The sequence below is a fragment of the Periplaneta americana genome, chromosome 14 (assembly GCF_040183065.1).
Source record: "Periplaneta americana isolate PAMFEO1 chromosome 14, P.americana_PAMFEO1_priV1, whole genome shotgun sequence".
NCBI lineage: Eukaryota > Metazoa > Arthropoda > Insecta > Blattodea > Blattidae > Periplaneta > Periplaneta americana.
This window is the reverse complement of record NC_091130.1, coordinates 148,817,078-148,889,166: the sequence shown is the minus strand read 5'-3', so window position 1 is coordinate 148,889,166 and position 72,089 is coordinate 148,817,078. Positions and strand designations below refer to the sequence as shown.

Here is a 72,089-nt window from a genome sequence, read left to right as displayed (position 1 = left end):
TCGTAATTCAATAAAAACGTAGAACGTCAGACAACAGGAAATAATATATATTCCAATCAGGAATACACATTGAGTAAAGAGGTATTTGGAGACATTCTGTCCTTGAGCTAAACTTTTGTTCTACAGACCTAGAAATGTTATCGATTGCAAAGAACCTAGACAGAAAAAAGAGGTATTTGAAGACAGTTTGTGAAATTGGAGTAACCATATGTTCTACATGCCTAGAATTACTATCGATTACAAAGTAAGTAGAATTTAAAGTCGTTTCTTCTATCAGGAATACACTATGAGTGAGGAGGTATTTGGAGGCAGTTGTTGAGCTCGACCTAAACGTGTGTTCTACAAGCCTAGAAATTTTATCGATTGCAAACGAAGTAAATTCTGATACATCCTATATCATTATGCTATCCTAATACCAGGAGACAAATTTTATAGAAACTCCCAACCCGCAATTGTCGGAATTACAGAGACATCTATCACAACAATAGCAAATTGAAAACGGTAATGTAAAAGTGAACCATGACTGAAAACTTGAATCTCAAAAATTCTGTTTTTAGTAAGTTCAAAATCTTTATGTGTATTTTTTTTGGTCGACCAGCAAACTTGCTATACAGACCACTGCTAAACTATGGAATCTCACATAGAGAATATCATGCTGAGGTTGGCTCCAAAGGCTCCTCTAAGTAATTTAAATTAGTTAATTAATCATTTTCTGAGTTATGATAATAAAAATATATGATAATGATTTCCGTGTTAAATTTATGAAGAGTCGTCAGTATTGCTGAGGAAGATGTCTTGAGGAAGTTTCCTTTTAAGTCGAGATGGCTGACAATATCTTGCTCCAATGTTATATGTCACAACTCCAGAAACGTCAGGAAGTTTGTTGAAGAAGGATTTTGATATTGAGTGGATGTATTGTTCTATTGGAAGAATTCCCAATTCTTGATGCAGTTGTTGATTTCTTACGAACCAGGGGGCATTATGTGTATTTAGTTTTCCAATTGTAGAAGTGTTATCTATTGCAAAGTTTGCAGAATCTGAGATTTATTTCCCAAACCGTATGAAATTCTAATAATCCCTCTCTCCTTATGCAATTCTCATGTGAGGACACAAATTATAAAGGAGCTATTAACATACGAATTTTTCGGAGTTTCATTCAGAAGAAATCGTAATTCGATACAAAGTGCAGAACCTCAGAGAAGAGGAAATAATATATTTTCCAATCAGGAATACACATTGAGTGAGGAGATATTTGGAGACATTGTGTGCTTGACCCAAACTTTTGTTCTACAAACCTAGAAATATTATCGATTGCGAAGAAACTGGACAGAAAAAAAGGTATTTCAAGACAATTCGTTAACTTGGCGTAACCATATGTTCTACATGCCTCGAATTACTATGGATTACAAAGCATGTAGAATTAAAGGTCGTTTCTCCTATCAGAAATACACAATGAGTGAGGAGGTATTTGGAGGCAGTTGTCGAACTCGACCTAAACGTGTGTTCTACAAGCCTAGAAATGTTATCGATTGCGACGTATGTAGAATTTAATGTTTGGTCCCGTTAACGAAGTAAATTCTGATACCTCCTACATCATTATGCTATCCTAATACCAAGAGACAAATTTTATAGGAACTCCCAACCACACAATTTTCGGAATTACAGAGACATACATCTATCAGAGCAATAGCAAAATAAAAGCAGTAGTGTAAAATTAACCACGAATAAAAAACTTGATTCCTCAAAATACTATTTTTAATAAGTTGTTTCTCTTATGTGTATTTAGTTTTCCAATTCTAGAAATATAATCTATTGCATATTATATAGGAACTGAGATTTGTTTCCAATACCGTACGAAATCCTATACCTCCTCTATCCTCATGCTATTCTCATGTGGGGACACAAATTATTCAGGAGCTAATGACATATGAATTTTCGGAGTTTCATTCTGAGGAAATCGTAATTCAATAAAAACGTAGAACGTCAGACAATAGGAAATAATATATATTCCAATCAGGAATACACATTGAGTAAAGAGATATTTGGAGACATTCTGTCCTTGAGTTAAACTTTTGTTCTACAAACCTAGAAATGTTATCGATTGCAAAGAAACTAGACAGAAAAAAGAGATATTTGAAGACAGTTCGTGAACTTGGCGTAACCATATGTTCTACATACCTCGAATTACTATCGATTACTAAATTCGTTTCTCCTATCATGAATATATAATGAATGAGGAAGTGTTTGGAGGCAGTTGGTGAACTTGACCTAAACATGTGTTCTAAAACCCTAGAAATGTTATCGATTGCAAGGTATGTAGAATTTAATGTTTGGTCCCGTTAACGAAGTAAATTCTAATACCTCCTACATCATTATGCCATCCTAATACCAGGAGACAAATTTTATAGGAACTCCCAACCACACAATTTTCGGAATTACAGAGACATCAGAGCAATAGCAAAATAAAAGCAGTAGTGTAAAATTAACCATGAATAAAAAACTTGATTCCTCAAAATACTATTTTTAATACGTTGTTTCTCTTATGTGTATTTAGTTTTCCAATTCTAGAAATATAATCTATTGCAAAATATATAGGAACTGAGATTTGTTTCCAATACCGTACGAAATCCTATACCTCCTCTATCCTCATGCTATTCTCATGTGGGGACACAAATTATTCAGGAGCTAATGACATATGAATATTCGGAGTTTCATTCAGAGGAAATCGTAATTCAATAAAAACGTAGAACGTCAGACAAAAGGAAATAATATATTTTCCAATAAGGAATACACATTGAGTAAGGAGGTATTTGGAGACATTGTGTCCTTGACCCAAACTTTTGTTCTACAAACCTAGAAATGTTATCGATTGCAAAGAAACTAGACAGTAAAAAGAGTTATTTGAAAACAGTTCGTGAACTTGGCGTAACCATATGTTCTACATACCTCGAATTACTATCGATTATTAAATTCGTTTCTCCTATCAGGAATACATAATGAATGAGGAGGTGTTTGGAGGCAGTTGGTGAACTTGACCTAAACATGTGTTCTAAAACCCTAGAAATGTTATCGATTGCAAGGTATGTAGAATTTAATGTTTGGTCCCGTTAACGAAGTACATTCTAATACCTCCTACATCATTATGCCATCCTAATACCAGGAGACAAATTTTATAGGAACTCCCAACCACACACAATTTTCGGAATTACAGAGACATCTATCAGAGCAATAGCAAAATGAAAAGCAGTAGTGTAAAATTAACCATGAATAAAAAACTTGATTCCTCAAAATACTATTTGTTTCTCTTATGTGTATTTAGTTTTCCAATTCTAGAAATATAATCTATTGCAAAATATGTAGGAACTAAGATTTGTTTCCAATACCGTACGAAATCCTATACCTCCTCTATCCTCATGCTATTCTCATGTGGGGACACAAATTATTCAGGAGCTAATGAGATATGAATTTTCGGAGTTTCATTCTGAGGAAATCGTAATTCAATAAAAACGTAGAACGTCAGACAACAGGAAATAATATATATTCCAATCAGGAATACACATTGAGTAAAGAGGTATTTGGAGACATTCTGTCCTTGAGCTAAACTTTTGTTCTACAGACCTAGAAATGTTATCGATTGCAAAGAACCTAGACAGAAAAAAGAGGTATTTGAAGACAGTTTGTGAAATTGGAGTAACCATATGTTCTACATGCCTAGAATTACTATCGATTACAAAGTATGTAGAATTTAAGGTCGTTTCTTCTATCAGGAATACACTATGACTGTCGAAATAAAATTGAATTCAAACGAAAACTTACTAGGCACTTGGTCAGTAATTGATTACTTGTAAATAGTTTCTTTAATCTATCACAAAATATTTCAATATTCAGTAATTTCATCACTATACAATTTTGTTATTCTAGATTTAATTTGTAATTCAGTAAATATAAAATATTCTTTGTTTCTCTATGATAAATTATCTAGTTTTAATTATTCAGGTAATCTTTTCGTACTTTGATTTTATTGTAATTGTAAATTTAATACTAACTGTAATATTATTTGTAATTGTAAATGTAAATTTAATACTAATTGTAATTTTATTGTTGATATTGTAGTTGGAATCTCCTGGTAGAGGGGCAGAGAAGGCCTGACGGCCTTATCTCTACCAGGTTAAATAAATAAATACTAAATACTACTATGAGTGAGGAGGTATTTGGAGGCAGTTGTTGAGCTCGACCTAAACGTGTGTTCTACAAGCCTAGAAATTTTATCGATTGCAAACGAAGTAAATTCTGATACATCCTATATCATTATGCTATCCTAATACCAGGAGACAAATTTTATAGAAACTCCCAACCCGCAATTTTCGGAATTACAGAGACATCTATCACAACAATAGCAAATTGAAAACGGTAATGTAAAAGTGAACCATGACTGAAAACTTGAATCTCAAAAATTCTGTTTTTAGTAAGTTCAAAATCTTTATGTGTATTTTTTTTGGTCGACCAGCAAACTTGCTATACAGACCACTGCTAAACTATGGAATATCACATAGAGAATATCATGCTGAGGTTGGCTCCAAAGGCTCCTCTAAGTAATTTAAATTAGTTAATTAATCATTTTCTGAGTTATGATAATAAAAATATATGATAATGATTTCCGTGTTAAATTTATGAAGAGTCGTCAGTATTGCTGAGGAAGATGTCTTGAGGAAGTTTCCTTTTAAGTCGAGATGGCTGACAATATCTTGCTCCAATGTTATATGTCACAACTCCAGAAACGTCAGGAAGTTTGTTGAAGAAGGATTTTGATATTGAGTGGATGTATTGTTCTATTGGAAGAATTCCCAATTCTTGATGCAGTTGTTGATTTCTTACGAACCAGGGGGCATTATGTGTATTTAGTTTTCCAATTGTAGAAGTGTTATCTATTGCAAAGTTTGCAGAATCTGAGATTTATTTCCCAAACCGTATGAAATTCTAATAATCCCTCTCTCCTTATGCAATTCTCATGTGAGGACACAAATTATAAAGGAGCTATTAACATACGAATTTTTCGGAGTTTCATTCAGAAGAAATCGTAATTCGATACAAAGTGCAGAACCTCAGAGAAGAGGAAATAATATATTTTCCAATCAGGAATACACATTGAGTGAGGAGATATTTGGAGACATTGTGTGCTTGACCCAAACTTTTGTTCTACAAACCTAGAAATATTATCGATTGCGAAGAAACTGGACAGAAAAAAAGGTATTTCAAGACAATTCGTTAACTTGGCGTAACCATATGTTCTACATGCCTCGAATTACTATGGATTACAAAGCATGTAGAATTAAAGGTCGTTTCTCCTATCAGAAATACACAATGAGTGAGGAGGTATTTGGAGGCAGTTGTCGAACTCGACCTAAACGTGTGTTCTACAAGCCTAGAAATGTTATCGATTGCGACGTATGTAGAATTTAATGTTTGGTCCCGTTAACGAAGTAAATTCTGATACCTCCTGCATCATTATGCTATCCTAATACCAAGAGACAAATTTTATAGGAACTCCCAACCACACAATTTTCGGAATTACAGAGACATCTATCAGAGCAATAGCAAAATAAAAGCAGTAGTGTAAAATTAACCACGAATAAAAAACTTGATTCCTCAAAATACTATTTTTAATAAGTTGTTTCTCTTATGTGTATTTAGTTTTCCAATTCTAGAAATATAATCTATTGCAAATTATATAGGAACTGAGATTTGTTTCCAATACCGTACGAAATCCTATACCTCCTCTATCCTCATGCTATTCTCATGTGGGGACACAAATTATTCAGGAGCTAATGACATATGAATTTTCGGAGTTTCATTCTGAGGAAATCGTAATTCAATAAAAACGTAGAACGTCAGACAATAGGAAATAATATATATTCCAATCAGGAATACACATTGAGTAAAGAGATATTTGGAGACATTCTGTCCTTGAGTTAAACTTTTGTTCTACAAACCTAGAAATGTTATCGATTGCAAAGAAACTAGACAGAAAAAAGAGGTATTTGAAGACAGTTCGTGAACTTGGCGTAACCATATGTTCTACATACCTCGAATTACTATCGATTATTAAATTCGTTTCTCCTATCAGGAATACATAATGAATGAGGAGGTGTTTGGAGGCAGTTGGTGAACTTGACCTAAACATGTGTTCTAAAACCCTAGAAATGTAATCGATTGCAAGGTATGTAGAATTTAATGTTTGGTCCCGTTAACGAAGTAAATTCTAATACCTCCTACATCATTATGCCATCCTAATACCAGGAGACAAATTTTATAGGAACTCCCAACCACACAATTTTCGGAATTATAGAGACATCTATCAGAGCAATAGCAAAATAAAAGCAGTAGTGTAAAATTAACCATGAATAAAAAACTTGATTCCTCAAAATACTATTTTTAATACGTTGTTTCTCTTATGTGTATTTAGTTTTCCAATTCTAGAAATATAATCTATTGCAAAATATATAGGAACTGAGATTTGTTTCCAATACCGTACGAAATCCTATACCTCCTCTATCCTCATGCTATTCTCATGTGGGGACACAAATTATTCAGGAGCTAATGACATATGAATATTCGGAGTTTCATTCAGAGGAAATCGTAATTCAATAAAAACGTAGAACGTCAGACAAAAGGAAATAATATATTTTCCAATCAGGAATACACATTGAGTAAGGAGGTATTTGGAGACATTGTGTCCTTGACCCAAACATTTGGTCTACAAACCTAGAAATGTTATCGATTGCAAAGAAACTAGACAGTAAAAAGAGTTATTTCAAAACAGTTCGTGAACTTGGCGTAACCATATGTTCTACATACCTCGAATTACTATCGATTATTAAATTCGTTTCTCCTATCAGGAATACATAATGAATGAGGAGGTGTTTGGAGGCAGTTGGTGAACTTGACCTAAACATGTGTTCTAAAACCCTAGAAATGTTATCGATTGCAAGGTATGTAGAATTTAATGTTTGGTCCCGTTAACGAAGTACATTCTAATACCTCCTACATCATTATGCCATCCTAATACCAGGAGACAAATTTTATAGGAACTCCCAACCACACACAATTTTCGGAATTACAGAGACATCTATCAGAGCAATAGCAAAATGAAAAGCAGTAGTGTAAAATTAACCATGAATAAAAAACTTGATTCCTCAAAATACTATTTGTTTCTCTTATGTGTATTTAGTTTTCCAATTCTAGAAATATAATCTATTGCAAAATATGTAGGAACTAAGATTTGTTTCCAATACCGTACGAAATCCTATACCTCCTCTATCCTCATGCTATTCTCATGTGGGGACACAAATTATTCAGGAGCTAATGAGATATGAATTTTCGGAGTTTCATTCTGAGGAAATCGTAATTCAATAAAAACGTAGAACGTCAGACAACAGGAAATAATATATATTCCAATCAGGAATACACATTGAGTAAAGAGGTATTTGGAGACATTCTGTCCTTGAGCTAAACTTTTGTTCTACAGACCTAGAAATGTTATCGATTGCAAAGAACCTAGACAGAAAAAAGAGGTATTTGAAGACAGTTTGTGAAATTGGAGTAACCATATGTTCTACATGCCTAGAATTACTATCGATTACAAAGTATGTAGAATTTAAGGTCGTTTCTTCTATCAGGAATACACTATGACTGTCGAAATAAAATTGAATTCAAACGAAAACTTACTAGGCACTTGGTCAGTAATTGATTACTTGTAAATAGTTTCTTTAATCTATCACAAAATATTTCAATATTCAGTAATTTCATCACTATACAATTTTGTTATTCTAGATTTAATTTGTAATTCAGTAAATATAAAATATTCTTTGTTTCTCTATGATAAATTATCTAGTTTTAATTATTCAGGTAATCTTTTCGTACTTTGATTTTATTGTAATTGTAAATTTAATACTAACTGTAATATTATTTGTAATTGTAAATGTAAATTTAATACTAATTGTAATTTTATTGTTGATATTGTAGTTGGAATCTCCTGGTAGATGGGCAGAGAAGGCCTGACGGCCTTATCTCTACCAGGTTAAATAAATAAATACTAAATACTACTATGAGTGAGGAGGTATTTGGAGGCAGTTGTTGAGCTCGACCTAAACGTGTGTTCTACAAGCCTAGAAATTTTATCGATTGCAAACGAAGTAAATTCTGATACATCCTATATCATTATGCTATCCTAATACCAGGAGACAAATTTTATAGAAACTCCCAACCCGCAATTTTCGGAATTACAGAGACATCTATCACAACAATAGCAAATTGAAAACGGTAATGTAAAAGTGAACCATGACTGAAAACTTGAATCTCAAAAATTCTGTTTTTAGTAAGTTCAAAATCTTTATGTGTATTTTTTTTGGTCGACCAGCAAACTTGCTATACAGACCACTGCTAAACTATGGAATATCACATAGAGAATATCATGCTGAGGTTGGCTCCAAAGGCTCCTCTAACTAATTTTTATGATAATAAAAATATATGATAATGATTTCCGTGTTAAATTTATGAAGAGTCGTCAGTATTGCTGAGGAAGATGTCTTGAGGAAGTTTCCTTTTAAGTCGAGATGGCTGACAATATCTTGCTCCAATGTTATATGTCACAACTCCAGAAACGTCAGGAAGTTTGTTGAAGAAGGATTTTGATATTGAGTGGATGTATTGTTCTATTGGAAGAATTCCCAATTCTTGATGCAGTTGTTGATTTCTTACGAACCAGGGGGCATTATGTGTATTTAGTTTTCCAATTGTAGAAGTGTTATCTATTGCAAAGTTTGCAGAATCTGAGATTTATTTCCCAAACCGTATGAAATTCTAATAATCCCTCTCTCCTTATGCAATTCTCATGTGAGGACACAAATTATAAAGGAGCTATTAACATACGAATTTTTCGGAGTTTCATTCAGAAGAAATCGTAATTCGATACAAAGTGCAGAACCTCAGAGAAGAGGAAATAATATATTTTCCAATGAGGAATACACATTGAGTGAGGAGATATTTGGAGACATTGTGTGCTTGACCCAAACTTTTGTTCTACAAACCTAGAAATATTATCGATTGCGAAGAAACTGGACAGAAAAAAAGGTATTTCAAGACAATTCGTTAACTTGGCGTAACCATATGTTCTACATGCCTCGAATTACTATGGATTACAAAGCATGTAGAATTAAAGGTCGTTTCTCCTATCAGAAATACACAATGAGTGAGGAGGTATTTGGAGGCAGTTGTCGAACTCGACCTAAACGTGTGTTCTACAAGCCTAGAAATGTTATCGATTGCGACGTATGTAGAATTTAATGTTTGGTCCCGTTAACGAAGTAAATTCTGATACCTCCTGCATCATTATGCTATCCTAATACCAAGAGACAAATTTTATAGGAACTCCCAACCACACAATTTTCGGAATTACAGAGACATCTATCAGAGCAATAGCAAAATAAAAGCAGTAGTGTAAAATTAACCACGAATAAAAAACTTGATTCCTCAAAATACTATTTTTAATAAGTTGTTTCTCTTATGTGTATTTAGTTTTCCAATTCTAGAAATATAATCTATTGCAAATTATATAGGAACTGAGATTTGTTTCCAATACCGTACGAAATCCTATACCTCCTCTATCCTCATGCTATTCTCATGTGGGGACACAAATTATTCAGGAGCTAATGACATATGAATTTTCGGAGTTTCATTCTGAGGAAATCGTAATTCAATAAAAACGTAGAACGTCAGACAATAGGAAATAATATATATTCCAATCAGGAATACACATTGAGTAAAGAGATATTTGGAGACATTCTGTCCTTGAGTTAAACTTTTGTTCTACAAACCTAGAAATGTTATCGATTGCAAAGAAACTAGACAGAAAAAAAGAGATATTTGAAGACAGTTCGTGAACTTGGCGTAACCATATGTTCTACATACCTCGAATTACTATCGATTACTAAATTCGTTTCTCCTATCATGAATATATAATGAATGAGGAGGTGTTTGGAGGCAGTTGGTGAACTTGACCTAAACATGTGTTCTAAAACCCTAGAAATGTTATCGATTGCAAGGTATGTAGAATTTAATGTTTGGTCCCGTTAACGAAGTAAATTCTAATACCTCCTACATCATTATGCTATCCTAATACCAAGAGACAAATTTTATAGGAACTCCCAACCACAAAGTTTTCGGAATTACAGAGACATCTATCAGAGCAATAGCAAAATGAAAACGGTAATGTAAAGTGAACCATAAGTGAAGAACTTGAATCTCGAAAATACTATATTTAGGAAGTTGTAACTCTGTATGAGCATTAGTTTTCCAGTTGTAGAAATGTTATTTATTATAAAGTATGTAGGAACTGAGATTTGTTTCCCATACCGTACGAATTCCTAATACCCCCTCTGCTTATGCTATTCTCGTATGAGAACACAAATTATGCAGGAGTTATCGTAATTCAATGCAAAATGCAGACGTGAAAGAGGAGGAAATAATATATTTTCCAATCTTTTTTTTTATGTTTAATATTGGTCGACCAGCAAACTTGCTATACAGACCACTGTTAAATTATGGAATATCACATGCAGAATATCATGCTGAGGTTGGCTCTAAGGTTCCTCCAATTAATTTAAATTAATTAATTGAACATTTTTATGAATTATGTGAACAAAAATATGATGATTTTCTGTGTTAAATTATGAAGAGTCGTCAGTATCACTAAGAACGATGTCTTGAGGGAGTTTCCTTTTAAGTCGAGATGGCTGACAAGATCTTGCTCCAATGTTATATGTTACAGCTCCAGGAACACCAGGAAGTTTGTTGAAGAAAGATTTTGACATTGAATGAATGTACTGTTCTAGTGGAAGAATTCCCAATTCTTGATGCAGTTGTTGATTTCTTACAAACCAGGGGGCATTTGTTGCAGTATGCAGGAACTTGTTCTGGAGAACTTGTAGGCGATGCATGTGTGTCTTATTTGCTGTCCCCCACACTGGCGCTGCATAAGTTAAAAGAGGTCGTACAAGCGAGGTGTAGAGTAGCATTGAACAGTCCAATCCAATTTGTGAACGTCTATTAACCAAAGGGTATAATTTTCGAATTCTAGAAGAGGTTAGTGTAACAATGCGAGTTATATGGGCATTCCATGTAAGTTTCGTGTCTAATAATATTCGCAAATATTTGACAGCTTCTTGACTAGAGAGCCATGTTCATTTAGAAGAACCAAAGGAGTTGGATTATGAATAGGCCTTAGAGAGAAGATTTTAGCTTCTGTCTTGGTAATGTTGAGTAGTAGTCCCCAGTCAGAGAACCATTTAGACAGCTCCTGTAAGGATGTCTGAAGAGTGCTGATTGCAGTATTTAGGTTACTATGAGAATAAAAGAGAGCTGTATCGTCAGCATACATAGCTATGTGTGACGGTTGTAAACATGGAATGTCATATGTGAAGATATTGAAGAGAAGTGGTGACAGTATAGATCCTTGTGGTACTCGGCTAAAACTGGACGAAGCGTTGATTTAATGCCATCTATACGTACTGAGAACTGACGCTCAGATAAGAAACTTTTCACGATGCGTGTGAGATAGTCAGGAAAACCAATTCTATATAATTTTAGCATTAAACCATCATGCCAAACAGTATCAAATGCTTGGGCAATATCCAGAAACACAGTGGCAGTATACTGTTTTTCTTCAAAGCCTTTTATAATGGATTCAGTGACTCTTTGCAGTTGGTGTTGTAGAATGTTTTGGACGAAAGCCAAACTGAAAATCTGGTATTATCTTGTTTTGGAACGTAAATTTACAAATGCGATGATGAATAACCTTCTCAAACAATTTCGATAGCGTGGGCAGTAAGCTAATAGGTCGATAACTTGATGGCAAGTGCTTAGGTTTGTTAGGGTTATGAAAAACAATGATTTTAGCAAGCTTGCAGGCTCGAGGAAAGTACCCAATTAAAAGGGCAGCATATTTTCCAGTCAGGAATACATATTCAGTGAAGAGGTATTTGGAGACATTAATTGATGTGCTTGACCTAAACTTTTTTCTACAAACCTAGAAATGTTATCGATTGCAAAGACCTTAGACAGAAAAAAGAGATATTTGTAGTCAGTTCGTTAAGTTGGCGCAACCATATGTTCTACATGCCTCGAATTACTAATGATTACAAAGTATGTAGAGTCTAACTTCGTTTTTCCTATCAGGAATACACAATGGGTGAGGAGGTATTTGGAGGCAGTTGGTGAATTCGACCTAAACGTGTGTTCTACAAGCCTAGAAATGGTATCGATTGCAAAGTATGTAGAATTTAATGTTTGGTCCCGTTAACAAAGTAAATTCTATTACCTCCTATATAATTATGCTATCCTAATATCAGGAGACAAATTTTATAGGACCTCCCAACCACACAATTTTCGGAATTACGGAGACATCTATCAGAGCACCTCGTCTTTCGTTTTCTAGAGTCCCTCTCGGAACGGTAGATAGCAGCAATCGTTCTATGTTCTTCTTACACACATTTTAATAAGTACTGTATCTTTCTTACTTTAAATATCGATATACATTGGCGTTTATTTTACAAGATTATCCTTCTATATTTTAAATATACCTCCATTTTTAATTCCTATATTTCAGCTATTCGCATAATAATTGTTTATTCTCTGGGACCCTCAAGTGATTTTCGTTCCTTTGCCTGTATACGTAGATATAATCTAAAAAAAAATTATCGTAGAGGTAAAATCAGTGTTGGTAATTCAGCCGTTTTGTAGCTAAATCTGGTGTTTTTAGGACTATGGTTAGCTGTTTATTTGGCATTTTTTATGATTCCAGGCAGAGGGGGATGATGTTATAATTTTTTATATGTTCTTTTTGCAATGTTAGTTAATCATATACCAGATTTTAGTATGGTATTAACACACTTTTTCATTGTGCGAGTATATAATAGTGATGGGCGAAGTTGTTCTTTTCCCGGAACAGTTCCGACGGTTCCGGTTCCGAAAAAATACTATGTTCCAAATAACAGTTCCGAAATAACAGTCACCAGTGGTGATGAGTCGGAGTCGTTGAGTCGTTCAAACGAACGGTACAGTACCCTCCCTCTTCACCATAGACAAATAACACCATGCAGCTCACACTGGAGCACTCATAGGCATGACATAGTACACATTCTTATCTATAGATGGCACTGCAATGCACATTCGAATCGATTTTGGAAAATTGCTGTGCATGCGGACAGAACTCAAAAGCTTAACGTTAGTAATTACACAGCTGTTGACTACAAGGACAGAATACAACACTTTGTTTTCGTACATAAAGTTATAAAGACATGGTAGCCAACTAAAAAAAAAATAACATAACATTTAAAACATATGGTATGTAATTTCTGTTCTCTCTATTACATAATAAAAAAAAACAAATCATTAATTTTTATTTTTACTTTTCTTAATGCACAGTTATAATAATAATAATAATAATAATAATAATAATAATAATAATAATAATAAATATTACAATTTCATAAATAAAAAAGATATATATTGGCAGTACTGAAACTTGGAAACCCCGCAGTGGGTTAGTAAAATGTTGGAATCGCATCTTTACCAAAGTGTAATTTAAACTTCGCATTAAACCTCGCTCTCCAAATCAGTACTTATATGGGTAGTTTCCAACAAATAATGCTACAACATTTTTGTCGTTCTTTGATAACAGAGAAGATAGCACAAAAACTTGTGCTTGTCAGACTTAACCTCAACAAACGACATACAGACATTGTAACTAAACCACTCATTACCATTTACGACTTTAACCTTTGTATAGAATCAGCTGATCAATGAATTAATAATAGTATGCGTACTTTATGACTTTGTAGAATGTTTATAAAACAGAATTAGTCAACTAATGGTGAAATAAACCATAAAGCGGGAATCAATATTACAGATTATTGAATACTTACTATAACATTACAGATGATTGGCCAGTCTTACAAATGTTGATATTAAAGTTCGCGCCACCGCAAGGATTTCAATTTCCATGCGCCCCCCTCCAACCACGTGAGAGTTTCAAGTACCAACTTCATCCAACGAAGTTCCAAGTACAACATAAATAACAACGAGAACAGTGTAACTGCAGCTGTCATTGGTTCATCGGAACAAGCTCCGACGTTCCGACTGTTATCTCGGAGTCGGAACATACCTTGTGCAACGCGGTACTGCGAGCCCGCAACAGCTGGGCAAGTGAGCAGCTCGGAGTCGGAACACTGTTATTTCGGAACAGGAGGTTCCGACCTACTGTTCATTTTTGCAACAGTTCCGAGACCGGAACAGTTCCAAAATAACTGTTGTGTTATTTTTTACCCATCTCTAGTATATAATATCAACGTTTTATGTGAACTCGATTTGATGCAACCACGTCCATTGCCTGCCTCATCCATTGCTGTACAAATAAGGTATTCCGCATTCGTTAACCTCTTAATCTAATGTATGCATTGTTTCTGTAAATGAATTGATGTATTTAATCACAAAGAATAGATAATGGACTGAATTATTATTTTCATTTGTGATATAATATAATATGATATATTATTTAATTTATCATTTCGCATTATAGTTTATGTACCGGTAACAAAGATACACTTACAGTAAAACCAGACTCATTGCTAGCAGGCACGTCTCCAGCTCAGTGTGAAATCAGATTTCGAACCGACTGGTGTGACGGAGAATGTGATTATTACCGAAATGTCCAGTATATTCTTGAACTACTTCATTCAATTTTGAAGCAATATGCCGCATAAGACTACTGGGTGTTCAGTTCAAAGTGTATCATGGCTCGCTGTATGCCGTCACGTGGCTAGTCGATGAGCCTAGAGAATTCAATCTTCCTACACTTCCGCAGAGGTGTATTACTTATCTGCAAGAGAAGTTGCCTACAAAGTACGGCGTTCATTCTAAAGAGTACTTACCGATACGTACGGTAACGCCGGTAGTGGCAGGAATGTGAACTGTTTCGAACCATGTACTGAGGTGAGTTTTTTCTTACTGTCGGGATATGGGGAGAGGGTTAAGACGATTACTTACGTATTTGTTGACATTAACTTCGACGGTCAACATGGACACGGAGCATTTGATTTGTATTGTGGAATGTAGCCGTACGCAACCGATGATAACAAATACCCTGCGTACGTCTTGGCCGCGCAAAACACAGTTCGAAAGAGGTTATGGTAGCACACAGACCGTACAGGCCGCCACGACGTTCTAGTTATACCGTACACGTTCTCAAGTTCAGATTGAACGCCTTGATTAATAGGCAACTTCTCTGACACAAAAGCTGAAGCTCGCTTCAAATCGCTGACTCATCAACAGTGACGTCATGACACACTTTGAAATGAACACCCAGTATATACGTACAAAAGTTTAGAGGTGTGTGAAAAAAAAAAATGTGTTGAAAGATTGGGTGGAATAAGTTACCGGTGATAGTTCGAAAGCTCGGTGCAAATGGTGTGAGGTGATATAAAGTGAAAAATATTCGGATTTAATTACACATGCTGATAATTATACAAACAAAACAACAGTAGCGAGTGTTTTTCTGTTGTTCGACAACATAATATTGCCATTCACAACAAGCTTCTGGGCAGAGGTGAGTGTTATTTCAATTTCCAGAGTATTATAAATATTAGAATTTTTTTTTATTAATTTGGAACCTAAAATTCTCCAGTTCATAAAACTATACAGTTTCTATTTCACATTTGGAAATGGTGTGTTAAGAAAAATCTGGAATTTTTTAACTACACTTTAGCGGTTTTTTAAGCTTGTGCAGCGGTAAATGGAATTCTGAGTTGGCAACACTGGATAGAATAAACTGATAATTTTTAAGAAACAGTTTTGTAGGAATGTGATTACAACATCAGTGCGAAGTGTTACAACTGTTTCAATCTCTCATCTTCTTCGGGAACATGTTTCAAGGCGCTTAGATCGTCTTTAAATCAGCTGTTAAGTCTCTTTTCGTAGGTTACTGTTAAGGATACAGTAAATAACTGTATTTCAAAATGAATCTATTTTATTAAAAATAACGCATATAACTTTAGGAAAGTTTAATAACGATGACATTTTTATTTTTTATTTTAGTAGGTTATTTTACGACGCTTTATCAACAGCTTAGGTTATTTAGCGTCTGAATGAGATGGTGATAATGCCGGTGAAATGAGTCCGGGGTCCAGCACCGAAAGTTACCCAGCATTTGCTCATCTTGGGTTGAGGGAAAACCCTGGAACAAACCTCAACCTGGTAACTTGCCCCGACCGGGAATCGAACCCGGGCCACCTGGTTTCGCGACCAGACGCGATGACCGTTACTCCACAGGTGTGGACACGATGACATTAACTGATGATATTTTTCGCGGTATATTACTAATTAACACTATGTTAGGGCAACATGAACATATTCTGCATCAATGGACAGCTATAGGTCGCGCAAGGAACGATTACCGAAAAACAGTGGTGGCGTTACTGTCTGTTTTGACGTGTGTATGTAAGCACGCCGAGGGAGCGAGAGATGAGGGCCGATGGATGTACTGCCTCTTCTAAGAAGATAAACAGATGGGGACATCGCCTGTGGAAATGAAGAGCGTAGCAAGAGAAAAATTCGAAGAGGATTAAACGCTCAACATTATGTTTACGAATAAAATAATGATACTCTGCGAGGGGAATGCTCCATCACTATGTAATAAAATAAACGCACTTGGAACAAGACACGTATTCACTTGCAGTATTCACTAAAACAGTAATGTATATACAAGTAACTATCACAACGCAAGAGTGATTCTATCGATGTCGTTTTTATTCCGACTGTACTCTTGAATATCATTCAAGTTATCTCGTGACTTTTCCTGTTGCCCGCTCTTCCCTATCGCATTGTTTTATTCGCATTCCTGCCGTCGGTATTCCCTGCTTGCGTTACCTGTAATAATAAATATGAGATTTAATAGGGAAAGTATATGATTATGTCTCGTGACGAGAGTATTGTACGAAATAAAAATATAAAAATTGGAAATTCATATTTTGAAGAGGTGGTGAAGTTCAAATATCTTGGAGCAACAGTAATAAATATAAATGATACTCGGGAGGAAATTGAACACAGAATAAATATGGGAAATGCCTGTTATTATTCGGTTGAGAAGCTTTTATCATGCAGTCTGCTGTCAAAAAATCTGAAAGTTAGAATTTATAAAACAGTTATATTACCGGTTGTTCTTTATGGTTGTGAAACTTGGGCTCTCACTTTGAGAGAGGAACATAGGTTAAGGGTGTTTGAGAATAAGGTGCTTAGGAAAATATTTGGGGCTAAGAGGGATGAAGTTACAGGAGAATGGAGAAGGTTACACAATACAGAACTGCACGCATTGTATTCTTCACCTGACATAATTAGGAACATTAAATCCAGACGTTTGAGATGGGCAGGGCATGTAGCACGTATGGGCGAATCCAGAAATGCTTATAGAGTGTTAGTTGGGAGGCCGGAGGGAAAAAGACCGTTAGGGAGGCCGAGACGTAAATGGGAAGATAATATTAAAATGGATTTTAGGGAGGTGGGATATGATGATAGAGAATAGATTAATCTTGCTCAGGATAGGGACCAATGGCGGGCTTATGTGAGGGCGGCAATGAACCTCCGAGTTCCTTAAAAGCCAGTAAGTAAGTAAGATATTAACTGATGATATTTTTCGCTGTATATTACTAATTAACACTATGTTAGGGCAACATGAACATATTCTGCATCAATGGACAGCTATAGGTCGCGCAAGGAACGATTTCCGAAAAACAGTGGTGGCGTTGCTGTCTCTTTTGACGTGTGTATGTAGGCACGCCGAGGGAGCGAGATGTGAGGGCTGATGGAAGTACTGCCTCTTCTAAGAAAGTGAACAGATAGGGACATCGCCTGTGGAAATGAAGAGCGTAGCAAGAGAAAAATTTGAAGCGGATTAAACGCGCAACATTATGTTTACGAATAAAATAAAGATACTCTGCGAGGGAACGCTCCATCACTACATAATAAAATAAACGCACTTGGAACAAGACACGTATTCACTTGCAGTATTCACTAAAACAGTAATGTACAAGTAACTATCACAACGCAAGACTGATTCTATCGATGTCGTTTTTATTCCGACTGTACTCTTGAATATCATTCAAGATATCTCGTGACCTTTCCCATTGCCCGCTCTTCCTTATCGCATTGTTTTATTCGCATTCCTGCCGTCTGTATTCCCTGCTTGTGATATCTGTAATAATAAATATCAGATTTAATAGAGAATTTGATTCATACAATTAAATTGTTCGATCCTACATAGGCTACTGTTCCACGAAGGCCGTATGGAACAAGGGTAATATTATATCTACTTTCGATTGGAGGTCAATGATAGCGCTACACGTGGCTTTGCAGGCAGCAAAGAAGAGGAAAACTGTTTAGAAATTGAATTGTTTATCTCTTGGAACCATGTGGAACGTTGTAGTGATCACTGGAGCAGTGTATCACTCTTTGGAACAGGTTATATCACGAAACTAGTTTCAATTGTGAAACAGTTTCAATTTTACCCATCTCTAGTTCTCCTGTCTTACAGTTTTGATTGTCAGAAAGGCAGACACGAGGCTGCGTACTTTCCTACCTGTATCTATATGTTTATATCTGTGGCTGGGAGGAAAAAGGTCTTAAGTACAAATTTTATACTTTTCAGGAGAACAGTAGAAAGATTGAAATTGGTGTCAATTATAGAGTTTTTTAATTACGAGGTTTTTCTTGGATTTTATTTGTTTATATTTCTTCTAAAATAGGTAATATTGCTCATTTAACCATTTTCTTGATTATTTCCAAAAATAGCCGCACTTAAACCTTTTTAAGACTAGAACCCAAACTGAGTAGAAAGGACTATGTAAACATAAGTCCTTTTTCATGTCAAAATAAGTGAGAAATGTAAATTATTAGGAATGCAAAATGGGTCTTAAACAATTATAGAACTGTTTACCCTGGTGCTTTAAGTTTTAAAAGGAAAGGACATCAGTATGTCATAAAATGACTAAAATACAAGTTAGCATGGAAAATAAACATGTGATGGTTTGTAAGGAATAAAGTATTAAATATCCTTAATGTCCTTTATCCTGTGTGTGCTCGATTCAAAAAGTACTTAGAACATTTGGTAACGCTCTATAAAACCAGTCAGGAGTCTTATTTGACTTTAACCGTTTTATCAGATTGTTGAGAATTTGTTTCCGCTTTCAGAATGTATAAAAATCTCATTTTCACAAAAAATTGACCTAAGACCGTTTTCCTCCCGGCCACAGATATTATTCAAGCGATCAGGTTTTTTGCAAATTTATCCTATATTAGTGATTTCTCGCTATTAAATTAAAAAAAAGGTCCAGTTCCATTCCGATGTCATTTCTCTTCTTTTGTAACAGAGTAAAAGGAGCAAAACTCGTTAAAATCTCAGTTCTACTGCTTCGATCTCACTTTTATTTTTTGTTCAATGTCCAAAATTCCGCGCAATACAATAATCCGCGATTACTTAGTAAAATTGTACCTTGAGACTATTTCCTCATCGGGGACACAGCTGTGTCTCGGGCCCTACTGAGAACTGCAGCTGTAGCCTTTTTTGTTCGGGCAGGCTCTCTCATCTGCAGCAGATGCTTTGCTCTGCTCTGGGGCCGACGAATAAATTGAAAGCCGGCTGCAGCAGCTCTGCTACTATAGGATGCATCGTAGAGAATGTCACGCATTTCGTAAACGTTTTTGGAGAGTGGCAGCTACTTGAAATGGTGGTCGATGAATGTAAAGCACATAAATTTTGTCATATTCTTCCACCTTTCATAGGACTGAACTAGAAAATTGAGTTATCTCATCTTCGAGGACGTTCAACGTCCTATCTACTGTATAACGGAGAACCATGGATGAATATATAATAGGATGCGAAACTTACTGAGTTTCACGTAACACATACTAGAGGCGCTGTTGTAGAAATTGATCTTGCTGCCCTGTTGGGGGGAGGGGCGTTATTACATCTAGCAGCGCACCAAGTGGCGAAAGGAGTAATTACTCCATGCATTTAGCAGCGCACTGGTGACGAAAATGTTAAACTGTGCAGAAAGTATTCCCTCCCACCCTCATCGATATTCAAAACTAACCCAATTTAAAATAAAACATTTACATTTTTATTCCTCACAGCATATTCTACTGAAAATTCTTACCGGAGCCAACAGGAAGATAAAAGAGACGATGTGTTTTACACTACCCGATTAAAATATAACCAGACAGAGACAAAAAACAAAGCAAAAGGTTAGATAATTGGGATTGTATTATTAGGGTATTTATTGTACAGCGCAATGGAAAAGTCTGCAAGAACTACTTAGATAGTTCAATTTATTATATTACTATTACTTTACAATACATTCAACAACACTATTTTTAGAACGTCCATAAACATCACTGCTTGTACACACACGTATCACTTTATGTTCACTTATTAACAAGTTTTTGTCTGCCATCTCGGCTCCTCGAGCAATATCTCGAACGGATAAATAGAGAACTCTGGGTAATGTACCCAACACGTAGTTTTAATGTTCACCACCTACGACGTTGGGCGCTGATCATCTTATTTCAGCCCCCCGCCGCCAGATGGTGCTGGCCGCAGTTTCGCATCCTATTATATAATTATCCATGGGAGAACTATAACTTGGCTACAGTACTACAGTATTATCGGACCATCGGATCTGTGCCCCTTCAGCGCTGTCGTCGTTCTTGGAAAAGTTGAGGCCTGTACTCCATTCCACCCGCTTTCCTCCCATCACGTCAAACAGCAGGCCACGAACCTTGCCGAATAGGGATGTTGCCAAACTTCCGTCGAACGGTGTCATAAATAACTTGTCCTCCATGCTACAATATAATTTCTTTCAATCAAAATACGTCTTGTATTTATACATGTTTTAAACTTAAATCCCATGTCTCGAATCACTTTCCGTAGCGTTTCTGTCCAACCTTGGAAATTATTGCTTCTCTCGCAACCTTCAATATTTTCTTCAATGTTGAAACTTCTTTCTGTACGGTATAAAATTATTGTTTTCAGCAGGGAAGCACGTTTGCGTTAAATTTCTAGAAAAGTAATCTTTTTGCGTAAAAAAGGCAACCCGTTTGCAGCATGGTTCTGCTAGTTTCAAAGGCATGTTAGCGGCAAGACTCAGCAACACGTGGTGACTGACTTAAGGGTGTGTAAATTCTTGTAACACATAGCCACATTTTCCTTCCCAATTTTCACAGGCTTAGGACTGTCCACAGCTTGGTTAAAAATATGGCTATACTTCAGAGACAATAATGCCACCTCGTTTGATGCTTATAAAAATTTACAACTTCGCCAAATTTATAATTTTCGATAATTAAATACTTATTTTTTCTTTTGGTTTCAATAACTGTCAAATTTTACGTCCATGTTTGTAGAAAACGTTCGTGAGTAGATGTTGATACTGAAACAGACAAATGAGCATTACGATATTAGTGGTGCCAACTTTAATTTATAAATTTAGTTCAGAAATATTAACATTCTTTTTTTTTTTATCGATAGTAGTTTAAGTGTTATTTTTTGCGTTAAGCGAACATTATGATATCAGTGATGCCAACTTTAATTTATAAATTTAGTTCAGAAATATCAACATTCCTTTTTTATCGATATTTTAAGTGTCATTTTTTTTTCGAACATTACGATATCAGTGGTGCTAACTTTAATTTATAAGCTTAGTTCAGAAATATAAACATTCTTTTTCTTTATCGATAGTTTAATGTTAGTTTTGCGTTAAGCGAACATGACGATATCGGTGGTGCTGTTACTTTTTGGACAGCCTTTCAGTTTATCAGGCTTAAAAGATGTTTTTCGATATACCGCAATCGGGTCCTCCAAAGCCAACGCAAACTGGCTGTGATTTAATCCTCCTGATTAGCCGTCCTGCCGCAAACATGCTGTCCTCATTTTCAGAAGTGGGAAATGGAAAGAAGTGATGTATAAATAACAAAATATCTGTAAATGGAAAATGTGCAACTCACCTAAATTTTAATGATCAAGTTTGTTGAATTGAAAATACGAGTATAATAATAATATATACGTGCGAAAAAAAAGTGTAGTATATGAGTAACATATGAGCCGTTGAGAGCAGAAGTGGTGTAAGTCAAAAATGGATAATGAGGGTTAAAATAAACATTCTGTAAAGTACAGCGCAAAGTAGCAATTAATATTAAATTTATTTAAACTATTAGTAGTCAGTGGATAGCACGAAGGACATATTAATTGCTACTTTGCTCTGTATTTTACAGAATTTTTATTTTAAACCTCGTTACCCAATTTTGACTTACACCACTTCTGCTCTGAACGGCTCATATAAATGTGGTTTAATTGAATATACATTTTAATATCTACTGTTTTCTTATACCTTATAAAATTAGTTTGTGAATTAGACCTAATCTGTCTTGATTTCAAAAGTAGGAGGGGTCACACTGACTTTCACCTAAGTTTATACAGGCTGTCTCAAAAATGTCCTCGACATTAATTTATCTTAAAAATATAAAAACTACAATTTAATCCGAATGCACAGATACAACTCTTTTCACTGTTATCAACATTTTTTTAAATCTTTAATCATATATGAAACTCAGAAGAACACAGAACATCGATGGAATAGTTGACATTGTTTTTCTTCAAGGAGTTCAATGTTAAGTTGGTTAAGACACAACCGAGGTGACTCTACACGTCCAAACGACTGCGGCGTTTGGTTTCTTGTAATGGCCTGTGTTGAAAATTGGCAACTACACAAAAGAAAACACTCGGAAGTTTCAGTATGTAATGTACTCCAACCACGTGAAAGTCTCAGGGGGATGAGAGGTAGCGGGGTGATGCTGTGAATGAATGCTGATGTCATAAGATGTCATAAGGTCACACACGTGGGTACTAATATCTCTATTGGCTAGCTCTCACAGCACAAACCATAACACTGATACACACATATTTAATACTACACTAGTTAAAAAAATTAGATCACTGTTAATCTCCTGGTCTTTTAATCCCTCCATACAGGAAATAACATATGCAGGAGAGCGCATGGTTTTTAAACTGATGTTATAACGATAATATTATCTATCTACTTCGCTCCAATAGATGACGCAATAATAAGCACATTCCTTTCACGGTTGATCTCCTGGTTGGAGAACAGTATTTATTAATTTTTCTGTTACATGTTTTTGTTTTTCTTAAGTTTTATGTAGCCTTCCAATAAATCTCTCACACTCCCTAGTTTGGGAACCACTGTGATAGGGGCGTGGTTAGATCGGATCAGATAGACAATAAAATTAAACACGAAATAGAGGGAGAACATAGCTGTAAGGAATTATTTTTATTAATCTAGAATTTTTAAATTCCTATTATTTTAAGATTTCGAACATGGCTCCGTAACTTCGTTACAAATCTTTATATAATGCTCGTCCGTACCTACAAAAACGTTAATATGGAGAGCCTTGAATTCAATTGGAATTATGTAATCCATCCTCTATCTGAATCTCCCCTCGTGTATTAAAATGATCAAACTGAAGGCAACATGCCAGTCTGAATTGCGCATGCTCGGATCAAGAAGCAAGTTCACCATCTCACTTGACCTCATTCTAGGAGACACAGGAACAAATGAATAATGACAACATGATTAATTACTTAGTAATTAGGGGTCACCACTCATTTTATGGTAATAAGACAATTTATTATATAGCCATTAACATTTGCGGGGTCATCCTCATTGCTGTCAATACTGTTGCTATAAGTTAATTTGGGAAATCCCTTTTCACAGATACCGTTCCTCCATTTCTCGAATATTTAATTGCGTAGACCACAAAACGTGTGTGAGAATAATATTAACAAAAAGTAAAACAGAAAATATGAAATTATGCGCGTTCTAAAATCTTTGTACATGAAGATATGGTAAAGACAGTACCGTATGTGTCCATAAATCTCTTTATCAGGGGACTTAATTTACATAATTATGAGCATTTATCTTTCCAATCGATAGTTTTTTTAAGCAGGTACTTAGGGAATAAATACTGTAGACCTATATCTATTCCAATTGCATATATAAAAGCAACTTATTATTATTATTATTATTATTATTATTATTATTATTATTATTATTATTATTATTAGATCCAAGCTTGAATATGCATCTGTTGTATGGAACTCTATTACTTCTACTGACTCGGCTAAATTGGAGAATATTCAAAGAAAATTTATTTCCTTGTGTTCTTATAGATTTTTACCAAATTCCGATTATAACTATGAGATTAATTGCAAATATTTCAATTGCGGTAGTTTGTTTGCCAGACGTCAGGATCTTGATTATTTATTGTTTTGTAAAGTCATTAAGGGTGATATTGATTGTGAATCCTTCATAAGCAATATCAGTCTTCGTATTCCTGCTAAGGGTTTAAGATTTCATAAATTGTTTTATAATAGGAATTCTAAATCTCTGTCTCCGGTCTGCAGATGTATTAAATATGCTAATTTGCATGGATTGAACTTGGATCCATTTAATGTGTAGTATATACTTTTGAGTTTTTATGTCAGTTGTATTATTTATGCCATTTCTTAAGATCTTTACAATACTAGAGTAAGGGAGGGTATTGTCGGATACCATTTTGATGTTTCAAAATAAAGGTAATTGAAAAAAATTAGAACTGGAATTACTTAGTATTATAATAACCTCTTGGGGTTTCTGCAGATTGTACATAAGTATTAGGTAATTTACATAATATGTATTTGCTGTATAACTTGCAAAGACAAAACAGAAATAATATCATCACTGACAGAATGGGAAGCTAATGTCGGATACATTAGACATTATTATGTAAGAGGTATGATAATGCATTTAAAATAATATATTGCATATCAGAAACTATTACAATAGTGTTCTGTTTAGCCAACTGATATGCAAGCCTTTTAACATCATTTCTGGTTCATCCAAAATATTTTCTCTCCATCATTAACACATAGTCAACTAGCTTCTCTTCAAGTGAAGCTGGGAGTATTGGTTTTCGTCCAAGTTTCGATTTAACGGCTTTGGTGGGCTCAGAATTGGACCGTACATAATCAAATAATGTTGATCGAGGTACATTGAATCTTTTGGAAGCAGCAAGATAGCCCATTCTTTTCTTCCGTACTGCGACAATGGCATTTACCATATCTTCAGACTTCCATTTTTTTAGACTGAATCTCTTTTTTCTTTTACTTTAGGCATCTAAAAATATCACAAGAGGAAACAATTCGTTACTTCATAATATTCGATTAATTAGAAAATTAATTACTTACATTAATTAAAAATACCCATGAGTAAAAATGTAGTGGTTCGTTATAGAAAACATATAAATGGGTTTAAGGCAGCTTTTATGTAGCGAGCAGCATTGAAAGACAGCCGCTAATGTCGGATACTATCCTACATTGCCCTCGGCTAGTATCCGACATTGCCCTCAGCTAGTATCCGACATTGGCCGACTCTTCACAAACAGTAAAACAAGCCAGCTGCATGAAACATGTTGTCGATAGCATTTCTGCAATTAGAGAATTAAGAAGCCTTATCTATGGTATATCAAACAGTGCATACCATGTTGTGTAAATATAAGAATAACTTGTAACGAATAAATCACATTACTTACCCTCAAAAAGTTTTTTTTTTTTGCAGTCACGTTGAAAACACGCTATTCACACACAGTGAAGCACTCAGCAGTAATGGCTATTCATGCAGATGTTCGTCTACTTGTAGAGAACGTAATGCATTATTTTCACATCAGATTGCACCATTCGATGGAAAAGAAATATGTTATCCGAGATTATCCGACATTACCAGACCTATCCGACAATCCCCTCCCTTACTCTACTTATATGATTCTAGTCTTCATTTATATGATTTCATTAATTCATTTGTAATTCATTTTATTTAATTGCCATTATTTCAATTATCTCACTGTACTAATTTTAATAATTATTTGTGCTATTTATTTTGTTGCATTTGGTCATTGATTAATGTTGACTATTATATTGGTTGTATTTCATCTCACTGCCATTTTCTATCATTCATTCTATCATTCATTCTCATCATCATTTGTTGCTTTGTTTTGTTTTGTATCTTGTGCTAAACTGTAATTGGCCTTGTGTTGTTGTTTTGCACGTTAATACTCTAAATCAATAAATAAATAAATAAATAAATAAATAAATAAATAAATAAATAAATAAAAATAAATAATAGAAAGTTAGCATCGTAACTCATGATAATGGAAATGGATTTTTTAAGAAGATCAGCGAGATATTCGAAATCAGAAAAAAATTATAAATAGACCTACAGTTATACGAGATGAAATGAACATGCAACATTCTGTTTTGGATTATGTGAGATATAAACAGTTGTCCTGGTATGGGCATGTGAGAAAAACTCAGAAGAAAGGTTATCTAAATGGTGCTGGAATGATGTCCGCCTGGGAGGAGAAGGAAAGGGAGACCTCGAGATCAGAACAGGGATGAGAGACTCCAGACTGAATGACATGGATTGAATGGACAGAGAAGAGTGGAGAGCAACAATAAGACTTAACAAATTTAGGCACAGAAAGATGTGTAAACATTAGAAATCTGTATATAAATAAATAAATAATAATAATAATCATTATTATTATTATTATTATTATTATTATTATTATATTCGTCTCGTGATGAGAATATTGTACGAAATGGAGATATAAAAAAAGGAAATTTATCTTTTGAAGAGGTGGAGAAGTTCAAATATCTTGGAGCAACAGTAACAAATATAAATGATACTCGGGAGGAAATTAAAAACAGAATAAATATGGGAAATGCCTGTTATTATTCGGTTGAGAAGCTTTTATCATCCAGTCTGCTGTCAAAAGATTTGAAAGTTAGAATTTATAAAACAGTTATATTACCGGTTGTTCTTTAAGGTTGTGAAACTTGGACTCTCACTCTGAGAGAGGAACATAGGTTAAGGGTGTTTGAGAATAAAGTGCTTAGGAAAATATTTGGGGCTAAAAGGGATGGAGTTACAGGAGAATGGAGAAAGTTACACAACACAGAACTGCACGCATTGTATTCTTCACCTGACATAATTAGGAACATTAAATCCAGACGTTTGAGATGGGCAGGGCATGTAGCACGTACGGGCGAATTCAGAAATGCATATAGAGTGTTAGTTGGGAGGCCGGAGGGAAAAAGACCTTTAGGGAGGCCGAGACGTAGATGGGAAGATAATATTAAAATGGATTTGAGGGAGGTGGGGTATGATGGTAGAGACTGGATTAATCTTGCTCAGGATAGGGACCAATGGCGGGCTTATGTGAGGGCGGCAATGAACCTCCGGTTTCCTTAAAAGCCAGTAAGTAAGTATTATTATTAGTCAGTGGAGCTTGATTTTTAGTCTTGAAGATAATTATATACTATTTAGCTTTCATTGTAAAAGTAATTTAACCTTACATGCTAGGAAATTAGAAAAAAAAAAGTTTTCTAGATTAATGTATTCTCACAATTCTTCTTCGCTACCGTCACAAATGATTGAGAAAATCCACTACCATTTAGGTAATCGAACCCGCGACATATAGCTACCGTTCATCTCCATAATATTGTAATATACGAAGAATAAAATTATATCTTGTATTTGTTTTTTTCGAAATTTATTACATTAAATCACACAGTTTATTGTTAGTCATTTATCCTGCTTTGGAGGAGAATCATCGTAGGGGCGCTGTAATAGGCTGTAAAAGAATAATAATAATAATAATAATAATAATAATAATAATAATAATAATAATAATAATAAGGTTTCTTACTTACAAAAAATGTATTTTTTGCAATGAAGGAAACGAAGATTATTTTCATACTTTGGTACATGATAAATAATTAGTTCATGTTGGCTGTTGAACATTTTTCATCAAAATAAACTATAACTGGGATTCTGAGAATTACAAGTGCAAGAAGAGACAAACAAGTCTTACGGTTTATTGCGCTGCTGCAAATGTTGACATTGGACTACCGAAGTTCAGGTCTACCTCTTGTCCTCGGCCAGGTGTTAACCCGTGCACTCCATCCACTGGTAAACGTAGCAATCAATAGAACACCGAGGACGGGTCTAGTATGAACAGTACAGATAAATATCTTAATTTTTTCAAAAAGGTGCGCGAAATATAATGAAAAACCGTGTAATTTCTATGACTTTTTTATTTTCCTGTGTAAGATTTCAGTTAGGTAAGAAACTTTAATCTCAGGCCAAACCAAACCAACATGTTATGTATAGCTGTATGAATGAAATATTTTTGGCTGCCCTGTACTCACTTTACTGATTTCATTACATCAATGACTTGTGACGTCCTCTGAAGCAGCTTGAAGCTATGAGAAGAGTGGAAGCAATTTCAGTTCATTGCGGGCTAGCAGGGTTTCAAATGCATGTAATTCTTTAAAGAGGACTGTCCAACTGAAACCGAACCGAAAGCCAATGTTTATGAAGGCCTCAGGCAGTAAACACATTAATTTATTCATTCATTCATTCATTCATTTTATTCCATATATCTTACATGAGCAATGAAGCTTTAAGATATGGAACAAGTCAAAATTTTACAATATTACAATTACAATTTTTACAAATTTTTACAGTTTTAGAATTTAGTAATTTTCTACAATTTTTACAATTTTGTGCAATTTTTTACAATATTTTGGCGAGATGTAGTGAGATGAGGTGAAGTCCGAGGATTCGCCAAAAGATTACCCGGCATTTGCCTTTTGGTTGGGGAAAACCTCGCAAAAACCCAACCAGGTAATCAAATCAAAGGGGTTGATGCCGAGGACTCGCCATAGACCATCCGGCTTCAGTCCCACGGCTGGGGAAAACCTCGGAAGAAACCAAAGACCAAAGGGGGATCCAACCCAAGCCCGAACACAGCTCCGAATCAGCAGCCCAGCGAGTCTGCCGACTGAGCTACGTCGATGGCTCTACTAAAAGTATACAATACATAGCCAATCAGATTATTAAATTTACAAACGCAAACGATCATTCATCAGTTGAGCTATATGTATAATACAAAACAAGCAGGTTAATTAAATTTAAGGCATAAACAATTCAACCAGCTGTGATATTCAGAAATTGATAATACATATCATGCAAACTACTTCAAATTACAAACACAAACAATTTATCAATAGAGCTATACAGATTACTATTCAATTTAAATCATATACAATTCATCGGCCAAAACTATACAAACATATACAATACAAAGTAAGCAGATTAATTCAATTTACAAGCATACTTTCATTAAGCTCTACAAATTTGTGCATTTAATACGAAGTAGAGTAAACACATACATACATACATACATGCATACATACATACATACATACATACATACATACATACATACATACATACATACATACATACATACATACATACATACATACATACATACATACATTGGGGTAGAGAAGTGTAGGCATAAGATGCTAATCGAGTGAAATTTGAAGCATACCTAAGCTCTTCAACCCAAGTGAGCTTTGCACCATGATGGAATTAAATGCCTGCCGATTGTGTTGCCTGGCTAAGCTGTTCCCCACAAGATGTATTCCTCTCCAGCCATGTATACTGTACCCCTGATGGTGGTGTTGGTGGTGGTGCTGGTGGTGTACGAGTATCTGTATACTACACCTCACAGATCTTCCCAGTCAGGCAACCAAGGACCTTGGGAGTGGGGATTTCCTCCGATGCCTCTGATGCAGATCTACAAGTCATCTAGAATCCACCACCACCACCACCACAGGCATCTTCGGAGAAACTGAGAGGAACACCCATTATGGCTGACGATTGATTCGGAATCGCATATACAAGAAAAATAGCGAAGGGAATTTTTTGGGCGTGGCTGAAGCTGAAAAAATACGACTAGTAGGAGTATAGGGGAGGATTATTTGAAGAAGGGGAAATACTAGATAACTAAAAGAAACATCAAATAAGCAAAAGAAGAGGGACCATTTAAAGAAGCAACAGTGATTCACAGAAATTCCTAGTACATCTTACATTCTTATTTCCAGTTTCCACTGTCCGTCTACCCACTGGACCTCTGCTCTGCCTCCTCATCCAAATCAATCCGGTCGTACCTCATGACGTAGAGACAGTTACGTCACCTGTGACGTAGGAGGTAATTTGCCACCTGCCCTGTAAGGTCATACAGGTAGTTTGCATGTGGGAGATGAATGGACAGGTCTGCAGCCGCCCTCATGTTGGGAAGAACTGGGCACAAAAAATGTTAATGCAGATAACGACCTATGTTTGTCACTACTACGTTTGAACCGCAGGCAATCTACTGAGTAAACATACACCGTGTTCAGTTTTGAATGGAGCTTCCGTCACTTTTTTTATATTCATGTCACAGGTTTGCATGCCGGGCTTACCCGAAGACAAACGATGTTACCGATTTAATAATTTGTAGTACTTTGGAATGTCTTGAGTTTCGCAGTTTGTTTTTAACTTTTTTAAAAATTATGTCCGTTTTATGTATTACTTTGCACGTTAACAAGAAAAATGTTGAATGTATCTGTTAATTCTGAGAAGGTTTCGTCGAGAAAATTTCCGGAATTACGGTTAATTTTTTTTTTTGTATTTTTATTTATTTTATTTAACAATAACTTATCATACATAAACACGCTAAATGAAAAGAGCAAAGCTCATGTTCGGGAACAGTTCTGTTAAAAAAAAAAAAGACTTGAAAATGACATAACATTTTATGATTCACAAACGTATCTGGTTTTTTTTTTTCTGAATTAAAATTTAAGATTCTGATACCAAAGTATTAATAATAATAATAATAATAATAATAATAATAATAATAATAATAATGATAATAATAATAATAATAATAAATTTAGCCTGCTAGATCCCGTAAGGGCAAGGGCCTCCTGATTGACAGGGCTTGGCTCAGTAGTCTTCACTCGTTAGGTGAGCTGGTCCTAAGGAGTGATCCAGAGTATTACACAGATTTAATTCACAAAAATAAAAATCTCTCTAATTTCTAAAATAAAAATTAAAAATCTTTTACTAGGATCACATTTCACAAATATATGTACTTTGTAGACTAGAATTTAAACATAAGAATAGATACTAATGAAGTAAAGGAAACGGATTCGTTAAAAATGCATAATTCACATTTCCTTGCAAGAATAACTCTTTCATTTTACTCCATTTAAGAATTGAGAATCCCGACTGAAAATAACGGAACTTAATGTAACGCGCTTTTATAGGTGGTCAAAAAATTTCCCCTATATCACAAAACTTGCTTTCCAAGCTATCATATACACCACGAGACTAAACCAATTCGAATCCTGTCTAATTTGAACACCCAGTCCTTGTAACGAATATCAGCTGAGGTGAACTTCAGTTCGGGGAGAATTTTATTATCCTCGCTTTGGAAGGAGGCACATTTTATAATAAAGTTCAACAAAAATTATATTAAGTAATGGGTTTTACGTTACTAGAACCGTTTCGAATATAAAAAAAAAAAGAGAAATGCATCGGCCGGGAATCGAACCCGGGCCGCCCGCGTGGCAGGCGAGCATTCTACCACTGAACCACCGATGCTCAGGTTTCAATGTTTCCTATTTACTGAAGTCCTACGCATAAATTCATCTTTCAACTGTAGCTATAATTCTATCGATTACGGAGTTTTACTATCTACACGTATTTATTGCCTACTTGTAGGCATTCTGGTGGATAATCATATTTGCGTGGATACATATCAAGATAAAATGTTGCTAATGTCTTTTATGAAAGTGTGGAAAGTACCGTGTGACACAGAAGTCACTTTCAAATGGAGAAAACATTCTTTATAAATGAAAAATATAGGACCATAACAAAGACAACAAGGACCACAATAAGAAGCACGACAAAGACAAGGACCAGTATAAGGTCAACTTAAGGAAAACAAGGACTACTATAAGGACCATGACAAAGACATCAAGGACCACTGAAAGGACTACGACAAAGACAACAAGGACGACGATAAGGATCACGACAAGGACAAATGGACAAAGATATGGACCACGACAGAACCAAGACAACGATAAGAATCACGACAAGGACCACGATAAGGATCAACAGGAATAAAACAACGATAAGGATCACGTCATGAACCACGACATGGACCACGATAAGGATAATGACAAATACAACAAGGAGAAGAACACCGGTAAAAACGCGAGTGAGGTAAAAGCAGATTGATTTCTGTTTTGATTGTTGATGAGGAAGTCATAAGAAGATCCTTTCATAATTATTACCGGTACGTCACAAGAAAACGAATATCAATCTTAAAATATGTTTTCTAGGAGAGATGACTCTACTAAGAACACATTGTTGAAGATGGACCCTAGATAAATAAATAAAACTGACTGCATTTATAGCATTATGTTCTGTTGCCAACATCCAATGTGGTTCAATAAGAACGTTGTACTTGCTTTGTAAGCATCGGTGCTTCAGTGGTCGAATGCTCGCCTGCCACGCAGGCGGCCCGGGTTGAATTCCCGACCGATGCACTCTAGTTTTTTAAGTACTCTACTACCTTCCTTCTAGTGTTACAGAAGTATAGAAGTCCTCAAGAAGCCATTGTAATACTATTCAAATTCAAATTCTACATAAGCGTCATGAGTATGGCCAGGATTTGGCTACATGCACAAACGAAGTCTAAAATATGAATAATAAAACAGGAAATAATACAAAAAAAATGCAGAATCTGTTTTTGTAGGGTTTACTTACTATCTTTCTAAGAATAAAAATACAAACGATATTATGTCAAGTAGGTTATGTTTTTTTTATTTCACATTAAGGTTATTTATTGCCTGCTGAGAGAGACAGGTATATGTGTCATAGGCCAGGTACAGTGGAACTCCAGAAATAGACGCTCACTCTCGTATACTTCCCGATACAAGGTAAGTCAACGCATCCTGTCCCGTGCTGCACAGGGCTGACCAGTTGAACCAGTGCAGTAGTGTGCAGATACTCGTACACGTTGGCAGCAAGGCAGGGAACAAAAAATGTGTACTTATGTTGAAGCAGAAGTTACAACTATTGGAACGGTTAAAAAATGTGAATCAATCAGAGCCATCTCTCAAGAATTTGACATTTCGGTCAGAACAGTGCAAGGGATGAAACAAAATTCATTTAAATACGAGGCATTCTGTAGTGATTATAAGAAGCTTTGTATTATCAGTTGATTGTAGGATGAAAACACAGCTTATTTTGTGTAATTTCCTAAATTTAATCAATAGGGATGATTTATGTTCTCTCTTCAAGGGTATACACCATTGTAAAATAATTTAATGCACAAACACAACTATTACATGAAATGCTCAATAAAGGCCCATTCACAATGAAAATTAAACATAAACATAACGTAAGCATAAAACCTTGTGTCCATGTTATTTAGTGAAAGCATTCACAATGAATTACATAAGCATAAACTTAATCTTAATCATAAGACGTTAACATGAAAGTTTGCAAACTCCAAACTTTCATACTTATGTTTATGCGATTTGGAAACAGTACACAAGCGGAAAGCGTGTTTTCACTTTTTGTTTAACATCTCATGGGCTTTGCCTACAGGCAACATTTTGATCTATTGGCCGTGATGATAGCTAGGCGCGCAACATGGAATCATATGACGAAAAGTTGATTATTTTACATCTCCGTTTCTTTGATTTCAAGTACTGAAAGCCATATACTGATGCCATTGTAGTTATTAGAAACATAAATTGAATAGCTACATCGTCAGTCATTGTGCAATTCTCCATTTTTATATAATAGATTCTGTAGTTTTGTTGATTCGGTATGTTTGTTTCCACACACGTGTTATGTTTACGTTATGTTTAATTTTCATTGTGAATGGGCCTTGGCTACTTAAGTTTGTGGCATATGTTTATGTGCTTATGTTCATATTTACGTTATGTTTAATTTTCATTGTGAATGAGCCTTAAGTTTTTGTAGCTTTAGTCTCTTCAGCTCTAATCAACAATAACAGTAATCCAGGTTGCCAGGCGACAATAGAAAACAAAAGATGCGAAGACAAAATAAAGAATGTGGTGTATAAACAATTGAATGATATTTCATATTTAAGTATAAAAAAAATATAGGGGTGCCATTTGAAATTTCAAAGTGGAAGTGGTTGGGAGTGGGAGGTGAAATCTAAAATGCATTTAAGTCTGGTTTAAGACTTCTCCCTCAATATCTAAATTTACGTGTTTTTTTTTTTTTGTTTACATTGAATTCAATTTAATTCAATTTAGAGTGGGAAGTTTTGAAATGAAAGCTCTGTATGTAGATACATTAGAGAGATTTCCTTCAGAAGTTTGTTTATGTTTCAGATGTATCACGTATATATTATACTTAATCATGGATTGGTTTTGTTATATATTTTGCATATACTACAATATATTATTTAAAATTATGTACGTTAATTATTTGTTTCGGTCCGCACGCCATAAAAACATTGTACAGCCCTTATGTTTACCAATGTCCGCAGTACTCCGTAGAAAGACAGAGTTCGTACCTCGTCTCGCACACGGACCATTGCTGTGTATATTTGTGGAGCTCCACTGTACTCTGAGCAGCTGACGTGCTCGATACGACGGATCAGAAAACGAGAAATATGAACATAACACACATGAATGATTCTAAAGACGTCTCGGGAAATTTGATTTCTTGTAAATGTAAATTTACCGGTTACCACTTTAAAAATGAAAATGGGAGGGAACTAGATTTCTGATTGTCTGAAGAAAATGCTTGCAGTACGACAAACGGAGTTATTGTAAATCATTAAGTTGATTTGTATACAATAAAATAAGTTTTCCTTATTGCCCGTGTTCACCGAATATTTAATTAAAATTAAATCGAAATAGTTTAAAAATATATATTTTTTTAAATTTTGTTCGTTTAAAATAATATCGTACTTCTGTTTTTGACTGTAGAGTTTTAAGTGTTTAAATTTTTATAACGTGAAATAAAGATTATTATTGTTTTCGTTCTCTAAAATATTCCATTGAAATGGGAGTGTAGACCGGACAAGTCCAAAATATTAATTTTTCAGAAAATGAAAAAAAAAAAAACTGCCCCTTACGTTTCGCATACAATAAAATAATCTGACATTTTTTTATGTTTCACTATCTCTTTTATATGGTTTCTTGGAAAAATGTTTTTGGACATATCCTCTTTTTACAGAAAATTTTATATATACACATATTAGCTAAAAAAAAAAGTAGGCCTATATGAAATCATGTTTCATTCATATTGTCAACTATATCAACATAAAAATAAATACTTTATATGTGTTTTATTGAATTAAAAACTTAATGTTGAAATGATTTCCTGAACAAAAAAAAAAAAAAAAACAATATTGTTACGTTTACATTTTTTTCTTTCTAAATTTGGTCCTTCAGTCTTTGAATTCTTGACACGTTAGGTATATCAAGTGCCGAAAAATAATTATTCTAATATCAGTAAACTAAGCTCAATAAAATTGTTATTATTAGGCTATTATTATTATTATTATTATTATTATTATTATTATTATTATTATTATTATTATTATTATTATTATTGTTGTTGGTATAGTTGTTTTCACTCATCACATCCACTGCTGTTGTCATCTTCTGCCACCTCAACATCCTCCTCATTCTGATGACGTGCTTTTTTGGATCTGGTTCATTTTTATGATCATTCATTAATTGTAAAACGAAATATTTAACCAATAACACCGACAATAACAGCTAATATGGCGATAAAACAAAAGAAAATAACACTAATGCCATCTTCATAATATTTTCTAACAAGAACCGGGTAAGTTTGTGACGTCCATCTTTTGCTAGAAAGACGTTGGACTAATACGCTTTTTGCAGAATTGCTACACTTCAAACACTCATTTTAATGGCACAAATCTGGGTTTCTATAGTATCAATCGATGCCGCTTGAAATGAAATGAAGATAAATGTACTGTGCTCAAAATTGGAATTTTTGGACTGTCCGGTTTTTGCTATCAATCCTTCAATTATTAAATTTATTTATCCTAAAAAGATCTGTATGTATAGACATTACACACAATCAGGGATTTTCTTAAAATTCCTGTCCCTTTTTCCAACTGGGATTTTTATGACTTCCGTTAAAAATCGAACTCAAAACGTTTTCACATTTTACGGTCTAGAATCCTGAATTTTCATCGCCAAATGACACTTTATTGGTATCCGGAAATTCTTGCTGTTTTCGTAGCTTCAGTCGGAATTTCTTTGATATGATACGGACTTTATAGCTAGATGATACAGCTGAATATGTAAAGGTTATGACCTGCTCTATGATAAGAAGATAAGACGAGATGAATGATCCGTAAACTATTGCACTACTGACGAGTTGATGTTCTGTTACGAAGTTTTTGTGTTTTAGAAATGTTATTCTACCTGCTCTCGCCGTAATTCGAAGACCGATGTCTGGTGTATGAGCGCTCGATCATCTGCAAACATATCTTTGAATTTAATTACATTCAACTTCTACATAAACGCTGTTGCTTAACAACTACGTTACGTAAAGGTCACGGATAACTCACAAACAAAAACAACAGAGCAATTAAGAGAAAACGCAATAAACTGAGATTACTTGGTTTATATTGAGAGGTTGCACACCTTAAAGTAACCCGGAAGTGTGAATCTATCTAAAAATACAGCTACTAACCTTCTGCTTTGTAGCTCGTGAAGTTTCTAAGCTCACTTATTCAAATTTTTAAGGCATACACAACTACTATTCTCCAACCACGAGAAAGTCTCTGCGGAATGAAACGCAGCGGGGTGATGCTTTGAATGAATGTTGATGTCATAAGATGTCATAAGGTCACACATGTGGGTACTCGTATCTCTATTGGCTAGCTCTCAAAGCACAAACAATAACACTGATACACACATTTTTATGCTACCCTAGTTACAAAATTAGATCACGGTTAATCTCCTGGTCTTTTAATCCCTCCATACAGGAAATAACATATGCAGGAGAGCGCATGGTTTTCTAAACTGACGTTATAACGATAATATTATCTATCTACTTCGCTCCAATAGATGATGCAATAGTAAGCACATTCCATTCACCGTTGATCTCCTGGTTGGAGAAGAGTAATTTCAGTGAAGTTACACAGCAATTGTCATTGACTTATGCTAATAGATCCTTTTTAAAAATAAAAAAAAATTTCAGAGCAAAAAAATATAAGTATATGCAAGGGGGAGTGAAATAGCTTTGCAGATTTTCAGAGCGAATAGCTCATGTTGTATGTAACAAAAAACTATAGCAAGTAGGATCGTGATTTCTGCCCATATCAAAAGTAAAATTAATAATAGTACATTATGCAACGAGCCTATAATGGTAGTAATTAAGACGCGAGTATGTTTGTTTATGAAACTCGCTTGCGCTCGTTTCATAATTTTCATACGAGCGTCTTAATTACCATTATAGGCAAGTTTCATACGACTTTTTATGCTCGACCATATTTCTAACTTGAAATTATTCATAAGTATTCATGTTATGGTTGTGTAAGTGAGGATCGGAACTGACCTAAATTGTGAGATGTGCGCAGACACGAAAGTATTGATTTTTTCCGAGGCACGAATATCATTGATCTTGATATAATCTAGAGAATAACATGAATATTAATTTTGATATAACCTGGACTCTGATTTAGAATTGAAAAACGAGATAATAAATTGAATTTATTTGAATATTATTTACAATTAACGCTAATTATTATAGTAACAGAACATAACCTTCTGCGACAGTATTGGATTTCCAGCCTCCGTGACGTTTCCCTAGTTGTCTTTCGATTGCATATCCGAGAATAATCGAAACCCTGAACTTTAATGAATAGGTGTACTTTAATGACATGCATTAAAGGACTGCTACTAGGTGTACAATTACTACATTTCGGCATGGTCGAGCATAAGAATAATTTATCAATTTGGCGTATTTCAATATTTTGAATGGTTTTCGTGTAAATTTAATATCAAAAACCTCTGCGAGTAGGTTGCAACACAGTGCCAGAAAACAGCTGTTCTAGCGAGACACACCCAGTTACCGAGTTCGTTGACCTCTTACATCTGTATCACGAGAAGTGTGTTAGCGGCGGCGATGTTGTGGGACTACTGAAATATCGAACTTAATTTTCTAATTAACCGTAGATTTAATCACAAAACGTAATATAGGTTTTCTATTCATTTCAATGTACCCTTTCGTCCCTTTCAATCTGCGAGATTATTTCACTTCCTCCCTGTATATGCCCATCATTCATTCATTAGATAATGGCTTAACACATTTTAATTTTTTTCACATAACTATTCCACATGCTATTTTTGGTCTGGGAAGGATAATTAATTTTATGTTCATAGTGAGAAGTCACACGAACGCATTACGACGAAGTGAAGAGAAACGACTGAAAAGCATTTTAAATGTAGATATTGAGAAGAATGGAGCGTATGAAAGGGGCAGAAGACAGAATAAGAAATGAAGCTGTGTTGGAAAGAGTTAGTGAAGAAAGATGATGAAAGTGATCAGAAAGAGAAAAATGAAATTGGTTGGGTCACTGGGTGGAAAGAAATTTTCTACTGAAGAATATCCTACTGGAAAGAATGGTGAACGGAAGAAGAACGGAACGGAAGAAGAAGAGTTCGGGGCAGAAGAAGATATCAGATGATAGACGACATTAAGATATATGGATCATATGAGGGGACTAAAAGGAAGGCAGAAAATAGGAAAATTTGGAGAATGCTGAGTTTGCAGTGAAAGGCATGCTGTTGGGCAGGGAACTATGAATAAATGAATGAGCGGAAAGTGAAATAGATTAAATCGACAGCTCTAGCAGAGAATACGAAAATAAAGAAAGAGAGAAACAAAGAAAGGCTGGAAGAAGAAAAGAGGAAGAAGGCGATGAAAGTAGAAAGCTGGTCGACTGGAGCCGCAACATGCAGTGCGCCTACAAGTCAAACGAGCCCTCAGAGCCGAAGCTGCGTGGAGCGAGTGTTGGAGTCTCCGACAGAGGACAGGAGGATGATGAACCAGAGCATTCTGCCTGCACAGCTGCAGCGTTAGCTGGTGGCAATAGCATTATTTGTGAGGAAGACGGATGCAGGTGCTAGCCATGAACTTAAGATGGGGAGAGGGGAAGGAGTTTTTGAACATTGACATGGTGAATTTACCTAAAACTTAATGCAATGTGTTTAGAAGACAAATTAGCTCTCCTTTGGTCCAGGAAAAATACCTGTCCTTTATGAAAATATTACCATGGCTCACAGAAGTACACCTTCTTAAACATTAAAGTTCATCTCCTCTTAAATTCCACGATTTTTCACTTCCAGTATCAGATTTAAGCAAGTTTTAGCTTGTTTATTTTGTTAAGTTTCATAATTGTCTGATACAATTTATAAATATTCCTGAAAACTTTGTCATTCATTCATTCATTCATTCATTCATTCATTCATTCATTCATTCATTCATTCATTCAGTGTTCTGCCCATGTGCAGGTCTTTCACTGCAAACACAGCTGTCTCCAATCTTTCCTATTTTCTATCTTCCTTTTTGTCTCCTCATATGATCCATATATCTTAATGTTGTCTATCATCTGATATCTTCTTCTGCCCCGAACTCTTCTCCCGTTCACCATTCCTTCCTGTGCATCTTTCAGTAGGCAGTTTATTCTCAAACAGTGACCCAGCCAATTCCTTTCCCTCTTCCTTATCAGTTCCATCATCATTCTTTCTTCCAATACAGCTTCATTTCTTATTCTGTTTGTCCACTTCACACGTTCCATTCTTCTCCATATCCACATTTCAAATGCTTCTATTCGCTTCTCTTCACTTCGTCGTAATGTCCAAGTTTCTGCCCTATACAATGCTACATTCCACACAAAGCACTTCACTAGTCTCTTCATTAGTTCTTTTTCCTGAGGTCCACAGAAGATGCTCCATTTTCTATTAAAAGCTTCCTTTGCCATTGCTATCCTCCTTTTGACTTCCTGGCAGCAGCTCGTGTTACTGTTTATAGTAAACCCCAAGTATTTGAAGCTGTTCATTTGCTCTACTGCCTCATTTAGAATTCGCAAATTTACCCTCTTTATTTTTTCCTATGACCATGGTCGTCTTGTTTGCATTTATCTTCATCCCATACTGCTCACAGATGTCATTAGCTTCACTAGCATATCCCTTAGTATCGTCTCCTCTTCTGCTAACAACGCCATATCTTCAGCAAATCTTATGCACTTTTAACCAATAGGAAGAAACATATTTAGGGAGTCTGTACACCGAATTTTGACACAAAAATGAAATTTTAGTTTTTATCGCGTTTTTGGTAGTTTAATATGTATAAAATGATAATATGATTTTATTTCTTCTGTGTCAGCTTTTAGCCCTATTCTCAGCAAAAATATTGTAGTAATTCTTAATGCAAAAAATGTTATCAATGAAAAATTTTTTCTTGCCGACCGCTTAATGGAATTTTAAATTTATTTAGACGGTTGTATACATAAAAGTATGTTACATATGCCCTATTTTTTCTACATTTGTATCTTTTATAACTTCTGAGAAAAGTGCACCCAAAATTTAGGGATTTAACATTGTAAGATATGGAAGTACAGACTCCCCTTAAGACAGGTGTGATATCCAGCAAATAATTTCGTGGAACAAGGTCAGGTGCGAAGAACAGCTTCATACCGCGTTGGCAGATTTTTCGGACAAGTTGTCCCACCTACGCACCTCGCACAGTCAAGGTCGATTATGTGCAAATTGTATTACTGACCTATTAAGAGCTAATGAATACATCTGTCACGGAAGTGGGTGTCTACAGCCTAACAGATCATTGTCATTAGCAATTGGATAAACATCCATCGCAACCGTCCGTTAATGGGAAAAATACTCTGATAAAAACCGTCTCTGATTTAACAGAATAAGCATTCTATTTTATTGTTATTTTTCTAATCACATTTATTTTCTTTTTCCTGCAGGTCACCTTGGAGCAACAAACGAGAGGAGTTATGTAAGTAGCAAGATGTAATGTTATGTAAATTTACAACTACGTTTGGTGTTAGGAAGAGATGGGATGTGGAAGAGGGATAGATTGTCTGCGAAGAGCTCCATTTTGTCATAGATTTCAACTAATTTTGTGGATAAAATTAAGCAAAATTGTCGCACGCGAAATTGAGACCCTGGAGACCAAGACGCCTAGAGAGGAAGTAAGTTCCCTCCTGTCTCTGTTTTACAAGCAAAACTAGTTATAGTGAGGGTCACATAAGAACAGATCCTAAACAGCAAATATTGCCGTCTTGTCAGTGTTGCCAATTGTCACCAGATATCACACGATCCTTCGTACTGAATGACTTATTTACTTACCGTACTTTATGTTGGAAGGTTATTCCAAATAATTCAATAATTTGTAACATATTTTCGTAGGTAAACTATACGGGAAAGGTATCGACATGTCAAGTATTTTGTCTGGCAATATGAAATCCATTGCTTTGACTAAACAATTGACTCACGAGACATAACCTAAAAATGTATTTTGTTTGACCACATGAAATTATTAGTACTAACTCCGAAAACTTACTTGACTATAGTCTTGAATTATAACCACAACACAACACATAAAATAACTATTATGTATTAATATTAATACTTACTTACTGGCTTTTAAGGAACCCGGAGATTCATTGCCGCCCTCACATAAGCCCGCCATTGGTCCCTATCCTGACCAAGATTAATCCAGTCTCTATCATCATATCCCACCTCCCTCAAATCCATTTTAATATTATCTTCCCATCTACGTCTCGGCCTCCCTAAAAGTCTTTTTCCCTAAGCCTCTCAACTAACACTCTATATGCATTTCTGGATTCGCCCATACGTGCTACATGCCCTGCTCATCTCAAACGTCTGGATTTAATGTTCCTAATTATGTCAGGTGAAGAATACAATGCGTGTAGTTCTGTGTTGTGTAACTTTCTCCATTCTCCTGTAACCTCATCACTTTTAGTCCCAAATATTTTCCTAAGCACCTTATTCTCAAACACCCTTAACCTATGTTCCTCTGTTAAAGTGAGAGGCCAAGTTTCACAACCATACAGAACAACCGGTAATATAACTGTTTTATAAATTCTAACTTTCAGATTTTTGGACAGCAGACTGGATGATAAAAGCTTCTCAACCGAATAATAACACGCATTTCCCATATTTATTCTGTGTTTAATTTCCTCCCGAGTATCATTTATATTTGTTACTGTTGCTCCAAGGTATTTGAACTTCTCCACCTCTTCAAAAGATAAATTTCCAATTTTTATATTTTCATTTCGTACAATATTCTCGTCACGAGACATAATCATATACTTTGTCTTTTCGGGATTTACTTCCAAACCTATCTCTTTACTTGTTTCCAGTAAAATTCCCGTGTTTTCCCTAATCGTTTGTGGATTTTCTGATAATATATTCTTCTTATTTTCTTATTAATATTAATACTAATATTAATTAATTATTAGTATGTTCAAATTTCACTAGCTTCCAGTAACCGGCTCAGAAATCTAGTACAATTTTAATTTCATGGAACTCCAATATATTGTCGATATTTGTCTCAGCTATCAACATACCAGTTACAAAATCACTACCATTTGTAGTAATTGTCAGTATCGAAATTCGAAACGAAGTTGGTTAAAGAAAATTCAACCTGCAAACTAGAAAATCACCACAATCCACTAACATATGTAGTAATGAGGGAAAAATGGTTAGGTTTCACCCTAAGGGTATGAAGTAAGCTGACCCGGACTATACAGAACTGTCACGTATTTGTAGTTACATTAGTGGTAGAATTCATATGTTTAATCAAATGTAATTTCTGCCCACATTTCTTAGAAGAAAAGAGTGACTACAAAATAAATCGCGAGGACTTTATCCCATTTTACCAGTTGACATCTAATGACCCACATGCAACTGTTATTTAGCTGTCAATTTTAGGATCTAAATCGGAATTGGTCATTTTTAAATCTTGAACAATCAAAAGCCTTCACACAGTTACACAGATGGAACTTTTAGCTATTGGTACTAAATTACTTCGCCTTAGAACGAGGTCAGATCTAGGCATACAGAGATAGAAACTCTGGTATAATTATGATAATTGTCGAGTTAATAACAAAGCAGGATCAAGATTTCATGTCGCTAGCTATCGGACTTGAATAAAAGCTCCTGCAACAGGAATTACAAACGATGTCATGGAACATAGCTATAACCCAGTTAGTGTAATATTGTGCAATGTAGCGCGAGAGACGAGAATTCATCCACATGTGTATTTGAGAAAAAGTAAAAGGGTTTGTTTTGTACTTATTTGTCCAGAGAGAAGTGCAGGTTCTTCTGCGAAAGAAACGTAGCAATTCTGAAATTAAAGGAGAGGAACAGAAATTGTTCATAGTGAATGGGAGGATTTTTAAGTATCAAACAATACTGACAATGGACTACTCCCGCATTTCGGCATTCTATTTTTGTTATAGTGATGTTAATGAATTGAAAACGCTTAGTAATTCCGTTTTTAATAAAGCCAAAAATGGTTTAGTTCTAATAAATTTCTTTTAAATGAAAGTAAAACTGCATCTTTGTTGTTTAGTAGTACAGTCATGGAAAATAATAATTTTAAACTTCTTGGTATTACTATGGACAGCACACTTACCTGGGCAGACCATGTTGATTCTGTTTGTAAAAAAATTGTCAAGAGTAATATTTCTTCTGCGAAATTTGAAAATGTATGTTCCAAAGAATTACATTAGAGTTGTCTATTTTTCTTATTTTCATAGTATACTTTCTTATGGACTATTTTTATGGAGTAATAGTTTTCATACTAATAAGGTACTTATGTTACAAAAAAAGCTATTAGAATTATAACTAATTCATCAATGAAGGCACACTGCAAACCGTTATTTATAAATGAAAAAATTATGACTGTAACGTCACTGTATATTTATTAAGCCCTAAATTTCGTCAAAGAAAATTCACATATGTTGACACATAGGAATGATGTTCATATATACAACACCAGAAACCGTGACCTTTTTGACATAGGCTAACTAAAACAATGAATAATTATTTTATTATGTCGTTAAAAATAGCAAATAAATTTCCGAGATATCTTTTTAATCTGGAAAGGAAGTTTTTTAATGTCAACGTTGTTGAGAGTTTTGAATTAATTTTATTGTTTTGTTGTTTACTTCTTATTACTGACTTTGTCAATTGCACTATGTTGTGTGCTCTGACTGTATAACACTGAATATACTGTTTCCCAAAATGTGGCAAAAATATGTTTAATGTGAACGAAAGTTATACCTATAATTTCCAATGAATTTCCGTCTTAAAAATGTTCAATATGCAAGTCTGTAAGAAAATAATTGACATGAAATTTAAGGAAATTCCTATGATTGCCTGAAACGGTTAAATTCTAATTGAAATACAGAAATAAAAATCAATGTTTGCATTCTTTAACACCGTCTGATATTCATCTACTACGTGAAAAGCCTATACAAGGTCCTTTTGAGAGACGAATCAGAGACGGAAGTTAAGGGGTTATGTACAGCTTACAGCAGTAAAATTTTGGAAATATTCAACATTTTTTCCTCAATTACTGTATCTTGTATAATAATGCAAATTAGTATGTGTAAAACACTGTCCTTCTGCTGGAAGAGAGTTAAGGCTGGTTCACAATAAACCGAGAACGGAAACTAGAACGAGAACGAGAACGGAAATATTCTTAAAATAAATGTCTTTAAATGTGAATATTCACAATTAACTATTGTGAATGCTTTCATTTAAATACATTTATTTTAACATTATTTCCGTTCTCGTTTCCGTTCCCGGTTTATTGTGAACCAGCCTTAAGACTGAGGATCTAAAGGTCCCTGGTTTCGGCAGTTAATATATCACTTTGTAGTTAGAAAGAGTAATCAACTAAACAGAATACTATATATAACAATAAAATACGTTTACAATGTTTTAAAAATATGACAAGTAAAACTGAAAAAAATATTTATGCTCGACCATGCAGAAATGTAGTAATTATACACCTGGTAGTAGCCCTTTAATGCACCTCATTAAAGTACATCTATTCATTATAGTTCAGTTGTTCAGCCAATGAGAAATCACCATTGTACCATTATAAAAACGCAAGTATCGATTATTCTCGGATATGCAATCGAAAGACAACTAGCGAAAAGTCACGGAGGCTGGAAATCCAATACTGTCGCAGAAGGTTATGTTCTGTTACTATAATAATTAGCGTTAATTGTAAATAATATTCAAATAAATTCAATTTGTCATCTCGTTTTTCAATTCTAAATCAATTTCCAGGTTATAACAAGACTAATGTTCATGTTATTCTCGAGATTATATCAAGGTCAATGACATTCGTTCCTCGGAAAAAAATCAATACTTTCGCGTCTGCGCACATCTCACAATTTAGAAGGTCAGTTCCCCTCCTCACTTACATAACCATAACATGAATACTTATGAATAATTTCAAGTTAGAAATATGGTCGAGCATAAAAAGTCGTATAAAACTTGCCTATAATGGTAATTAAGACGCTCCTATGAAAATTACGAAACTCGCTTGCGCTCGTTTCATAAACGAACATACTCGCTTCTTAATTACTACCATTATAGGATCGTTGCATAATGTACTATTATAACATCAATGTCGAACAAACATTTTATAAAGAGGAGGAGAAATGTAATGTTACATTTACATAAATGTGATGTTAATTCATATCTTTCTCTCCAGAAAAATGAACAGTCAAATAGAAGATGATAAAACAGTCTGCAATGGTTCGTTACACGTGCACAGATAGTAATTTTCGTTATTTAAATTAAATCTTTGAAAATAGAAATTGAATGACAATATAGAGCTACAATACGTAAAGAAGGTAAAGAAGCTTAATACAATAATTTAAGTTTAACCCGATGTAAAACCGTGGGGAAAAGATTCCTTTGTTTACGATCCTGAGGTAAGGGTAAGTTACTTATTGTCCAATGGTCATCCCACTTCTTTATCGTGTTCTTTCTTAGTTGTTCCAGAGCGGGTAACGCTCTGGTTGTTCTTTCATGAACGACAAAGAACACTTGGAGGAGGCATAGTCTAAACTAGAAGATGCTGCTCCCTTAGCAAGCTGGTTAGCCCCTTTCATTGCCGGTGGTTTAAGAGTGTCCTCGTACCAATTTAATGTATGTGTTCTAAGCGGTTTTTGGTAGCGTTTCTGTTAGTAGAAACTGGCATGTTCGAACATGAGAGAGACAACCAAGGTACTACAAAACTCGTTTTATTCCACATCAAAAACTAATGTCAACTTATGTACTAAGAGGTGGGAGTGAAGGACAGCGAAAACCTTCATGACAAGGCTGAACAAACATGTTAGGCCTGCAGAGCGAACATCGGCGAATATCGAACTTTGTCCTACTCGAGGAACTCGAACCGAACATATCGCACGGCTCTTTAGAAACCACTCAGAACACATTTGCTTGACATTGTAACTAATATTTATTCCTAACTCGTTTCTGTTTGCCTCAGAAGTGATGAACTGTCTCTCGTGTGGTTTCTTACTTACTTACAAATGGCTTTTAAGGAACCCGGAGGTTCATTGCCGCCCTCACATAAGCCCGCCATCGGTCCCTATCCTGTGTAAGATTAATCCAGTCTCTATCATCATATCCCACCTCCCTCAAATCCATTTTAATATTATCCTCCCATCTACGTCTCGGCCTCCCTAAAGGTCTTTTTCCCTCCGATCTCCCAACTAACACTCTATATGCATTTCTGGATTCGCCCATACGTGCTACATGCCCTGCCCATCTCAAACGTCTGGATTTAATGTTCCTAATTATGTCAGGTGAAGAATACAATGCGTGCAGTTCTGCGTTGTGTAACTTTCTCCATTCTCCTGTAACTTCATCCCGCTTAGCTCCAAATATTTTCCTAAGCACCTTATTCTCAAACACCCTTAACCTATGTTCCTCTCTCAGAGTGAGAGTCCAAGTTTCACAACCATACAGAACAACCGGTAATATAACTGTTTTATAAATTCTAACTTTCAGATTTTTGGATAGCAGACTGGATGATAAGAGCTTCTCAACCGAATAATAACAGGCATTTCCCATATTTATTCTGCGTTTAATTTCTTCCCGAGTGTCATTTATATTTGTTACTGTTGCTCATTCACGTGTGGTTTCACAAAATAAAATTTAATTTTGATTATAATCTGAAAGTTTGTTGAGCGTAACCGGAAAATGAATGAAAAGCAGCAGAAGAAGATGAAGAAGGCGTTAATGATTATGAAGGTAGAGGAATGATGCTAGAACGACTGTGATGGAAGAAATACAGTTTGCGTCTCGGAACAAATCAGATTTCAAGCGTTATTTCACTAAAAAATTCGCAGAATTACCTGGGGGTAAAATAGAGGTTCTCTTGCTACCTGAGCTCCTTGTTTAGAGTGGGAGTGAGGTGTATCTTGACTTCAGGGATAGGCAGACACAGAGACATTCACTTGTAAATGGCAGCGCAAACACGAGGGGCAACGTCCTGTGTCAAATAAGGTTGTCGACATTCGATTGGTTTTTAGAAATCTCTGCTGCTACCGCCTGCAGAACCGGTTTGAGTTGCAGCCCGTCTGGCATCCAGCGCCACTGGGTGTCGCCCAAGTGCATTCACTCTGTGCAGGCGCATTGGCTGTGTGATGGACGTCACGGGAAGGTTTAGAGTTTGTTTTTTCTTTCTGTTTAAGAGTTCATTTTTCTCTCTGCTTAATAATAATAATAATAATAATAATAATAATAATAATAATAATAATAATAATAATAATAATAATAATAATAATAACAACAATAATAAAACTTACAAATGGCTTTTGAGGAAGACGCGTTCATTTCCGCCCTCACATAAGCCCGGCATCGATCCCTACCCTGTTTAAGATTAATCCAATCTCTACCATCATATCCCACCTCCCTCAAATCCATTTTAATATTATCCTCCCATCTACGTCTCGGCCTCCCCAAAGGTCTTTTTCCCTCCGGCCTCCCAACTAACACTATATGCATTTCTGGATTCGCTCATACGTGCTACATGCCCTGCCCATCTCAAACGTCTGGATTTAATATTCCTAATTGTCAGGTGAAGAATACAATGCGTGAAGCTCTGCGTTGTGTATCTTTCTCCATTCTCCTGTAACTTCATCCCTCTTAGCCCCAAATATTTTCCTAAGCACCTTATTCTCAAACACCCTTAATCTCTGTTCCTCTCTCAAAGTGAGAGTCCAAGTCTCACAACCATACAGAACAACCGGTAATATAACTGTTTTATAGATTCTAACTTTCAGATTTTTTGACAGCAGACTAGATGACAAAAGCTTCTCAACCGAATAATAACAGGCATTTCCCATATTTAGTCTGCGTTTAATTTCCTCCAGAGTGCCATTTATATTTGTTACTGTTGCTCCAAGATATTTGAATTTTTCCACCTCTTCGAAAGATAAATCTCCGAATTTGTATATTTCCATTTCGTAGAATATTCTGGTCACGAGACATAATCATATAGCCTATTTCGTCTTTTCGGGGTTTAACTTTCTCCCGCCAGAACAAAATGACATTACAACAATGCTTCACTCTTTTCTTCCATTCATTAATTCCCTCCATCAATCTCTATCTTAAATTAAATTATGGTTTATTTAACGACTCTCGCAACTGCCAAGGTTACATCAGCGTCCGGTGTGCCGGAATTTTGTCCCGCAGGAGTTCTTTTACATGTCAGTAAATCTACTGACATGAGCCAGTCGTACTTAAGCACACTTAAATGCCATCGACCTGGGCCGGGATCGAACCCACAACCTCAATCACAGAAGGCCGGCGCTCTACCGACTACGCTACCCAGGCCGACTCTCTGTCTTAAGCATCGGCTTCTGTCACCCCAATATTCCTCACACATTGCTGCATATCATTCTGTTTTCAGGAAGTCTGAGGTCATCATCTTCGTCGTCCTCCAACTCTTCAATTCCTACACAATCTTAGGAGACGCGTATAATAATAATAATAATAATAATAATAATAATAATAATAATAATAATAATAATCTATATATATAATTTGAACTAGTAATGGAAATTACGGGAAAACGGCTGGACGGATTTTAATACCTGACCCCTCATTTTGAAGCCTGGAACCCTAAGGTTTTTCAGAAGATAGTAGTTTTCAGTGAAATGCCAATTTTTCTACATTATTTTCCTATTTTCCGAAATCATCTGTCGTCAGTTTTGAGAAATAATGGCTTTTCAAAATAAAACAAAACACAAACACACTACAATAAACAATATTATACGAAGGCCATGACCTGCAGGATTGCCGACATATTTAGAACTCAAATGCAATTGATTATTAAAAACTTCAAGCCTTACAAAAAATAATTTACAGGTGTGATTCTGTGGTGTGTAATTTTCTGAGTACAGCTGTGTATTGGATATTGAAATCTACAACACTTGAGGTGGTTTGATGACATTATTACCATTAGAAATTAAATATTGTTATAGTTAATGCCATGATGTGACTATTTTTCATTAATTATACATATTAATGCTATGAAAGTGAAACGTTTTGGGGTTATATAAGTAGATGTAGAGAATATATGAAATGAGATCTTCATTTCTATAATTTACTGAGTGACGGCTATGTAGTATGCATGTATTAATTTTTATTTTATTGGGTTATTTTACGACGCTGTATCAACATCTAGGTTATTTAGCGTCTGAATGAAATGAAGGTGATAATGCCGGTGAAATGAATCCGGGGTCAAGCACCGAAAGTTACCCAGCATTTGCTCGTATTGGGTTGAGGGAAAACCCCGGAAAAAACCTCAACCAGGTAACTTGCCCCGACCGGGATTGGAATCCGGGCCACCTGGTTTTGCGGCCAGACGCGCTGACCGTTACTCCACAGGTGTGGATAGTATGTATGTATATATAAATATAACTACAAAACTTACGTAAGATAATGTTGTTATTAAAAATGAAATATTTTTATAGTTATTAATCATGTTATGTTGGGTCTTTTTCGTATACTTAATGGCGGTGTGGTGTAGATATTTATATGCGTCATTCTCTTCAGTATTGTCTCTAGAGAGCGCAAAAATTACAGTTCCTAAGGAAAGACCAAAAGGTAATAATAATAATAATAATAATAATAATAATAATAATAATGATAATAATAAATAGTTTCCCTGTTAGAGTTAAGGCCATCAGGCCTTCTCTTCCACTCAACCAGGATCAAATCACATACAGAAAAATACATACCGGTATTACTGATAAAATAAGAGGCCTAGAAAATTTTGTAGCCTCTTGATTATTTCAGCAAGATCTCTTAGCAGGATAAAATGATTTTACCCTCTACATTTCAAGCTCTACATGCAGGAGCTATACCAAGATGCTATGCCTATTGTTCAAAGCATACCGAACCTGACATTTTTTTTAACTTTCACCTACAATTCACAATGACTTGAAATAGCTATTGCTTTACTCCCATATGAAAAACCCACTGATCGTCCTGACATTGTTACTTGCGTTTTCGCGTTGAAACTAAAAAACTAAAGGTTCAAGGAAAAGTATTTGGCATAAAAAACATTCAGAGGGAGTATGTTTCATTATTATGGAAGCAAATAACTTTCAAAATGTCTGGTATTCTTCGTTGAAAATAAATCTGAAAAATTTTTATTTGAACGTCTAATGAATTTAGTTTGCAGCATTTGCTGCACAAGCCACTAGTAATAAATATATTTTAGGCTTAAGAAAGTTTATACATTTTCCGGAGCCTATGATTACAAATTACTCGATATTTTTCTCCCTCTCCATTCTTGTCTGTCTACTTGTAAATTTTATTCATTGTCCCCCTCCCTTATTGCGGTACTGATTCGTGCATCCAGGTGTCACTTGGTCTTCCCCTTTTACTTCATCCAGGTGGTATCCGTTGCATGATTCGTTTTGGCAACGTTTCATCTCTCATCCTTTTTGTGTGCCCGTACCTTTACAATTGAATTTTGTTGAAGATCAATCTTTTTGCATATGAATCCCCGCGAATGCATTTTGTGATCCATTGTAATTAATTTTGAATTCTGCATAACAATTGAGGCATTTAATGTACTACAGTATGTAGTAACATACGTATATCGATATTAGCGACATTTATGATCGACGCTCGTAAAGTCGGGGCCTATAACGATAAGTTAAGATCCCTGCTAGCGTACAAATATATAAGGGGCTCACAACCAGAGTGGATCAAGTCCACCAGTGATCAGTTTGTGGATTAATACAATTTCGGATGAAGAAAACTTAGATTTATTCATTGTCATAACAAACGAATTCCATAATTCATGTGTTACTCCACAGAGGGCAGCATTTCCTATGGAAGGTGAAGGTTGCTAACTATGAGCCAGGAACTTTAAGACTCAATTCCTCAAAATTATTCCAGAAGGACTTGGTCCACTCTGATTGTGAACCCCTCATATATAACGATACAGACCTCCCAGCTTTACTTGCCTCCCGTAGGGAGCCATGCTGCTTTGTGACGTGTACACTGGTGTTCATTAGAAATCCCAGTAAACGTGTATCGTTTCAAGGGCACTAAGGTAATAAAGTAAATGCCAGTATCGAACAGTTGTTAAGTTACTGTTCAAGATGTTTAGACGATATCTTCTTATGTTTATTTTCCACTGAAATTCCTAGTAAAGCTACACATCATTTTCAAATTCAAAATATTTTTTTTTGTTTTACTGGCCGCATGTAAGGTGGAATAAACATATCTCTTCTTTATTTAACAGACTTCGTAAAACAATTTATAAGTTTGTTATTGTTCGCTCTTACATCCCTACAAATATTCTGCGGTAGTTTAGTTAATAATAATAATAATAATAATAATAATAATAATAATAATAATAATAGTTTTATTTTCCCTGGCAGAGTTAAGGCCATCAGGCCTTCTCTTCCACTCAACCAGGATCAAATCACATACAGAAAAATACATACGGTTTGGTTTAATCTGTCATCCAGTGTGGTGTAATCGAATGGGGAGGAACAATAAAATTTAGACTTTCTCCGCTGATATTGTTTCAAAAGCGGACAATTAAAATTTGCTTAAACAAGTCAATTGATTACCCAAAAAGTTTGAGTTATTCTGATTTTTAATGTTTCCTAAATTGAAGAAATATATAAATATACATTTTAAAGCGTCGTAAAATAACCTACTACATTTTAAAAATATTATCATAAAAGTCGTCAGAAATATAAAGAACAATAACATGTTTATTCTACCAGAAGAAATTTGACATGTCCTTTAGTTGAACCTAAATGTTACACAATAATAATATAATAATAATAGTAATAATAATAATATTATTATTATTGTTATTATTATTATTATTATTATTATTATTATTATTATTATTATTATTATTATTATTATTATTATTATTATTATTATTATTATTGGTCATTTGATAATTAAAATTACAATAGGTGTGCCTATATTTTATGTACAGTACTACACCTAACCACTGTCAACATTACAGTACGGTAATTCAGTATATAACATTGTAGTCCAGATCTGGGCAATAATAACTCAATCGACTCGCTGCAGATTTCCCCTTACGTCTCCACTCCACCTTCCCCGCCTGAAACTATGGCGAACAGAAACGCTACGAACTTACGGAGCAACATAATACATTAACCATATTGAATCGCTTATCTGCCGAGATTTTAGTTTCGCAGATCTTTCGAAATGCAACATTTTCATTCGTATAGAAATTGCTTTCTCTGAACCTGGAAACAATTTTTTTAAAATAATGTGTCTTGTAATTTTGTACACCGTAATTTAAACTTGAAACTAGGAGCATCTCTTCCACTTGAAAACAATGTAAGACGAACTCTGTCATTGGGTGAGTGAAGTCTCGCAAATGTAGAAGATGCTGGAGAACTAAAAGTCAATGGGGAACGTAGTGGTTCTATAAAAAAATTTGAAGAGCAAAATATGGTTTCTTAATATGGATTATTCCCTTGTGTTGCTATAATTTGACTTACGGGCAAGAGTTTGTGAATTGTTTAACTTTTACTTCGTTGTTAACATTCATTATATTATTTAATAGTACATTATGCAACGAGCCTATAACGGTAGTAATTAAGACGCGAGTATGTTCATGAAACGAGTGCAAGCGAGTTTCATAATTTTCATACGAGCGTCTTAATTACCATTATAGGCAAGTTTCATACGACTTTTTATGCTCGACCATATTTCTAACTTGAAATTATTCATAAGTATTCATGTTATGGTTATGTAAGTGAGGAGGGGAACAGACCTTCTAAATTGTGAGATGTGCGCAGACGCGAAAGTATTGATTTTTTCCGACATTGACCTTGATATAATCTAGAGAGTAAAATACAGATTAATCTTGATATAACCTTGAAATTGAATTATACATTGAAAAACGATATGACAAATTGAATTTATTTGAATATTATTTACAATTAACGCTAATTATTATAGTAGCAGAACTGACTTTATTCCAAATATAGGTGATTTATTGTGCAATTGGTGAAATGAATTTGCGGGAATGTGCTTTGTGAAAGGCTGAAAGATGACGGTGAATTGATGTTAATTTGTGTGTTGTTTTTTTTCGATTGAGTTTAATATTGTATTTGAGATTTCAATTTTATTTTGGATCGATTCTTCAACATAACCTTCTGCGACAGTATTGGATTTCCAGCCTCCGTGACGTTTCGCTAGTTGTCTTTCGATTGCATATCCGAGAATAATCGATACTTGCGCTTTCATATTGCTACAATGGTATTTTCTGATTGGTGGAACACCTGAACTTTAATGAATAGGTGTACTTTAATGAGGTCCATTAAAGGGCTGCTACCAGGTGTATAATTACTACATTTCGGCATGGTCGAGCATAAAAATTGTATTAGAATACATTTTTGTACTAGAAAACATATAATACTTGAAATTTATGTTTCTGTCTAAATATGCTACAGCTAACTTCGAGTCCCGTTGTGTGTCAGCTAGAAACATTACCTCTGGAGCACACGGGTATCATATTCTGATTCTGATTTTACTCCACCTATGATGGAAAGTACTGTAGTCTAAAAATAGCACAAACTTCGTGCCATTAAGGCAGCACGACGTTGAAACGAAGGTCGCAGTTTTGCCTTTCACCACTCAGAGAAGGCAACTGTAGCAATTGGCTCGTGATATATCTTCGGAGAGGCCGACACACTTTCTGCCTACAACATCTCTGCTCCATTGCTGCCTATATTCCAGTAAAAATGTTCTTAACCTCCTTACAAATGTCACCTTGCTGCACACGTGGACGACTTCATGCTGGATGCAAATGAGATCGCCCAACCTACAAGATTATTATCATTCGGCGCACTGCACTGTCGGCGTCGGCTTTCCACCTTGCGAACCGAATTTAGTTAATAAAATGTTGATACATATTAAATTTAGGATCAGGGGAGTCCCATTGTGCGTCATTCTGTTGGGCTTCTGCACGTTACAGGATAGTTCCACTGTTAACTCAGTTCCGTGCCTCCCGCAGGTTGCAAGGAATTGATAGGAGTCTTTTAGAACGTAAGAAACCATGATCAATCACATAATAATTAAAGTTTTAATGATGAACACTGAATCACTGGCAGTGAAATGAAAGAATGACTTCTGAAAGAATATCTTGCCAAATGCTAAGATATCATCCACGAGGAAGAAATATTTTTGGGTCGTCCTCTGTTAGACCTAATATACTCGTATAATAATGATAATAATAATAATAATAATAATAATAATAATAATAATAATAATAATAATAATAATAATAATAATTTATTTAATCTGACAGGATTAAGGCCATAAGGCCTTCTCTTCCATCCTACCAGATAGCACATATAAATACAAAAAAGAAATACAAACACTGATGAAAATGATACAAATTAAGTTAAAGCCCTATAGAGGGTCAATAGAGTCAAAAGTACATTATAGTGCTCTCATCGAGCTAATACAACAAAAAGAAAGAAAACAGAGATAGCAATGATGATATTGATAACTGACAATAATAATAATAATAATAATAATAATAATAATAATAATAATATTAAATACATTACATATTAATTTTCAATTTTACAACAGCATAGTTACAATATTTACTATATGTCATGGGTTAAGGTGAAGTTGCGCAACCTGACATGTGTTCAACAAGCAATTCCACGAACTAGAATGTGATCTTTTAATTTAAATTTGAATTTTGATATTGTCCGACAGTCTCTGACGTGGTCAGGGAGAGAATTCCAGAGGCGTGGAATAATAATAATAATAATATTAATTATAATAATAATAATAATAATAATAATAATAATAATAACAATAATAATGATAATTTTATTCCTTTATTTATTTATTATTTATTTATTATTTATTTATTTACTGTATTTATTTATTTATTTATTTATTTATTATAATATTAATGTGCTGGTCAAAGCCATGAGCCAATGATAGCCCAGCACAAGTGATACAGTAATAATACATAATTAACAGAATTAAATTTCGAATACAATTAATTTATAATAATAGGCCTAATAATAATAATAATAATAATAATAATAATAATAATAATAATAATAATAAGAAGAAGAAGAAGAAGAAGAAGAAGAAGAAAAAGAAGAAGACATTTGAAATAAGTAAATTAAATTGTAATGTTAATCACTGGACGGATGTAAATAAAAATAAAAATAATAATAATGATAAAATAAAAATAAACAAACTTGGACGACGAATTTTCCTCTAATCTATGATATATTATAACCAAAGCTCGGAACTTGGGGACTTGTGTGTCGTGCGCTTGAGTAAGGTTACAGGTACAACGTACACACAGCTCAAGCTGCAAGTGCTAGGGACAGTCGTGTGCACTAAGAAAGTGGTCACAACTAATGACAGGAAGACGAACGAAGAAACTGTGTCACGTCGAAGCCAATGACATTAAGAGAATTACAGGTAAACGGTCTGTCTGAGGAATGAGAAAATACGTGTTATTCGAATGGGTGTTATGGAAGTTTGAAAATACATTTCTTAAATTTTAGGTACAGAATTTCGTGGAGGAATTCTGAGGAGATACATTATTTTCTTCTAATGCAGAGTTTATATTTTGTAAGTTGTGCCACACATAAACTAGAGCTGGAAACGGGCATTCATTGAAAGACATTGCTGTCCTTTAAATTGATGGAAAATTTGTCCATAGCCATGGATCAAGTCGTAGAGGGACCTTCCCTAGTAGTGATACACTAATTGAAAACTATTTGCGAGAAAAATTTAGGATATACTTGCCTTTCTCAGATACGAGATCTGCTGAAAATGGAACAGAGACAGTGACAGTGAAAATATTCAGTATTTTATTTAGGCCCAAGACTTTATAATAAAATTTCAAACCATTTTCCAAATTTGAAATTTTTTAAAATTGAAACTTTTAAAAAAGAAGTTTGTAAAATTATCCATGATATATAATAGTAACAAATGTACTTTTTTACCTTTTATTTCTATCGACTATATTCATGTTTTTATTGAATATCACTGGCTTCTGTCGGATTGTCAATTTATATTAAATGTGTATTTTTCTCTCGTTTTCTCTTTCTTCTTTATTCTTGCTCTTGTGTTGTATTTATTGGTTTGAATTAAGTTACTTACTGTATTTAGTAAACTGTCCTTGTAAATTTTATGTTATATTATTCACTAAGACCACACCGTACAAGAGCCTGGCTCTTACGATAGTGGCTAAAAACATTTTTATTTTATAAATGCAATTTGTACTCACTAGGTAGCTAGTTAAAATAAATAAATTAAAACAATTTAAGTTTGCTCCCGTCACTTCATGTGACGTGGAAATAAGTTTCCTTCGTTTCAAATCATGTTTAACTAACAGACGAAGAATTTATGGGTTCGAAAATCTTCGAATGCATGTAGACATACACTGTAATGAAATGTACAGAGCAGAACTGTAAATTTGATGTATTTTACATGTTTATTTATATATACCGTATGCTATAAAATTATGTGCTTCAACCTATCATAATATTATCATTATGTTGTTCCAGTCAGAAACCACTTTTCTAGCAGACCTGACAGTACCTCCGTGCTGGAAGCGGGAGTTTGTTGACATTGAAGTCCGGTCGCTTAGCCACGTTCAAAGACACAAGTCCCCAAGTTCCGAGCTTTGATTATAACTTACTATGAGAATAATAGTGATGATATAATGATAATTAAGTATAATTTCTGAAAGAATACACGAATGATGTCATTGCCAAGAGCAAACTAACAAGCAAACATTCTGATGGGGGCAGATAAAAAAAGTTAATTTTTTCCTTCTGCCATATTAATAATGTCAAAACGAGTGCTTATACATATTCTGGCCACTCGACCGCAATTACGAGGGCCGTAAAAAATAAGTTCGCCAGGTGCCGTTAACAGAAGGAAAACACAGTTTCATTGGAAAAATTTATTGGAACAGACACAGCAATTATTATTATTGTTATTATTATTATTATTATTATTATTATTATTATTATTATTATTATTATTATTATATTAGGTCTAAGGAGGACGACTCAAAGATATTTCTTCCTCGTGTATGATATTTTAGCATTTGGCAAGATATTCTTTCAGAAGCCATTCTTTCATTTCACTGCCAACACTTCTAACACTTGGATGGAAGATGGTTAATAATAATAATAATAATAATAATAATAATAATAATAATAATAATAATCCAAAATTCAACTGTGCCACTTTTTATATAGTCTTGTTCTATATTTCCCTCTCTATAGGCCTATCTGTGTATCCTTATCTGTCCGTAAGCCTCTCTATAAGTTGCCTGTCTGTTTCTTTATGTATCTGTGGAAATGATGTAACTGTACTTTTTAGACCTAGACACAAAGGGCATTGGAAGGGATTGCATATAACTTATTGCTTATTATTAGACTGTTTTCTGTTCTTTAAAATGTTATTATGAAATCAGAGAGGCGTTGTAACAAGCTTCTTGAACACCGGGTACTGAGTGCATTTTGACCTGCACTGCAGCAAACAGAAACGCTTGTAGGTGGTTGGGAAGATTCTTCTGTGCTTAATTGAAGAACAGGTTTCTCATCGCAGTTTAAATGTCTCCCTGCGTCACAGATCTCGGAAGTCGAGACATTTAAAGGGCTTCGTGTTTTGCCTTGAGTTGTATGAAACTCATCATGTGCTATTAGAAATAACTACTGTTGGAAGCTGCACGGAATTACTTGATGGAAATGTTATACCTGTACATTGCTTGCTTGTATGCGGTTACTTGCTCTGTGAAAGCTTCATGGAGCAGTTGAGGTGTATAAATAACTTTCAAACGAAAGCATCTAAAAAAATTGAATTATTGCAGGTCCCAACGTTGCAGAACAGTCTTCTTTCCGGCAGCAAGAAGCGACACATTCTGATGGGGACAGATAAAAAAGTTAATTTTTTTTCTTCCGCCATGTTAATAATGTCAAAACAATTTAATCAGTCGGTACTAAAAGGAACTAAGTCACTTTTGACAACATTTCAGGAGAAGCAAAAAACATTCCACTAATAACACAGATGTATATATTTTTATGTTATGGAAGACAAAATAACATTTCAAAGTCTTAATTCTTTCTTCCACCGTTCGATGCGCATAACATCCTTTGTTCCAATTGTTGCATAACCCAAAACTGCATATTTTGACTTATTCCTTTTAGCTCCGACCGATTCAATTGCTTATACAAATTTTGGCCACTCGACCGCAATTACGAAGCCGTCCAGAAAGTGATTTTCCCTGGGATCGTTTACAGAAAAAAAACACAATTGCATGGAAAGATTTATTGAAACAGATACTGCAATTGTTGCTCTATTTATCAACATATTCCCCACTGGAATTGAGACATTTGCCATACCATGAGATCAATTTTTGTATCCTTGTGTCGTAGAAGTCAGCCGCCTGGGATCGGGACCAGCGTTTGACAGCCGTCTGCACCTCTCTGTCGATCCCATGATATGACAAAATATGTCTCAATTCCGGTCGGAATATGGTGAAAAATAGCCCAACAATTGCTGTGTCTGTTCCAATAAATCTTTCCAATGAAATTGTGCTTTCTTTCTGTTAACGGCCCCTGGCGAACTTATTTATTATGGCCCTCGTAATTGCGGTCGAGTGGCCAAAATTTGTATAAGCACTTCTTTTGACATTATTAACATGGTGAAAGAAAAAAAAATAACTTTTTGTCTGCCTCCATCAGAATGTTTGCTTGTTAGTTTAATAATAATAATAATAATAATAATAATACTAATAATTTATTTATTTATTTATTTATTTATTTATTTATTTAGGATATTAACGTGCAAAACAACAGCACAAGGCCAATTACTGTTTAGCACAAGAAACAAAATAAATCAACAAATGATGATGAGAATGAATGATAGAAAATGGCAGTGAGATGAAATACAATCAATATAACAGTCTATAAGTAATATTGTAAAGATATGCAATTGACAAGAATAGCATGATACATATATTTTAACAAATGGCATAAATTAATAAAACTGACATAAAAACTCAAAAGATATACTACACATTAAATGGATCCAAGTTCATTCCATGCAAATTAGCATATTTAATACATCTGCAGACCGGAGAGAGAGATTTAGAATTCCTATTATAAAACAATTTATGAAACCTTAAACCTTTAGCAGGAATACGAAGACTGATATTGCTTATGAAAGATTCACAATCAATATCACCCTTAATGACTTTACAAAAAAATAAATAATCAAGATCCTGACGTCTGGTAAACAAACTACCGCAATTGAAATATTTGCAATTAATCTCATAGTTATAATCGGAATTTGGTAAAAATCTATAAGAACACAAGGAAATAAATTTTCTTTGAATATTCTCTAATTTATCTGAGTCAGTGGAAGTAATGGAGTTCCATACAACAGATGCATATTCAAGCTTGGATCTAACCAATGTATAGTATAAAATTAATAAACACATAGGAGTAGAAAAAGAATAAGTTATAGATCTAATTAGACCAAGCATTCTTAATGAATGGGTATAAATATATTGCACATGATCATGAAAATATAATTTTGAATCAAGTAAGACACCAAGATCTCTAATACAATCTTTCTTAGTAATTACGACATTACTAAGAGAATAATTAAATTTTTGGGAAGTAGTTTTCCGTGAGAAGGAAATAACAAAAGTTAATAATAATAATAATAATAATAATAATAATAATAATAATAATAATAATAATAATAATAAATATAGTGAAGTATAGAGTATTATAACAAACACTATTTTAGGCACACACACACACACACACACACACACACAAAGTAGCAATTTTAACCGGCGAAGAATAGGAAGTAGGCCTAAAGAAGCAGAATAAACTGTGAAGACGTATAAGGAACTGAAGATAAAAGAAGAAATAAGAACGAACGGATGTAGAAGAAGGGGAGGTGTTAAGGCGACTAGAAGAGAAAGAGGAATAACGATATGTCAATGCAGGGGGAGAAAATACAAGTGAAGCTGTGGGAGGAGACACAGCTTAATTTGGATAGACTGGTAGGATTGAGATGCGTTGGCTAACCTGTCGTGCCTCTATGTCACCTCGTCCTCGTTTCGACAAACCTGTCTTCCTCAACATGCTCTCCTTGCCTCGATGAGTCCAGCCGGTTCACAGTGTGACAATTGAAGCTCAGCCAAAACACTTGCGATTTAATTAAAAAAAACTCATATCTCAATCTGAAGAAAATCTTATGTTAAGGTAGGGTGACCAGATTCGTATCGATAAAAAAGAGGACACAAAGCTCCAAGAAGGTAACATGAGCACATCATGGCCTCTTAGGGAATAATTATAATCAAGCACTGCAAGGCCTATTCTTTACAGTTGTATTAGGAATCTATTTTACCGTCCTATAAGCTTATGAATATATAGAAGCACAAAATATGTACTTAGATTTAGGCTTAGGCCTATTCTTCTTCTTTGGTTCTACAGCCGGGTTCCAGCCTTGACCGCCCCAACGATGCTTTTCCATGTCCTTCGATCTAACACCTTTGTTTTCCATCGTCTAACACCTGCTGCTATTATTTCCTTCTCCACTTCATCCAGCCATCTTAGCTGAGGTCTCCCTACTTTTCTGGTGCCAAAAGGTATAGTGAAAGTCAGTTTCTTGCAAGGATCATTTTCATCCTTCCTACAGATATGGCCCAGCCACCTGACTCTCCTAGCTTTAATTTCTCTGCAAACATCTGGTTCTTTAAAAAGTTGTTATAATTCATAGTTATATCTTTTCCTCCAATTGCCCTCATCATTTACTGGTCCGTATATCGTCCTCAGAACCTTTCTCTCAAATATACTCAGCCTACAATTGTCGGCACTGCCAACTGCCCAGGTTTCAGATCCATAAAGCAAGACTGGTCTTATTAACGTTTTATATAATTTGCTCTTAGTGCTGAGGCTGATATCATGTGATCTTAACTGTTTTTGGAGTCCATGATAGCATCTATTTGCTATGACGAGTCTGTGTTGGATTTCTACACTCACATTATTATCTGAGGTGACTAGTGAACCTAGGTACTTAAATTCGGTGAGTTTTTCAAACTTGTATCCTCCTACTTCAAGATACTCCATTTCTGAGGGATTTATTGATACCTCCATATACTTGGTTTTACCCTAATTTATTTTGAGGCCCATTTGCTGTGCTGCAGCATCTAGGTTGATGAATACATCTTTGATGACTCTTTCTGATCTCCCAACAATGTCAATATCATCAGCATAAGCCAATATTTGCACAGATTTGTGGAATATTGTACCCCTCCTTTCAATTCCTGAGCTCCGGATAACCTTTTCCATAAGCAATATTGAACAACAGACATGCAAGTGCGTCACCTTGTCTAAGGCCCTTCTGTGTATAGAAAGATGGCTTAGGCCTATATTATACTTTAAATTACGTCAAAATCTATTTTATTACAAAATAATTATTAGCTACATATTATGAAAGTCAAAGGAACTACAATTATTAAAGAGGATGAAAAATATCGATTTAGATTTACATTCGCACCTCGATCTTTCGATTTACTAGCTAGCCTACCTCTGAGCAACGTTCATAACAAGGAGGAGCAAAGAGGCTTATGATCGTTGCAAAGACTATATTGCGTCGATGTTGCTGCCAAATACAAGTAAATTACTTGAAAACGGCGTCAAATGAGATAATTTCAAAATGTCAGGCATACAAGTTACGAAAAGGAGGACATTTCTTGATTTAAAAAAAAAAAACCGCGCGAACTCCGGACAAAGTCATAAAAAGGACATGTCCGGACAAAAGAGGACGTCTAGTCACCCTATGTTAAGGGCACGCCGAAGTCTCAACAACAAACCATTCATTCATTCATTCATTCATTCATTCATTCATTCATTCATTCATTCATTCATTCATTCATTCATATTGTTCTGCTCAAGGGCAGACCTTCCACTGGAAACCCGTATTCTCCAGTCTTTCCTGTTTTCTGCCTTCTTCTTAATATCCGCATATGATCTATACTTTATATTTTAATGTCTATCATCTTCTGCCCCGATATCATTTCCCATTCACCATTCCTTCCAGTGCATCCTTCAGTAGGCAGTTTCTTCTCAGTCAGTAACCCAACCCGTTCCTTTTCCTCTTCCTGATCAGTTTCAGCATCATTCTTTCTTCACCCACTCTTTCCAACACAGCTTAGTTTCTTATCTCTCTGTCCACTTCACACGCTCCATCCTTATCCATATCCACATTTCAAACGCTTCTAGTCGCTTCTATTCACTTCGTCGTAATGTTCATGCTTCTGCCCCATTCAAATACTACACTCCACACAAAGCACTTTGCTAGTCTCTCCCTTAGTTATTTTTCCAGAGGAACTGTCTTAATGACATACATTAAAGTACTGCTATTCTTTATGTTAGAGTAATTATTTATCGATTTCCAACTAAGCATACGCGATATTGATTAATATCGTACGCGCAACATCCCGCAAGCCTTGAAAGCACGAATTCAAAATGGCAGGCGCGAGTATTGAAAGTGAAATTGCTCGAACCACTCAAATAAACATTAACCTAACTTCAAACATTCCACTGGGAGCCATTTCCCAGATAAATTTCACAAACTGCACAATCAACAACATGTGTTTAATATAAAATAAATTATGTTCATGCTAATTGTAATATTGTAATAAATTGAGTTTATTTATTGTGTTTTAATGTGTGTTGCTTTGAGGTTAAAATCTCCATATCAGGCCCTTTAAAAAATCAACAAATACGATGTACACGCCTGCCATCTACTCGGGAACACACTGAAATGACACTCACACTCGTGCCATCTGTAGTGAAAGTCGAGAACACTCTGAAAATACACTCAGGTTCACCATCCCATTATCACTAAAGAAACTAGGTAAGATGGTTGTAAAAACTAAAAACTTAGACATTTAATTATGATGGAACAAAAACAGTCTTGACTATAGCTCGTTGCTTAATATACAATTATACTTCTCGTCTGTTAATTTATTACATATTATTTTTATTGCAATATCGCACGCGTCACAAATTCATTTTTATCTATTTGTTCTCTCAATAACGTCGTTCCATTTCACACTCATTTCCGAAATACAATATGTAAAAACGCATTTCCCTCCATTAAGAATGCTACAATTTTTCAAACGTTGGTGACATTACTTGTACGACTTCTGCTAGAGACCGCTCTATTAAAATGTGTCTAGAGAGTCATCGGTCTGTCTCCGTGAAGTGCAGGCGTGTTCACTGTCATCGTTTATCATCCACAACTCATTCATGTTTTTTTTTTTTTTAAATAGTTAGTCACCGGTCGGTGCGGTACTTCGGTGCTATTTATTCAGTACATAAGAGAATACAATTTTACATTAGAGAATTTAGCTGGCTACATGGGATCATTGAATTGAACCCGAGGCCAAGAAAGAGAACGAAGAAGAAGAAAATGTGTCTCAATCAGCCAATCACAACCATTTTAATGGCAGCTTATTTATCACTCTGTTTAGGTGAAGTTGAAGTGCAGAATTATTCGTTTATTATACTAATTAAATTAAATTACTAGATATAACAATTCTTTTTATTTGCCTTAACGTACTGTGAAAGTTTTAGTTAAGTATATTTGGAATAATGTTATTAGTTTCGGGATAAGTTATATATTTGTTGTCGATTTTCTGGAAGCTGACTTAATACAGAATTAGAATTCGAATAGGACGTCTTTAAATAAATCAAACTAACCCATCATGAAATTCTTTTGGACAGGCGGCACAATTTAAATGCAGGTAATTAAAAAAATCCTTGTGGTTACATGGAACCAATGGGAATATAAAATATGGTGTGTTGACTGTCAGTGTGAAATGGTGATATAAAAGATTTCGGTAATTTAATTAGATGTGCGTATAACCGGTGATTTTTATGGGACAACGCATCGAAATTCATTCATAATAATACATAATTAGAAATAAATATTATATTGTTTCATTTCATGGAATAAGGATAGGCGAAACTACAACACGAGAAGTTCAGGTGTTTTTGAAAGTGAAAATCATTGAATTTATAAGGCTTGTGTTCGTTTGTTTGTTTGTTTGTTTTGTTTTTTTTTTTTTGAGATGAAGTTTGAGTTTAAGGTACCACACTTCATTAAGCCATGATAATGTATTCATAAAAGACGAGTACCTATTTTTTCCTGGACCAAAAATACAATATAAATTGAGTAAAATCATCTGAGCTTCCCGTACACTAGTTTCTCTTAAGGGTAATTGTTATATTTTTTAATTAGTTACACATCACATTTATCTTTGACTTAGTCGAGATTCGATCCAACTTCAGTTCTATGTTCTAACAAAGTAATGTCTTATTTTAGTCATATCTCAACCTAATTCGGAATGTAATTTTATATTTGTTGGAGGTCTACCGTCCTCCCCAAACCCCCGCTAGTACGCTCTGGCTCTCAAACTCCCACTGACTTGAATAAATTGAAAAAAAAAAATGCATTAAAATAAATTACATACACTAAGTAGTACTTAAGTTTGCGGAAGTTCAAGAAAAAATGACATACTATTATGTAAAAGACAGGACTTTTCTATAGCACGGGACGCTGAAATTTCCAATTTGAATTTCTCTTAATTTCTCCTGTGCGGGAATCTCTGACAGGTTAAGTTAGGTAACATTGGGTTAGTTTAGGCTTTTCATATGTCTTGTATAAACGAATCTGTGAGAGGTTAGTTTAGGTTTCTGGTATGTGTTGCATATACGAATCTGTGACAGGTTAGGTTAGGCCTTGCATATACTAAGTGAAGTGAAATGTGTTTCGCGTTATATTTTCAAGTGTTCTACCTCATTATTTCACGTGTTAAATAATCACTTTTATATTATCTACACCGATAAATTCTTTCCAGTTTTTACCTATTTTCTAATATGTTTTCAAGTCAAATGACATCCTATACCAATTGAAGACATTATTAGCTACAAAAACAGCCCTAGTCATTTTTAATGAAATTGAGTTAAGGACACATTTGCTACTATTTCAAATGTTTATAGACTCCAAAAACGACCCATGTCAGGTGCGATAGCCACAAGGATAAGCACCAGTTGTACAGAAACAGCTGATATGTGTTGTTCTAATTTATTTTTATTGTTCTCCTGAAAAATAGCAATTTTGACAAGTGTTGTTTTTGTAATAATATTTTCAATTCTTCACATTCAAAACTACCTTCCCTCTTAAATTTAGACAATTTTCATACTTATTTCTCCAAAAAATCCTACAGTGTCGCGTGCTATAGAAAACCCAAAGGTAGAATTGTTCTACCTAATTACCGAAATTTGTATATTCTACATTCTACCTTTACTTCTGTATGTGTCTTAATTATAAATATTTTGAAACATATTGAAAAACAATTTAAAGTGTTTTTATTTTTTTTTTTCTTTAGCATAGACGGTAGCATCTTAAGCATGATGTCATAAAGATGTGCTTCGTGGTTTGCCTTTATACCCACTACAGCGTTTTTATGTAGGCTAATTACCAAGATTTTATATCTCGGTATTAAAGGTTATGTTATTTAGTGTTGCGTAACCAATAAAATTAATGTGAATGATGATATAAGAAAGTAATAATAATAATAATAATAATAATAATAATAATAATAATAATAATAATAATAATAATAATAATAGTAATAATTATTATTATTATTATTATTATTATTATTATTATTATTATTATTATTTTTGTCCACACCTGTGGAGTAACGATCAGCGCGTCTGCCGCGAAACCAGGTGGCCCGGGTTCGAATCCCGGTCGGGGCAAGTTACCTGGTTGAGGTTTTTTCTGGGGTTTTCCCTCAACCCAATACGAGCAAATGCTAGGTAACTTTCGGTGCTGGACCCCGGACTCTTTTTACCGGCATTATCACCATTTCATTCAGACGCTAAATAACCTAGATGTTGATACAGCGTCGTAAATAACCCAATAAAAACATTATTATTATTATTATTATTATTATTATTATTATTATTATTCTCATTTTACCTGCCAGAGTTAGGGCCTAGAGGCCTTTTTTTTTCACTCAACCACGCCTACAATTAATACAATTCTCATATTAATGAATTACAGGAACGTTTTTTAATTGACTATTACACTCTTACTACGTCATACTACTTTTGACCAATAAAACGGTACGAAAGGACGTATTTCAACCAATCATGGCTGCTTATCGCACAATTTTATCGCGTCCCTAGCATTTGTTTAATTTTATCGCGTCCCTAGCATTTGTTTAATTTTATCGCGTCCCTAGCATTTGTTTCTTTGTTTGCCAACATTTGAAACTGCGCTGGTCTGGACGTCAAAAATATATATAAAATTACAAACCACTCCAGTCGATGCACAGCAGTTTCAAATATGACTCGCATTGGCATTCAAGAACAAGAATTAATAAAAATCACTGATCATACTTATGCATCTTCTGAAATCCGATTTACAAATAAATGAAGAGCACCATTCGGAAATCCTGAATAAGTTTAATACACCATGTAGGCCTAAATCAACGAGTTCCACTTCTATTATGCACACGTCCAATATAACATCAATTGAACCACCAACCACATTCAAATTTGAAAATTGTACATTAAATAATTATTCCTTTTAAAATTATTCATTCGGAAATTCTGAATAAGTTGTATACACCATGTAGGCCTAAATCAACGAGTTCCACTTCTATTTCGCACACGTCCAATATATCATCAATTGAACCACCAACCACATTCAAATTTGAAAATTGTACATTCAATAATTATTCCTTTTAAAATTATTCATGTTTATTTTTTATGTCATCGTCGTTAATTAAAACTTTTCTAACACTTGTGTATATTAGTTGGGTTATGTTATAGCTTCTGCTCTGAGAGGATAAAAAGAACTTCTGCCATATGATATTATGGATAGTCACGTGTCAGAGATTGTTTAATATTAAGATTTATTGAATAGTAATAATTACAGTGTCTGTATAAAGACACTACTGCCATCTAGCATGCATCTAGCATAATATTTGTAATGTTGAGATGGTACAATAATACATTTGAAGACAGTTGTATTTTCGTAAGTCAATTAGTATTTTATTGTATTGGAGTACTTCGTTACTTATAATCTTTATATACTTTCTTCTAATCGTGTAATAATCAATTAAATCCCACTCGAGTTTTGATTTTCTCTAGATAAATCAAAACGTCTAGTGAGATTACTGTTGATAATTTTATTGTATGCTTCTTTTTAGTGCCTAATCCAAGGAAAAACGCAGATAACGTGGACGTTGAAATCCGACTTTCTACTGCCCGGGTAGGATGTCTGAAGAATAAACAACATATTGAATGCTTCATTCTGGCGTCCGTTTCGAAGTGTGGGCTTCAGCAAACTATGTCTAGTTGAACTAATTTATTATTTGTGACAGTTGTTTTTACTGACCAGTAACTTCATAATTATAAGATTAGTAACACTGAATGTTGTAATTATCGATGATTAAGAAGTGATACGTCTTATCTACAAAAATGGTCATTTAATTTAACTTCTTTATTATTTAGAATGTCTACATTATTATTATGTTTACAAAATTGGATAAGTAACTAATATTTTTTCCTTGAGTAGAAGATCATGCAAAGCAGAGACGTTTATAAAATGTTTCTTTATTTTAAGAGAAATTTATTTTTAAGACAGTTGTTTGGTTCACCAGAAAATTAGCAGATATGAGATATCTCTTATTAGCCATTGATATATATTTAAGACATTTTCTTTTTTACTTGGAATTAAAAAAGACGTTAATATATGGATTGTAATGGTTTTGTGACGTTTATAAATAAAGTAAGCAAGTAATGGATGTTCTCCTCGGTTTGTTTTTATTTCTTCTATCCTATAAAAGAAATTTAGGTATTTAGGTTGGATTGGTGAGTCACATACATTCCTAGAGGAAGGATCTCTCTCCAGACCATCAGGAACCTTTTACATGCATTCTGCATTCTGATACTGGCTTTCTTAATTATTTATTTTATTTATTTATTTATTTATTTATTTATTTATTTATTTATTCATTCATGTCTATAACAGGGCAAAGCCCCAGTTACAATAGACAGTACAGATATTCGTTTAAAAAACATAGAATTGCATATAACATGAAAAAAAAAAGAGATGAAACAGATACAAATGCAAGATACAATTGTAAATACAAATTAAAATGGAAAATGAGAAAAAAAAAAAGAACAATGGTATAAGAAAACAAAATGTGGTACGTGATTTGTAAAAATTGAATTTATGAGTTGTAAAAGAGATACGTATACATTGAAGAAAAATGTTTGCAACATTTTCGGTACGGGTATTGATTACTGTAGTATCACACGGATATGCGCGCGCATGTCTTGTACCACAGTGAATTTCACGCTGTGTTTGACTGCTGTTGTGTGTGAGGTAAGTCGTGTGTGGGAGGCGAAGCATGTATCGAGCAACCGTAGAATTCGTCAGCAGCGACAAAGGTAAGATTCTGTTAGCATACTTTAAATTTTTATATATTTATTTGTCAACAGCATCTACAATATATCTGTTCACATTACTGTATTTAGATTACACCCTAACTCTCATTTACTTTTGTCTAACAGTGTTATTGCTACTCGTCCAGTATTCCATTTTATATTTCCTCTCTTACCGTTAATAAATCACTTCTAATATGACATTCTATTTCCTACTTTCGTTCTCAGTTATCACTAATATATTTCCTCTCACTTCCTAACCAACTCCTTTAATGTTTATTTCTGTATTCTATTCTCAAGTCACTATGCTTCCGTATGCAGTCATCTCCACTCACATTGCACAAACAAACCATAATCTTTTTTCTTGTTTTTGTCACATGACATTTCTCTCACATTATGGCATTTAAATCTCTCCTATTTCAATTCACTTCATTCTAACGCTCTTGCTTCATCTTTACACTCACATTTTCCCGTTTTAACTGTTATTATATTTACACACTTCACCTTCACTCTTTTCATAAATTCCCAATCGCTCCTTTTATTTCCATACTTAATTTTCCTTCTATCATACTTTTCCTAAGATACTACCACATTACTCTACACCAGTAGTATTCAACATTTTTCCTTTTGCGTACCTTACTTACTTACTAGCTTTTAAGGAACCCGCAGGTTCATTGCCGCCCTCACATAAGCCCGCCATTGGTCCCTATCCTGTGCAAGATTAATCCAGTCTCTACCATCATACCCACCTCCCTCAAATACATTTTAATATTATCCTTCCATATACGGTTCGGCCTTCCCAAAGGTCTTTTTCCCTCCGGTCTCCCAACTAACACTCTATATGCATTTCTGGATTCCTTTTGCGTACCCCCCAGATAAAATTTCTTATCAACTTCATACCCCAAAATCTTTCAGTGCATAATTTACTATTATAAATAATTACATAATACGAAGTGAATTAAATTCCATACAAAGTAACGCATTAAATCACAAATATTAAATGACGAAAAATATAATGTAGTTGAAAAATAAATTTACAATTCTCCATTATATATGACAATTGAAGGGTTGATAGCAAAAACCGGACAAGACCAAACTATTCATTTTTCGGAATACGAAAAAAAAAAAAAAAAATGTTCCTCACGTTTCTCAAACAATATAACAATCTGATACACTTTATGCAGGTATCTCATATATCTACCAACGTTGGTAAAAAGTTTCACTCTTCTCTTTTATATGGTTTCTTGGGAGAAGAAAAACATTTGGACATATCCACTTTTTGCAGAAAATTTTGTATGAACACACATTAATTGTGAAAAAGTATATGAAATCGTGTTTCATTCATATTGTCAACTGTATTAACATACAAATAAATGCTTTATAAGTGTTTATTAAATTAAAATATTTATTATATATAATAAAAGTGATATACAGTTGTATGAACACTTTTTAATGATTGAATAAAATTAATAAAATCTGTTAAAAACCGTATATGTTTCGGAGGAATGCTCCTCCATCTTCAGTGGTAGTACCACGACGCTGGTATAGTTGTTCGACCGCGTAACGTAGCTTAAGGAAGACATCTTCAGTGGTAGTACCACTATATCAGCGTCGTGGTACTACCACTGAAGATGGAGGAGCATTCCTCCGAAACGTGTATGGTTTTTAACCGATTTTATTAATTTTATTCAATCATTAAAAAGCGTTCATACAACTGTATTATATCACTTTTATTATATATAACTATCTTATTCATGAACACTGTTGCATCTGACCCAACTTATGTAATTTAAAATCGTAATGTTAGAATGATTTTCTGAACAAGAAAAACAGTATTGTTATGTTTATATATTTCTCTTTCTAAATTTGTGTCCTTCAGTCTTTGAATTCTTGGCACGTCAGATATATCAAGTACCTATTGAAAAATATTTATTCTAGTAACAACATAAACTATACTCAATAAAAACAATTATTATTATTATTATTATTATTATTATTATTATTATTACTGTTATTATTATTATTATTATTATTATTATTATTACTACTATTATTATTAGTATAGCTGTTTTCACACGTTTTGGAACCAGTTTCCGAACATGCTTTATACGTTCTTCACCTTCAACTTCAGAATTTCTTTTTTTTTCTTTTTCTTTTCTTTCTTCTTCTTCTTCTTTGACCATTGCATATTTGGATCTGGTTCATTTTGATTATTATTGATTTGTAAAACGAAATATTTAACCAATAACACCGACAATAACAGCTAATATGGCGATGAATCAAAAGAAGACAACACTAATGCCATCTTCATGATATTTTCTAACAAGAACCGGATATGTTTGTGACTTGTCCGTCTTTTGCTAGAAAGACGTTGGACTAATCCACTTTTTGCAGAAACGCTACATTTTCACTCATTTCATTGACACAAATCTTATCCCTTTTCGAAAAACATTATTGTTTATTTTTTAGAAGTACAATTAAAATGGAGCAATATTGTTACATAAAATGTAAATTTACCATAATGTCGTATTAATGAGATTGAACGTTTGTATTTGCTGCTCGTTTTATGTAAACAACAGTATTGTCATGGTCCGCTCCTGCATTAGAACAGAGCACCTGTTTTGTACCGATATGTCTGTGCCCGCTTGAGCTGTACTGTGTACTTCTAAACCCCCTCCTTCCCGCTTGAGCTGTACTATGTAATTCTAAAACTCATCCTCCCCACCCAGAAACGTTGCAAAATGTCTAATATTGTAAACTTTAATAATTAGTTAAATATT

At 34.5% G+C, this 72,089-nt stretch overlaps 1 long non-coding RNA gene and 1 other non-coding gene across 2 annotated transcripts; one reads left to right on the top strand and one right to left on the bottom strand.

Annotated features, from left to right (window-relative positions):
- Window positions 1–31,635: 31,635 nt before the first annotated feature.
- On the bottom strand, window positions 31,636–31,706 carry TRNAG-GCC (transfer RNA glycine (anticodon GCC)). The gene has a single exon. It is a non-coding gene; the product is annotated as a tRNA-Gly (tRNA).
- A 7,424-nt stretch (window positions 31,707–39,130) lies between these two features.
- On the top strand, window positions 39,131–68,667 carry LOC138712987 (uncharacterized). The gene is made up of 3 exons (XR_011335779.1): window positions 39,131–39,267; window positions 41,134–41,165; window positions 68,070–68,667. It is a non-coding gene; the product is annotated as an uncharacterized lncRNA (long non-coding RNA).
- Window positions 68,668–72,089: the final 3,422 nt, after the last annotated feature.